Raw genomic sequence first — 71357 nt, forward strand, 5'->3', positions numbered from 1 at the left:
TACCATAATATATTTGTCTATAATAATACTTCACATAATTCAACTTTTTTGTATGATCTAACGCAGCCACAGTCAACACCATCATATTTACTTTTTCAAATCTCCCATGATATTTGTCAAACTTCTCTTTCATTTTCATATCCTAAGGCAAGCTTAGGATTCGAATCATTCCCCGTAACTTCAAATATTTATACAAAAAATATATATCCTCAAAGTAATTACTAGTGATACACAAAGTTGCCAACAGCCTATTGGTGGCATCATAAAACCTTTTCATAAATTTGGGAGGTTTAATGACATTTTTCCAATCTTCATTTTTAGGAGTGTTAAAGTGAAGCTTGTTTAAGGAAAACAAATAGTTTTCGTCCATCATTTCAAAAGCTTTTCTTGAACTTATGGCGGTGTCTTACATGATCTAAGTGGAGTTCCATGTAGTGGCGACATCAAGACGCATTGAACCTTTGTAAGTGATTCTTTCACCCTCAATGTAAAATTTGAATGTTCTAGCTCTCATGGGAGAACCCTCACATATTTTATCGCGTTTTGAATACGTTCAATAGAATCACATACCTAGGTCAAGACATCTCTTGCTATCAAGTTTAATACATGAAGCGTCCATCTCGTGTGTAAAAACATCACCATCTAAGATCAATAACTTATCCCTTGAATATTTTTCAATCAAATAAGTAATGACAACAGCATCATTGAATTAGCATTATCCCCGATAATTGTGGACACATTTTTATCTATTCTCCATGCATGGATGCATTTCTCAAGCGTTTTCCCAATTTTCATGCCCTTATGAGTAGACATCACCACAAAGTATATTCTTTTATGCAACTTCTAGTTTTCATCGATAAAATACAGTGAGATATGTCGGTCATCAATAATACATTGTAATTCCTCAAACTAGTTCTTTCTCTAAAATATGAATTCATGCAATCTCTAGCCTTTGTAAATCATGACATATGTTGAAGCGATGTCAAAACTTAGGGACAAAATCACGAAAGCCAACACGCTCAACCAAAGAATTGGTTGTTCATCAACTATGATAATCCAAGCATATGCATACAATAATCTTGATCAAACTTCCATGCTCTTATAGCATATGTGTACAATGATGATTTGCGTACTTCTACAACATGGAAGTATTTTGTGCAAGAAGTATTCTTATAACATTGATTCAAAGCAAAAATTGTTTGCAACATGTTGTCTAGACGTGACTAGCATGGCAAGGGGAGATATTAGATTTGGTTTTAACAACATGGAAGTTTGACCAAGATCTTTGTAAACAAATGCTTGCTTGAATTATTATAGTTGCCAAACAACCTTTTCTTTGGTTGAGTGTGTCAACTTTCGTGACTTTGCCACCGAGTTGTGACCTCACTTCAAACATATAACAATTTATAGTGGCTAAAGATAGCATGAGGATGTGTTTTAGTGAAAGAACTAGTCTAAAAAATTAATTCGATTTTGTGAGTTATAGGTTGCACTCACGACTACTATTTATGTCTCACTTTACATTTTATCGATGAAAACTTGATGTTTGCATAAAAAAAAACATCAACTTTGTGATGATGTCTAGTCACAAAGGCAGGAAAATTGGGAAAATGCTTGAGAAATGCATCGACAAATGGGGAATAGATAAAAAAAATTGTATTCACAATCACAGTATATAATGTTAATTCAAATGATGTTGTCACTTATGTTTTGAAAAAGAATTAGATGGTGATGTTTTACAAATTATTTGCACAACTCATATACTTAACTTGATTGTAAGAGATGACTTGATCAAGGTATGTGATTCTACTGCACGTATTCAAAACATGGTTATGTACGTGAAGGGTTCTTCGATGAGAACTAAAATATTTCAATTTTGAGTTGAGAATAAAAGGATCACTTACAAGGGTTTGGTGTGTCTTGATTTTCCACAAGATATAATTTTACTTATCACATGTTATGTGAGCTCTACTTTGGTACTCCTAAAAATGAAGATCAGGAAAATTACATCGAACTTTCCAAATTTCTGAAAAGATTTTATGATACCACCAAGCCAATGTCCGCGACCTTGAATTTGAGGATGATAGCTTTTGTGTATGAATAATTGATAGAAACAGCGATGATTCAGATCCTAAGCTTAAAGTTGCCAATACCAAAATGAAAGAGAAGTTTGACAAATATTGTGAGAGCACGCATGATATCCATTCTATTTCTCTATCTTTCTATTCCCGGGAATAGGTTTGGAATAGAAATCTGTTTGGTAACGCAATTTCATTTCTCTATTTCTGAAACAAATTTATACTCCAGAAATAGGTTTGGAATAGAAATCAGAATTAAAAATTTCCTACTTTTCTATTTCAAGAACAGAAATGAGAATTAAACAATTTTCTCATCACTTATCCTCACTACTAGTCGGCCGCCCACCCACCACCCCACCGTCACTGCCAGTCGCCTCCCACCGCCGCCTACCATTCGTCATTGTCCGCTATCGTCCTTCACCGCCACCCGTCTCCCGTCGTCTGCCTCCCTCCACCACCCAACGTCGGCCGCCTCCCACTGTCGACCGTTACTGCCCGCCCCCCACCGTTGATCGCCGCCGCCCAACACCGGCCACCTCTTTCTGCCGCTCCCCCGCCGACTGCCTTTGGCCATCCTCCGCCACCGCCCGCATCCCGTCGCCAGCCATCTGCCTTCTTCCACCACCCAATGCCGGTCACCTCCCGCCGTCAACCGCCGCCGCTCACCTCCCACCACAACCCAACACCGGCCACCTCTTGTCGCCACCCTCCCGTCGGCTGCCTTCAGCCATCCTTCGTCACCGCCCAACACCAGTCACCTCCCGCCGCCACCCGCCCACCTGCCTCCCATCATTGTCCTCTACTGCCGGCCGCCTCCCATCGCCATCCTCCACCGCCTACCACCGCCGGCCGCCTCCTACCGGCCGCTCGAGAGGGGAAAATTTTGTGTCGTTATCAAATAAATTTCTATTTCAGAAACATAAAAGTTGTGTGGTTATCAAACACGTATTTTGGCTCAGAAACTCGTCCATGGAATAGAAACAAAAAATTCTATTTCGGGCTAGAAATTGATTTCTGGAACAGAATGATTATCTTTCGCGCCCTTTGTATCTAAAAAAATAGCTAAGTATTATAAAGTATTGTTATAGACAAATATATTATTGTAGTAAGAAAAATTGATGTATGATAAGGTGAAAAATGCCTTGGAGCATTTGAATAAATTTTATGAGCAATCTTCTTATGATTCTAGTAAGCAAATTTTGGGAAGTCAAATTGTGATGGCAGTAACATTGAGAATGATTCCAAAGTTTAGCTGAAAAACTTTTTGAAGGAGGATAAGAAAGTGTTCGGCAAAAAATCCAAGCTTGATTGGTATCTTCAAGTTGAATTTGAAGATGCTCTTGATCTTGACCTTTTGATGTGGTGAAAGAGCAATGGCTCAAATTATAAAATCCTATTGTTTAGAGTCAGCTTTTGATACATCATGTTGTGTGCTTGATGGCTTTCAAAGTTCTTCAACCCTTAGAGTGGCGGAAGCTTTGGTTTGTTCTCAAATTAGTTGACAGTCGTTCCCCTGCCAATTAATATTGAAGAGTGCATCTAAAATGCAAAAAAGTTTGAGTTGGATAAGTCATGTATGTTTCTTTTTATCTTTTAATTCCTCTTTATTTATTATAAGTAAATGCTTTATTTAATACCTTCTTTTTGTTAGATAAGGACTCTCTTGTGAAGGAGATTATCATTGATAAATAGAGTTTATGATTTGAAGTGGATTGAATGTATTTGGAGAGGTTTCCTAGTATTTGTTTGAGTTCAACGCGAAGTCATTTTAGTTTCAAGCTATTGTTAAATGATTAAATATAGCTGTTGTTTATTTTTTTTTAAGTGGTTAAACTTAGAACATCATGGATGAATGAGGAAAGGATTTCTATGATTCATGTTACGCGCTTTGCATTTTTGTTGTTTATTTTCCTTTCAGGAATGTTTATTGAGACTTTTTATACAATTTTTTACCTTGTTTTGTTGTGGCCAAGAGCCCATGATTTATGTTAGTGTAATTGTTTTGTTGTGCACAATAATTTTGTTATTTGACCTTTTGTTTGTGACAATTCGAATACTCGACTATCGATATATGTTGACAGAGACCACCAAATGGCAATGGTGAACCTCCAAAATTGGATGGAAACATTAGACAAAAAATCGAAAAATGAAATTGTGATATTCCGAATTTTGGCCCAATTTTGGGATTTATAAAACGTATAATTCGTCAGTGTGCTTATAGTAAAATCTCGTCCGAGAACTGATCACTCTCGGTTATTGTTTTTAAAATTGAGATTTCGCTAGAATCGCACTCGATCGAATTTGGCCGTTATTTAGAGCCCGAATTTTGGTGTCGAATTTCTCGGAGTTTCATGACGAATTTAATTGGACGGTGTCGATATTATTGTGGCCAGCGTCGATATTGCCCGGGATAAGTGAAAAGTGAAATTTGGACCGGATGCGGAGTTGAACTAGTATACCTCCCTCATAGTGTGTTTTAGTTATTATCTTTTGGCCTTTTTCCTAATTTATAATTAGGGTTTTTCGTGGGCCGTTGGATCGTTTTCGAATTTGAACGATGGTCGTCGGATCGCACTCAAGTGCGTTTGACTTTCTCTCTCTTCTCCTCTCTCTCCTCCCCCACGTCGCCGCTGCCCCACGCCGCTGACTTCCTCCTCTTTCCCCGCTGCCCTCCTCCACGTTGTTGACTCCTCATCTCACGCTGCTCCACCCATGCTTCGCTTTGCTTCGTTTCGCTTCGCCTTTGCTCTGCGCTCGCTGACTTCTTCCACCAACTCCACCAGCCATCATCACTCCCCTATACTTCAGCTGACTCCCCCACGTTGCTGACCTCCCCATGCTGCCATGATGGACTTCCCCGCGCCTCGCTGCCGTGTTACTTACGCTCCGCCCATGCCATTTCTGGCTTGCTTCTGCTTCTTACCGCTGCATCCACTGACTCCTCAAGCTGCCCATGCTGCCCCACGTTGTTTCTGTCACTACTATGCTGCTGCTAATTTTCCCCTACATTATTTCTTTGCTGACCACCCCCACGCTGCTTGCTTCTACTTCATTTTCTCTTGCTCGCTTCGCTGCTACTTGCTTCTTCATTCTGTTTCCTCTGGTTTCTGCTGCTTCTCGCCCTCCATTCCAGCCCGACCAGCACCACCGTTCAGCCCCCATCTCCACCCGACTCTGCCGTGAGCTGCCGCCTGTCCGCCGAGGCTGCTGCTGCTCCGGCGTCTTGCTTCTTTGCTTTGCCGTGATCGAGCTGCTCCTTTCGCTCGGTTTTCTTGCTTAGGCTAAGTGTAAGTGGCTTCCTAACCCTTGACTAGGCTAAGGGGTGACTAATGGACATGTTAGGGATGGTTTAAGAGCTGTGAATAGTTGGTTTAGTGGCTGGTTGTGCTTGGTTTGCTTGGTGGTGCTTGTTGGTTGATTTCTGATAAGGTTGCTGCTGCGTCGCTGGTCTTTGCTATTTTCTCTGTGACTGTTGTGGGCCAAATTTGTGAAAGTGTTCTTCATGAAAGTTGTTCATAACATCTTGACATATGACATATATTAAATCTGGAATTTTTCGAGATCATTTAGGGTCATTCGTAAGTCCATTTTTGGACCGTATTCAGTCTGCTGGATTTACTGTTCACCCGACCTTCTGGTCTTTCCGATTTTATATAAATTTTTCCAGACCTCTTTTCAAGAAACTTCCTTCACAAAAATTGTTAAGAACATTCGTGTATATGACATATAAAAATTTCAAGGCTTTCCAAAGTGATTTGGATACTGGATGAGATGCATTTTGATGGTCAGGCGGCCTGACCGGACGGGTTGAATTTCGTCTGATTTCAAGTGACAAAAATAGGTGTTTACGGTTGGAACTGGGTTTTGAGTTCTTCATGGAAAATGTTTATCAAGATGTTTTGTACAACATATCCAAATTTCAGAATTTTTGGAGTGGAATTACTATTTATTTCAAAGAGATTTCGGTTGTTGCGCAAACTGCCCAGAATAGCCCGAATGTGTGCAATTCCGGTTTTCTCTCTCTCGGGGACTATTCGATGTTATCGTGGCGTTTGACGGATTTAGTTGACATTGGGCTAATTTATAAAGATAAGAATTGGTAATGATTGTTGAGGTGTGTGCATGGTCACGACACGTTCCGTCTAGGCGGGAGTTCTAGACGATGCCCGGCGGGAGTTCGAATGCCGTCTAGGCGGGGGTTCTAGACGTTGCCGATCGCGGTGGAGGCCGGATCGATGCTCCTTTATGGAATGCCGTCTGGGCGGGGGTTCCAGACGTTGCCGTCGCCGAAGTAGCGGGACGATGCCTGGTTACGCCAGAAGACCGGCGGGGGTTCGGTGGCCCGAGGGGCCGTTAATAATCTGGACATTTATAATCGTGTGTTATGCATTGGGGAATGCAATGTGCTTGTGCTGCTGTTGAGCATGTCTGGATTAATAACCGTTTTATACACGTTTACGTCATGTGGTTGTATTATGTGCTCAAGGAGCGAATTGCCATGTTATGGCGGTATTCTAACGTGCAGGGCTCACGTATGTGCCGAGGCGAGGTAAGGGCGCCTGTGATTGTTATGACATATTGGATGTCGGTACTGCATGTTTAGAATTGTTCGGAGGTATGCTTTGGCCTAAGCGAGGCTTAGGTAGTTGCTTATTGAGAAGTGTTCTCATGGTTGTATAACCAAACCATTTCAGACCCGCGACCGTGATTGATCCGGAGACGCTGCCAGGATACTACGGGGATTGAGGATAGGTCGAGTTACCCCGTCTTTTGAGTGCACCTTTTTGTAGAGGAGTTAAGCTTACCAACCACCCGATCCATGTTATTGTGCGTGGTTCGTAGATAGTGACCTCGTAGAAGGCTTGCAAATGTATGTGTTGTAATCGATGTTATGTTTATGAAAGTGTCTTGTTGATATGTATTCTTTGTCTCTCTACTATCCCGTTGTCTATATGTTGTACGGAGAGTTCGAGGTTGCTTCCGCATGCGTTACTCATTAGTGTTTTGATTGGGTCGGCGACAAGTCCTGGGATGTCGCGTACATTACGACCACGAAGGGATGATCGCGCGCTCGTAGGGTTCGGGGCGTGACAGAAATAGAGAGAGAGGGTGGATCAAGAGAGCTGAGAAATTGTTCTACTCTCAAGAGAGTAGTTGGTAACCATCATATTTCTCTATTTTTCTTTTTTTTTTGTTTTGCGGAACAAAAAAAAGAATAGAAATCTGTTTAATAATGTCAGCTAATATTTCTATTCCTCGAATAGATCAGTGGCCAGGGAATAGATTTAGAACAAAAATAAGAAGTAAAAAATAAAAACTTACTTCTTTATTTCTGGGAACAATTTCTGAAACAAGTCATTTTCTTTTTTTTTTCTTTCCTTCTTCTTCCTCCTCTAACCGGTCGTCGGGCCTCGGTGATGGCCAGCAATCGGCTAGAGACGAGGGCCGGCTGAGGTCGACCTCGATTGAGCCTTGCCTAGCAATTGGCGAGGGTCGATCTTGCCCAGGCGAAGCCAACCTCGCGGTGGCTAGGCGAGGCTTGACGTCACCCAACCACTGCCAAGTCGGCCTCATCAACTTCACCCGGCCATGGTGAGGCTGACCTTGCGGTGGCTGGGCGACGCTCAACCTTGCCAAATTTGGGTGAGGTTCAGCCTCATTGGCAGCCTCAGGCGAGGTCGGCCCTTGTCTCTAGTTATTCACCGACCATCACCAAGGCCTGATGACCAACTAGAGGTCGAAGAAGAAGGGAGGAAAAAAAGAGAGAAAAATTCATAAAATTACAAAAATCTCATAAAATTATTTAAAAACTAAAAAAAAATTCCGTGTCACAAAAAAATTTTAGAGTCTTACCAAACGCTTTTTTATTCCTAGAATAAAAAATTTGTGCAGCATTTTTCTGCTAAAAAACTTGTCTAGGAAATAGAAATAGAAACTATTTCTTTTGAGAAATAGTTCCCGGGAACAGAAAAGTTAGCAAATGCACCACTGCGTTTGCTTTTCTTGAAACCGGTGCTATATCACAATTGGCTCTGTAGAACTGACGGTTCATAACCAAATAGTCTAAGCTTTCCCAGTTTTTTGTTCGGAAACAGGAGCGGTCTTCGTTTGAACCATCCTATAACCGATTGAGTAAGGATGATCCGACTCGCTTCCCAAGTTGAACTGGCCTGCAACTCACTTATAGAACTATCTACGGATGCTCCATTTACAAGATCCATCTCAGTGTCTGCAAGTTTAATGTCTCTCTCCAATGAAGTATACAATCATATTTGCACGCATGCCTACACATATTCAAAGATCCAATTTCCTCGTAATATTTTCTGCCTCATAATAAGTCAGAGGCATTCTCTCACCATGTGGCAGTGATGACTCAAAGAAGCGATATATGATGTCAGCAGCTTGGTTAGTCATTCTACTTGTCATCTTTATAAGGAAGGGAAAAAAGAAGAGTTTTATATGAATTTTACAACCTGGGTATCCGTCCTTAGACAATCTATGAAATTTTTTATTTTGCCTCAGGTTTGGAATTTTACAACCTCAGGTTTGCAAAAGCACCCTTGGAGGACCCATTATTCATCAAGAGTCATAGGACCAAATGCATCCTCCTAAAGTTCAAGAACTTCATCAGAACATTCATTGCTTTCTTCGATCATCATCTTGGTGTGTTGTCTCTTCTTTCAAACCTTTCATCATGATGTCCCTATTGAGAGTAACTTGTATTTAAACCTTGCTCATTGAAGGGATCCTCGACTACTTGTATATTCTGAAGTATAGGTTAAGGCATTGTCGGCGTGCGCATCGTATCCTATCAATTCAGTAAGTATGGGCACGTGCCTGAGAGAGTCGTCAAGTTTGTAACATAATGCAATTTGTGACAATTGTAATAGAATAAAATACTATTTAAAAGAATTAGGGAATAAAAACTTGTGATTAAGACATAGACCAATCTAATAGAATGCAATATGTTAAAAGTGAACCACAAAGGCAAAAAACCTCCAAAAGAGAATTAAGACTTGTTGGGAGGTTGACGCAAGTACTCTCACAAAATGGCGTATTCGTGCGAACTCTTTCGAACCTTATTGAATGCATCTTAGTTTGTCTCATTCATCCATGATTACTTTAGAGTCGCCACTAACCTATTTGCTAGGCTAGTTATTAGGCCGGTAAAGTACGGGAGATCACTTTATCTCTACGAATTAAAAAGTTGGGTTCAAGAACTTGATTTCGTTAGATTAAACTAATGCGCATGAATTGGTACCTTTTAATTTCTTTTTCAAGGAAAACGTTTCTTTATGTGATATTTAGATTTTTTCCTATCATACAAATCTATTTGACAATGTATAGGTGCACAAACACTAGAATGAAACACTCAATGTAAATAATAATGAATGCTTAGATGAGAAAACCGAACAAGTCATAAAAAATTCAGCCCGAGTTGTAACTAGCAAAATTATTACAAAGCCTCATTATCACGCCCAGAGACAAGACTCCCTTAAGCATATGTATGAATTTGTCCTAAATCTAGGAATGATATGTGATGCACCTCTTTTTTTTGGATTTTCTTATCATTTTTCTGATAAAAAAATATTTCTCAAATAAAGCAGGGCAACTTCGACCTAATACTCTTCGCAACTTAGGAGAGCCTTCTTTCGCTCCTCCTTTACAATTTTTTTTTTTTTGCTTTCTTTTAATGAAGATACAAGCTAAAATATGATGCAATTGCAAGCAACATGGGACAAAAAGACAAATGTCAACCGTAAAATGCGTGAACTAGCAAACTAAAGTCATCTTGACCAGATGCAAGGATGCACGGTCCAACATGCCTAAACATTTATTTTGACTAACAACGGCCTGTTTGATTCAGCTTTTTCAAGGGACTTTGGAGCCTTAGGAAAAACATGAGGTGTTTGACAAGTATTTTTAGGATCCCATTGGCCAAATGTTATCGTTGGGAAAGCTGAAAGCCCAAGGTAGGTCCCCACCTGCTTTGGGCTTTCAACATTTTCGAAATGTTATTGCCTTAAATTAATGAATTTTGGCCAGTCGCCTAGTTTTCCCTCAAAATATTAATGAAACTCCAATTTTGTCCATTTAAAAGAACAAAACCTTAACCTCTCCGCTTTGCTTGACTTTTTTTATCTTTCTCGCTCTCGATTGTTCGCCTTGCTCTCATTCTCCACTGCTCGCCTCTCTTGCTCGCTTTGGTTGCTTCGCTTTGCTTTGGACCAATCGCTCAACTACTCATTCGCTTCACTCGTTCCCTCGCTCAACTGCTGGTTCTCCTCTCTCTCTTGCTGTATGTGTAGAGTTAAAGAATGTTCTGTGGCTTGAAGAATTGTATCATCGCACGTCGATTGACCATGGTTGAGGAGTCACGGAGCAAGTACCTGAGCAAGATGCTGCGTTTCGTTTCGATTGCGATATTTACTTTAAACATTATTTATAGTACCCACCGAGTGTCCGAGTTGCCTTCTCTATCCTGGAATTCTATCTTCGTTCTCTAGAAGCCATGCGCTTTGCATTTGTGAATCAACATAGGCATTCTCACAAATGATTGTGCGCAGCATCCTGATACTTTGAATTCGCTGCACCATGCGCTTCTCTTGGCTTTTGTAAACATTTTTGAAGTGGGCTTAGTTATTTTGCTTTGATTGTTGGCGTGAAATATTTTCATGATGGTGATATGTTTCCTAGGCTGCCCTTCTTGAGATTTGGAATGCTCTTTACGACTCGGCTATGTTTTCGTAAATAGTTTAGTTGATTAACATTACCCAGATCTAGGTAGTCAGATAATCGTGCCTATCATGGGTCTCTACTGTTTAGTCTGGCTAGTACGAAACTTTTACTTGTAAACAACTACTTTCGTAAGTTTACTGTTGGAAAATAATTCACATTTTTTCCAATCATTTATCCCCTTATGTTATGTCATTCTTATCTTTGGCCAATCATTTAATTTATAATTCTATGCTTTATTGATCTATGGTAGACCGCTTGTCCCTCCTATGGCTTCTACAAATTGTGAATGCTGAAGTATTGAACCATTTAGTTTTAACTTACTTGGTAGGATCATCATCTGTCTAGGCTTGAATTAGACAACATATTTTCTGTTTTGTTCTTCAGAAGTCTTCAAGAGTATAGATTGAATCTAATTCGAAGTGCTGCGAGTTATCCCTAGTGTATTGACAATTAGTGCTGATGTTATTTGTAGCTTCATGTTGTGTTTATTCTAGAGATTTCTGTTAGAATATATGTTTTCTTGGCTTGCCATTGTTAGTTTTTTTTTTTTTTTGTAGCTTTATGGTTAATCTCTTTTGTTTGTGTCTCTCAAATTTGTTCATGTTACTTAACTAGTAGATGGCAAGTTCATAAAAAAAAAAAACAAAAGACATTTTGGAGCTCAGAAGATGTAGAAACCTTTTGTAAGTTGTGCATTGAACAAATTGAAAAAGGTAATCGTCCTGCAAACAACAAAAGGGGTGAATGGATAGTCACAATTAGCAAGTTTGAGGAGCTAACAAGCAAAAAATATGTAAAAATCAAATGAAGATTAAGTGGGATAATCTCAAGGAAGAATGGAAAAGTTGGAGGTCATTGCTTTACAATGAAACAAGACTTGGATGGGATTCAAGGAAGACAACCGTTGATACGAGTGATGAATGGTGGGAGAGTAAAATTCAGGTTTTCATCACTTCTTTTACTTTTGTGTTAGGATCACCTTCAATGATATAACTTATGCAAATGCTTTATTATAATAGGTCAATCCAAAGTTTAAAGCTTTTAGGAGGAAAGGCATACATCCTGATCTTGGAGAGAAGTTAGATATGATGTTTAGAAATAGAGTTGCTACTGGAGGAATTACATGGAATCCTGCACAATATTTATGTATTAATGATGATGTTAGGGCCACACAGCCTGGTATCGATGTTGGTACAGTGTCAACTGGTGAAAATTTGGAGTGTCATGTGGATGAAACCATTGATGAACCAATTGGAACTCAAAGCTGTAAAAAAGCTACACAAACTTCAATGAGACAGGCAGGAGGAAAGAAAGATAAAAAATTGAGCACAAGAGAAGAGCTGGAACACAAATCAATAGGTTGGTTGAAGCTGTTGAAAGTAGGAGCACTAATACTATTGCATCTCAATCAACTAATGTTGTCGATCCTTACAAGAACCTCATAAAGGTACTGGATATCATACCTGAGATTGTGGAAGACAAAACGTTATACTATTTTGCAATCTATCATTTAAAGGAAAAGGTAGACAATATGTAGGTTTTCATAAGCTTTTAAAGGATGATACAAAGAAATTCAAGTATCTCAAGTATGAGTTGGGAGAAGAATAAGATTTTCATGGATAGGATGTTAGCATCTTATTGTTTTCATGTTTGAAGAGAGTGGTGCTATTTTTTTTTTTCTGTTGATGGATCTTTATTTGCATTCCTTGTGAACTCAATTTCTATTAATGTTTTAATGTGAGAATTGTTTTCAGTTGGTGTTCTCTTTATGTGGTTGAGTTTGCATATATATATATATATATATATATATATGCATATATATATATAATGGTTAATATTGTTGTTTTTTCAAAGAACAGAAGGAGAATTGATAGCAAAAGCTGTATTTTTTGTAGGAAAACTATATTATGCAACAAGACAGAATGTATTGAAAGGGAACTTCTCTTCTTTATTCATAAAACTGAAATTGCTTAAATACAGACTAAAGCTTTTCCATAAACACACGTTGCCCACTAACTAACGGCTTGCTTGGTCCACAAAACCAGCAACAAACTAACAGAATAGTCAAAAAACATGCAGCTAAACACTCCTACAAAATAGGACTGACGAAGTAAAAACAATGACTAATTAACTCCTAGAAAACAGGATATCAGCAAACTGACTTAAACAAAAAATAGATAGTGTAGCCTTGATACATCAACACTCTCCTCCTGGATCAAGTGCTGCACACTCCTAGCTCTACCCTGAGAAGTTCAAATTGACCAACATGAAATGACTTAGTGAATACATCTACAATTTGGTTTTCTAAACTACAGTACACCAGCTTTACCTCTCCAGCCTTCTGCACTTCTCTCAAGAAGTAATACCTGACCTTAAAATGCTTTGTTCTTCCATGAAATACTGGATTCTATGAAATGGCCAGAGTAGCTTGATTATCCACAAATACTTCTATGCCTTCTTCTTGCTCCAAATGCAGATCATTCATCAGCTTCTTTAACCATACTGCTTGATTCACAGCTGCAGTAGCTGCAATGAACTCAGCTTCTGCAGTTGATTGAGCCACTATTTCCTGCTTCTTTGAACACCAGGAAAAACATGCCGACCGAAATGTAAAGCAATAACCTGAAGTGCTCCTCATATCATCCATTAATCCTACCTAGTCATTGTCAGAATACCCCTGCAACTTAAACTCCTGAATTTTGCAGAACTTAATTCCATGTGAAAGAGCACCTTTCAAGTACCTCAACACCCTCTTTGCAGCTACCATATGCAACTCACTTGCACAATTAAGGATTCTAGACAAGACACTTATAGTAAACATGATGTCTGGCCTAGTTGCAGTGAGATACATAAGACAGCCAATCAAACTTCTATAAACTCTTTCATCTGCAGGTTCTGATCCATCCTTCTTTTAAAGTTTTTCCTTCTGACCCATTGGAGTACTCACACTCTTGCACTCCTCCATGTTGAATCTCTTCAAGATCTCCTTCAAGTGCTTCTTCTAACAGATAAAAACTTCATTATGAGTTTGCCTAACCTCCATCCCCAGAAAATACAACATCTCACCAAGATCAGTCATTTCAAACATCTTCATCATCTCTTGCTTAAATGCAGTAATTTGAGCACTATTAGTCCCTGTCACCAGCATATCATCCACATAAAGAGACACCACCACTAAGTCAGATACTAACTTCTTGACATATATAGTGGATTCACTGAGACTTTTCTTAAAACCTAGGCCTAGTAAATGCTCATCCATCTTACTGTACCATGCTCTGGGAGCTTGCCTCAAGCCATAGAGAGCCTTTCTCAACATATAAACTTTCTCCTCCTGGCCTGGTGTGACAAAGCCTTCTGGCTGCTCAACATAAATCTCATCCTGCAACACTCCATTCAAAAATGCAGATTTCACATCTAACTGATACACCTTCCATCCTTATTGAGCTGCCAAAGCAAGAGTCATTCTAATTGTATCCAGTCTTGCCACAAGAGCAAAGGTTTCTGAGAAATCAACTCCCCAAACCTGTGTATATCCCTTCACCACCAACCTGGCCTTATGCTTATTCATCGAGCCATCAGGATTGAGTTTTGTCACGCCCCGAACCCCAACGAGCTCGCGGCATCCCCTGCTCCGGTCGAAATGATGCGACGTCCCAGGAACGTCGCCGACCCAACCTAAACATCAGAGCCACATGCGGAAGCGAATAACAAAACCCCGGACAAATAATGACGACAACGGGGTAGAACAACAGAACAATCCAGCAACCACATATTCATACAACACCAAATATACAAACATCATATTCCAGACATAAATACAGACTAACATCCTCAGTCACCGTTTAAACAAAAGATCGAGTGCGGTTAACTTAACTTCCCTATGGGTCAACCCGATTTACACAACCCCTAAAACCCTAGGGAAAAACCTAAGGATCGCCCTCGTCCGCCCGCTTCGAATTTCGGCTTGAAACTCGGAACTCACCTGCGGCTCCACTAGGCACCAACAGCAGACTCCCCGGACTTCCAAAAGAAAAGGCGCACTTCCCTGGGTTTAGGGCCGGGGTGCGAAAGTGGCGGTTATACAACCGTGAGACGAATCTCAATAAGTGTACAACCCCAAACCCCACGTAGGCACTCACGTACCGCCGGACGAAAACACACATAACACACAACGATCGGCCAAACTAACAATCACATGCGACCCTACCGGAATCCATCACGCACGTTCTCGCACGTTAGACAATAACACGCCAACACATCACAAGCAAGGAATCGCCAGACGCGCGCGTGCCTCAATTATAAGACGAAACCACTTGGGCACGTCCCATACCGTGCCTAGCGTTTCTACCCCATAATTAAGCATCACATCACGCGATACAAACACACTCGCACGCTACTCACACCATGCGTCACTTTCCACAATCCTCTCGCTTGTCTTGCCAAATCCCACTCATTCTCAACCTTTCCACCACTACCGCGCCCGCGTAAAACGCATCAGGCCAACGGTCTTCTGACCTCGTCAGGCATCGTCACCCCGTCGGGCCGGGCATCGTCACCTCGTCAGGGACGGCATCGTCCCGCGTAAACGTACACGCCTCAGGACGGAATCCTACACACACTTTCCTTCTACCGTGCCCGCGTAAAACGCATCAGGCCAACGGTCTTCTGACCACGTCAGGCATCGACACCCCGTCGGGCCGGGCATCGTCACCTCGTCAGGGACGGCATCGTCCCGCGTAAACGTACACGCCTCAGGACGGACCTTTCCAACCAAACCACATTTCCATATCCTCGTTCCACTCAAACCACACTTGCCACGCCACCACACAAACACACTGCCAAACATACACACTTCACACACGTTTCACATTTACACAACCTCGTCACACAAACACCGCACGAACACCCAATCACACATTGTTGGCACGCGAATACAATACGCGAATGCACTACCACACCACCACACTTCACGGCCACACACACGCGACACATGGCCAGTCCACAATCAGCCCAAGCACAATCCCAAATCAGCCACAACCACACAGTCATATCACAACACACACGATCAACACACAAACTGGTATTTCTCCCCACCCAAACGTTATCAAATCAGTTCAGGCCCTTCACAACAATTTCACAAAATCTCGGGCCGGACCTAACAGTACCAACCACACGACAAACAGCACCCCACAGCACCTAAAACCACACATCACAGCCATCAATCAGTCTTTTTCGCCCTCAAAATCACCATATCTCACTCCCGGCTCTTCACGGCACTTTCATAAAATTACGAGCCGGTCCTAATGGTACTAACTGCGTATCGAACAGCCACTCACAGCACATCACACGGCATATCACAGCCAGCAAACAGTCCCCAAAATCACTTAAACCGAACTTCAAACGAGCCTAGAAATACCCGAGGTCCTAAATGACATTTGGGGAAAACACTTACCCAAAAAGGCGACACAGAACGGGGCTTGAACGGGCCGGGACAGCGGCAGCAGCGTCGCCGGCGATGTACGGACGGCGTGAACAGTGTCCCCCGTACGGGCGCGATGAACAGTACCACTCCGTACGGACACTGTACGGACAGGCTGGGACGGTGGCCAAAGAGGTGCCGGTGACAGCCGCGGCGTCCGACGGTCCGGCGTGAACAGTGATCCGTACGGGGGGTGAACAGTACCCCCGTACGGACACTGTACGGACTACGCTGGACGGCGACGTACGGCGAGGCTGGACGGCTGGGTGTCGACGGAACGACGATCGGAGCTCCGGCGAAGCTCCGGCGGTACTGTTTGCAGACCGGGAAAGAGAAAAACAGAGAAACAAGGCTGTTTTGGACAAAAACTGGGGCTGTGGTGGCTGCACAGAGGTGGAAATGGTTGCTGGTGATGTTGGCTTGGTGGGGGCAGCACCGGCTGGTACTGTTCCTGCGTGAACAGTACCGAAAATGGCAGAAACGGGACTGCAGAACCAGAAACGTGAAGAAGAAGAGGAAAATTCTGGGGAAAATATGGCTGAATGGGTCTGCACGAGAGAGAGAGAGAGAGAAGACTATCTGGTCAAATGGGTCAAAGATAGCTTAGTGGAGTCCAAGTGTCACAATCTAGGCCCATTGGACAATTTTGCCCCTAATCCAAGGGCCCAAATTTGATCCAATCCAATAATTTAGGGGTAGAATGGTCATTTGCTCTTAACCATGGTTGACCAGACCTGAGTTAAGCCTAACTCACCTTGGTTAATCCCAAAATTAAATCCAATTTTCGGAATTAATCAAAAATGGCCTAGGGGCATTTTCGTAATTTTCCGATCCCGAACCGAAATTCCAATTTTTGCACATACGTGTTCCATATATGCGTGGCCAACATAATATGGCGTCGGAATCGCGAAATTCATCGCGCAAGCCCTCGAAAATCCACGTCAAAGTCTCGGGAATAAAATAATATTATTTTTCCAATTTTTGTCGAAATTCCAATTTTTGGCCAAAACCACTCTAAATGTGCGTGGCCACCCCAAAATGACCTTGGCCGCGAAAAATAACCTCAAACGGCCTCCGAATCCAGCCTCGGTGCCCACAGGGGCAAAACCGTAATTTTTCCGGCCCCGGACCGAAATCCATTTTTTTGCAGAAATGGGTGGCCCCAAGGTTGGCCAAGCCAAAAACGTCATCGGCCATCCAAAATTGTCACTTTCAAAATTCTCGATTCCCGGGCCCGAATTCCAAGAAATGACTAAAATCGAACAATCGCGACTTTAGCTTATCTCTGGCTAACGGGTGGCTCATTGGAATTACGCGCTCTCGACCCGTGACCGACACTAAGTCAAATCACGTTTAAGTTTGCTCGAACCAAGACGACCTCGATTGTCATATAATTGCGAGGGTCTGTCACTAGTGCCCTTTGGACACGATCAATCAAATAGATCGGTCTCGGTTGGCTCAAAACATTTCCTCGTCAATCGATATGGTCGAAGTCGAACCCAGGTCGAGTTCTTTGGTCGTGCGAACTCAATCCCGTAACGGCCTTACCCCTAAGGTTAGCATCCCGTGAATGCGCATTTCCGGGTGAGATTTCACTACAAGTGCATTGGCCAAAATATTCATTTCATAGATCCCGGGAAAAGGATCGAAAATTCAGACTGTTACAAGTTTGGTCCTGAAAACCCATTTTACTTCAGTCACCTTCCTATCTTCAGGCCTCTCCACTAGTTCCCATGTCTGGTTCTTTTCTATCATAGCCAACTCTTCCTTCATTGCATTCATCCACCTCTGATCACTTTTAGCTTCCTCATAACTTGCAGGTTCCAAAATAGCCACACTGCACCTCTGATATATATCAGTCAGAGATCTGGTACCTCTAACTGGAACATCATCCACCAGCTCGTCAGGTTCAGTGAGACCTCATTATGCTTGCCTTGTGGCTCATATGTCCAGTCCCACTGCTCATCTTCCAGGAACTGAACATCCCTGCTAGTGATCACCTCCCCTATCTGTGGTTGATAGATCCTGTAGGCTTTTGACACTAAACTATAACTAACAAAGATCCTAGGTTCAGCTTTCTCTCCCGGCTTGTCTCTCTTGACCTGTGGAATATGAGAAAAACACAGACAGCCAAACACCTTCAAATTTCTTAGAATTGGCTTGTCACCAAACCAAGCTTCAAAGGGTGTCTTCTTCTCCAATACCCTCGTAGCCAATCTATTTAGCAGAAAAACTGCTGTGTTTGCTGCTTCTACCCAAAATTCTTTTGGTAGATTCTTCTCATGCAGTAGACACCTAGTCATCTCCATAATGGTTCTATTCTTCCTCTCACTAACTCCATGTTGCTGTAGAGAGTAAGGAGCAGTAAGCTAATGCTCAATTCCAGCCTCTTCACAGAAAAAGTTAAACCTCTGTGAAGTGTATTCTATTCCATTATCAGATCTGATGACCTCAATCTTGCAGCCACTTTGGTTCTCAACCCATCTTTTAAACTTCAGAAATACCTCAGCAACTTCTGACTTTTGCTTCATGAAGTAAACCCAGCATATTCTGGTATAATCATCAATGAAAATAATGAAATACCTGCTGCCATTTAGTGAAGGAGTCACTTGTCAACCACAGAGATCTGTATGAATCAGCTGCAGCTTCTCTGTAGCTCTCCAAGTGGATTCCTTGAAGGGAAGTCTTGTCTGCTTGCCCAGCAAACAAGCCTTGCACCTTGTGATCTGCTCCTCCAAGCTTGGTAACCTAGTTGCCATTTCATTCCTCTGTATGAACAGCAAGCCTTTTGTGATGAAAGTGCCCCAACCTCTTGTGCCATATCTCTGAATCACTGCCTGACACTTAAATGCCACCTGCTCCTTCTCGAGAGGATTTAGAGAAAAACTCTTCTATTGCATCTTTATCTTGAACAGCTCCTGACCACTGGAGTCAAAGATCAAACACTTCCCCTCCCCTCTTCAAATATCAAATTAAATCCCTTTTCTACCAACTGCCCCACACTTAGCAAATTCTAATCAATCTCAGGCACATACATCACATTAGAAACTAGCTTAGTTCCAGCACAACTCTCTATTGCTACAATCCCTTTACCTTTCACTTCTAAGTACTCCCCATTCCCGATCCTCACGCTTGACTTCAATGACTTGTCAAGGTCTATAAATAGATTTTCATCACTTGTCATGTGATTTGTGCAACCACTATCAACAAGCCAACTGTCACATGAAGTACTAGAGGAGAAACAAGAGGCAACAAACAGTTGATCTACCTCTTGCTGGACTGCAGCATGTGCCTCACCTTGCTACCGATCTCCATTCTCTTTGCAGAACTTCTCAATGTGTCCAAGCTTATGACATTTTCTGCACCTTACATATGGCCTCTTCTAACACCTAAAGTGTGGATGATTCTGTTTTCCACAGTGCTGACATGAGGAATACCTTCTCCAATTGTTCTTGGAGTTGCCTGCACTGTTCTCTCCTGCAGCAGCTTCTGAACCACTACTGCCATTCCCTTTCTTCCCTTTCTTCCCTTTCCACTTCTTGCCTTTCCCTCCTACATTCTGCTGTTCTTTGGCCTGCAAAGCTCCTTCTGTACTTCCTTCCAGCCTCATTAACCTCCTCTGCTCTTGTGCTTGCAGGCACTTAGCAATTCTGCCAACTTGATCTGAGACAAATCCTTGGTATTCTCCAAAGAGGCAATGGTTGCCTCAAACCTTTCGAGCAAGGAGACAAGAATCTTCTGCACTAGCCTATTATCAGAGAGGTCAGTGCCTAGAACTCTTGCCTGATTTGCAATGCTTATCAACTTATCAGAATACTCCTTAATTGTCTCAGACTCCTTCATCTGCAGTCTCTCGAATTCTGTGATCAGATTTAGCCCCTTCATGCTTATGATCCTCTCATCTCCATGAAACTCAGCTTTGAGGAAGTCCCAGATAGCTTTGGCTGATTCACAAGCCATAATTCTGCTGAAAATGGCAAGTGAGATAGCAACATATAAACAAGACTTTGCCTTTGCTTTCCTTGTTGTCCTCTCCTTGTGATACTTGATCTGATTAATGGTTGGATTGTCAGGAAGGGGAGCAACTTCATAATCTTGTTCCACAACTTCCCAAAAATCACAACCCTCTAGATAGGCTCGCATTCTCAATGCCCAGGCTTGATAATTTTCTCCATCAAACACTGGTGGAGCCATTGCTGAAAAACCACTCGATCCTGCCTCCATCTTGCCTTCAGCTTCTATGGATGCAGACACACCTCTCAATCAATCTCACAAGTCACTCACAGCCCTTTAAGATCAAGAATGCTCTGATACCAATGTTGTTTTTTCAAAGAATAGAAGGAGAATTGACAGCAAAAGCTTTATTTTTTGCAGCAAAACTGTATTATGCAACAAGACATAATGTATTGGAAGGGAACTTCTCTTCTTTATTCAAAAAATTGAAATTGCTTAAATACAGACTAAAGCTTTTCCATAAACACACATTGCCCACTAACTAACAGCTTGCTTGGTCCACAAAACCAACAACAAACTAACAGAATAGTCAAAAAACATGCAGCTAAACACTCCTACAAAATAGGATTGATCAAGTAAAAATAACGACTTATTAACTCCTAGAAAATAGGGCATCAGCAAACTGACTTAACAGAAAATAGATAATGCAGCCTTGATACATCAACAAATACATTGTTTCTATTGATGAATGATCAAAATTATTCATTGTTTCTCTTACGCCTTTATATTTTGTTACTTGAAGCATTATGGATGATTCACATGCAAGGGAAAATCATGAATAAGAGGAAAGGAATATTGGGATCTTGTCTTAATCACTAGAGCTGCAATTTGTTATCGAGTAATGTACCTTTGTAAACAACCTTGCATGACCTAAACATATAGTGGTTATGCATGGTTGAAAGAGTTGATGGACAGAGATGCTAATCCGATAAGGTGCTATAGTATGTTTAGAATGCATAGTTTGTATTTAATAATTTAAGAATGACTTAGTAACATGCTATGGTCTTGAAGGATCTGGGAATACTGATGTTGTAGAAATGGTTGGTATGTTTCTTCATATTTTGGGACATAATATAGGTAACAGGTTAGCACAGAACGCTAGGGATAAGTAGGCATTTTAGCTTAGTTTTAGATAAAATATGTGATATGGGAAAAGAGTTGATCCAACTAATCAATCGACAATATAGGGAAGTTTCAAAGGAGATCAACAAAAGACTGACGATTTTATCCATATTTTAAGGATTGCATTAGGGCTATTAATGGTACACATATCCCAGAAAAGGTACCTATGTACGATCAAATTCGTTTTTTGGTCGAAAAGGAACAACGACTTAAAATGTGTTAGCCATATGGAATTTTAATATGGAATTTGTTTATGTTTGGGCCGGTTGGGAGAAACAAGCTAATGATACCGATATCTTCTATGAATCCATTGGAAGTTAGGATGCACATTTTCCCCGTCCTCCTCCAGGTTCGTCATTTAATGGTTTAAGTACATCCATGTATCTATGTGGCATATTTTGATTAAATTTACAATATATTTGTGTAGGTAAATATTACTTATTAGATTCTGGATATCCAAATCCCATGGGTTATTTAGGGCCATATAAAGAAGTCATATATCATTTGCCAGAGTTTCGAGAAGGTCCTTCACCTACGGGTTATCGAAAAGTGTTCAATCATGCTCTTTCATCGCTATGCTCAGCATTTAAGCAAGCCTTTGGCGTATTACAATAGAAGTGGGGGATTCTAACTCATATGTCAAGTTATTCGTATGAAAAGCAAGTGCAAATTGTCGTAGGAACACTGGCTTTAGACAATTATATATGAAGAAATACCGTGACTAATACGAATTTTGAACAAGTAGAATTGGATCCCGATAATGGATATTCAGTTGACCATGATGATGCAAATGAAGGGGCGAGTGCTTCAAATTTTTCTTTTTCAATTTTAAAAATATTAAAATTAAAAAACTTAATTTGGTCACACCAAAGATTTTTCCAAATATATGTTTACCAAACAGTCTTGCATTTCCCTAAAGCACTTTTCAGTTATAATTTACTAAATAGTTTTGCATTTTTTCAAAGCCCTTTAGGCTAAATGCCTTTGCATTTAGTCAAAGGATTTCCCCAAATGCCGAACCAAATGTGGTCTTTCTCTGTCAAGCCCGCCAACCTCTCTCAACTCTCAATCTCTCGCCGATCTCCCTCTTTCTTTCCCAATGGCTTTGACCACTTGCCTCGTTTCTTTGTTAGATCTAAAAATCTCTCCCTCATTTCCCTCTTTTTTTTTCCAATGGCCTTGACCACTTGCCTTCCTTGAAGTGATCGAAGATGGCAAGCAACCATGTCAATTCCATGCTATTTCGGTCAAAGAAAGGTTGAATCCGCAAGTAGCCAAAGAGAGGAGGGAGGTTGGATGGTGATGTAGTGGCTGGAGGTTGAAGGTGAGGGAAGTGGTGGCTGGCAAGGGGAGGAGCTAAAGCTACCAGTAGTGACACTGCCGGTGGATTGGAGGTGATGCCTCGGAATCGTCGGCGGAGCCAAGAGAACTAGCTTCCGAGAGAGAGAGAGAGAGAGAGAGAGAGAGAGAGAGAGAGAGAGAGAGAGAGAGAGAGAGAGAGAGAGCATCAGGTCTCTATGTCGAGAAAATATTACGTGTAACAGTGATGCCACGTCACAGTTGCACAAGCCCACTCAGCGAGCAACACGTGTTGCTTAGCGGGCCCACCTGTTAGAAAAACAAACTCTCGCAACTCTCTTCTCTCTCTTCACTCTCTCTCTCTCTCTCTCTCTCTCTCTCTCTCTCTCTCACCTCCACCTTTTAATCTTTTCTATTTAACCTAAGTTTTAATTTGGAGTCGTCGTTAGTCATTATTGGTAGGTTGACTAGAAACCTAATCGAGGTATGGGAGAAATACCACGATTTTGCGAACCAGAGATTACATAGGTAAGAGGACTTGGCTATGCTAATGATCCCAAATTGAGATCTCTAATGCCTTTTTGGTACCTAAAACGATACAAAGTGTCTAACGTGTCACGAGAGTTCGCAAGACCTATCCACTAATTCTAACCGTTCTAATTAGGAGAAATCAATCAATCAATGATTAAATACACAATCAATTTCAATCACACAAAAACAATCCTAAAATGGTCTCTAAAATGTGAAATCAATCAAAACATCCAATGCCTAATGAAGCCCTAATGGCTTATTCATTCAATAAATTGTGTTGTTTTAGGGGTTTTTAGGGGTTGAGACCCTTTTTAACTCCTAAACTGAGGAACTTCTAAAAATACCACTTAGGCACTTCAAAAAATTCAAATTTCACTCAAATTGGGTAGCCATAGGATTTCTAAGTCATTCTGTGAATTTTTGAAACTTTTGATTTTTTATTTGTTTTGATTTTTTAAAAAGTTTTTCAGAGAATTTCCACTTTCCCGAAATCTATTTTTTTACATTTTTTGAAAAAAAATTTATGAATTTTTTTTCGAAAATTTTTAATTCATTTTTTTTGTGAATTTGGGAATTTTGCAAATTTTTATGGGTTTTCTGGAATTTTTTAAAAAAATTTAAGATATTTTGAATTTTCTAATTTTTTAAAGATTTTTCTGATTTTCCAAAAATTTTATGATTTTCTAATTTTTCTATTTTTAGAATTTTTCTGAATTTTCTAATTTTTATGATTTATTATTATTATTATTATTATTATTATTATTATTATTATTATTTTATTTTTGAATTTTCCCACCAAGATTAAACCGGACCGATTCAAACCGATCTGACCAAGTGAGATCGGCTTGAACCGGTCTGGTCGTCCTCGGCAGGTTCGGTGCCAAAACGGTGTTGTTTCCCTTTTCTTCTCTTCGGCATTTCGCCGAACAGGTGGTGAGCATGATACTAATCTTATTGTTTTCAAGACCACCGGTTCGAGTTTAGTTCCGATGTCCTTCCGGCGAGTTTCTGACCACCTTTTCAAGCTCTACACTAACCTCTCATTATCCCCTAACCAACTGACTTCACCGGTTCATAGCCGAACCACCGCCGGCCGGTGAAAAATCAATCTAAAAAAACATAACCTAGAACTAACTAAAACAAACTTTTCTAGACTTCAAATCATCACACAATCTGCCCTAGCCATTTCTATCGCTCAAATCCATCATCAAAGCATCAAACAAAGTCAGAAACTACTAACTTGAGTAGCCATTGGCCACAGGAGGCACTCCGGCGAGGTTCGAGAGCTCCGGCGAGGGGGTTTCATGGTGGCCGACTCAGTTTATGCATAATCCAATCCAAGTTTTGCAACAAACAATGAAAAATATGCTCAGAAACATATTTTAGACATCAATAAACTCAAAATCACGAAGAAAATTACATGATCAAACATGATGGAGCTCCAACACATATTCTAGATTTTTTGTTAACCCGTGATCATGATCAAACTTTACATTCTTCAATGGAGGTCAAAATGGAAATTCCAAGCTAGATGAAGCCTTCAAGACGATTCTCTGGAACTTGTACTTCAAGGTCACGATCGCCATTTCGCCTGGAAAGTCTACAATCCACCGGATGAGACCGATTTACAAGGCTTCGCAATCAGCTTTGTTTCAGGTCTTCCGGTGAGGAGATTCACCGTCAGGATCGATTTGCCGGCGCTTTTCCGTCGGAAAAACGGAAAAGCGCCAATCACTCGATGTCAGGGAATCTCAACTCACACTCTCTCTCAATCTCTCTCCTTTTCTCTCTAGTTTTCTCTCTCTTTCTCTCTCGGGAATATTGTCGAATAGGTTCTGTCCTTGGATAATGATTTTTTCTCTTTTTCTAGCTCGATTTCCCGCTGGATTCTCACTCCAACCGACCTCAGAGTTTGTTGTGATGAATAACCGATAACAGGTGGAGATTCTCCAACTGTTAAATTCGTTTATCACGTGCTCAATTAGCCTAGGTAAATCGGTGAAGACGTGGGTTGAAGAAGATATTTTTCTTCTTTTCCAAGTGTGGGCCGAGTCGGGTAAAGAAGAAGACCACCCGGGTTGGTATAAATTCGCAAATTAAGCCTGATTTTGACCTAATTTTGTAAATTTAACCCCAAAATTGGATTCCTCAACACATTTTGCATCCAAATATGAGATTTGTACTAATTTTTGTCACAATTTAATCAAAAAAATTCCCAAATTTGAATTTCGATCAATAGGGTTTTTGTTCAATTCAGTATCCAAATGACCTAATTGAGCAAAATTGATGCCAAAATTGAATTACCCATGGCTTATTAACCCTAGGGAAGGTATGGGTCTTGATCGAAAATTTCAAATTGAATGAGATTCTCAATTTGGGTCTTAAAATCCCTAATTTTCAATTAATTTTTGGGGCTTTTCAATTATTTTGTTAAATTGTGAAATTGGACTGACCAATATGCAATTCAAGTCCGAGAATCAATTGTTGTGAAGACACTATGGCCTAAAAATGACTCAATTGAATTTTTAGTTCAATTAGGGTATACATTTACCCAATTTTGGGAAAAACATATTCCCAACTAAATTTTTCCAAAATTGAAGCTGCAGTGATGAAATTGGAATTAAAAGAACGCTAATGGCTATTTTTGTGGAATTTTTTAGTTCCATTTGGTATTTTTTTTTATTTTTCACTCATTTTGGCCAAAAGAAAATAAGAAAAAATTTACGAAAATTCTAAAAAATTGGTTTAGAAATAGGTTCATAAGGATGGTCAAGGTTCCTAATCCTAATTTTGTGAGTTTTAGGAAATTTTGAAAAATGGGCCAAAAATCAAGTGTTAACACCCTAGAAGTCAACAATCTTTGCTACACAGCTCGAGCTAGACACCATCTAGGCCGAGCTCCGATTGCTCCTTTGTGGTCGACCTCAAATCTGGCTATCGGGCTCTGCTCATAGTGGGGAGCTCGAACGTAGATGTAAGAGTTGAGCTCTACCACACGTCGAGCTCAATCCCATATATATGTGCTTGAGCTCCGCCAAAGCGTCGAGCTCGATCCCGAACTGCAATTTTGCATCATCGAGAGATACACGGAAGCAGTTGCTACCTTGGCTTGCTTTGAGTTCAAACGAAGCTCCCAAAGTATTGCCCCGTGTCAAATAGACAATCCTCGAGCTGCTTAGCATTCCGATACTCGAATAAGCATTTGGTGTGGCACCTTCACGTTACCCATCTCAAAGTGCACTACCCACGGCTTGCGTCAATACAACCATTTGCGCAGTTAGTCGTGTTATCTCCTCGCGTAGTCCGCGCATAGTCTTTGGTGGACATCATCCTTAAGAATACCCGTTTGATCACTCATCGCATGAGGTGATCCCTCAGTGAACTCGATCTGCTCATCGAGTTCCGTGAATGATTTCCCTAGGCCATTTAGGAAAATTCAACTTAGTCTCCTAATCCTTAATCCGTTTTCGATCTTTGGTCACGACCACGATTCCAAAGTCTTTCGCCATAACTTAACTCTAATATCAAATGTCATGGTTCGAGCCGTGGCCCAGCTCAAAGGATCATGTGGCAGTCACGGGTAGTATGCTAGTTGATAGACCTGTCAAACGGATGGATCGGGTTGGATTTGGGTCGGGTCATAAATGGTCCGACCCAAATTGACCCATTAACCCGTTTATGACCTATTTATTTATAATGTAATTATCCCGACCCATACCCAACTCATACCCAACCCGACCCATATTGCTAAAACACTTCTATATTTAACTCAATATAGGAAAACTTATTTCTTATGACTTTTTTTAAAAATTATACTACTAAAACATTTTCATACAATGCAATTTTTAATTTTTTAAATTTTAATATTTTTTAAATTTTTTAAAAATCCAATTTATAATTATTTTTAATTTTTCCTTTATTTTTGGCTGGTGGCCGGCCACAACGACAGTCGGCGTCCGGCCATGGGCGAGGACGAGCTCGCCGGAGGCCGGTGAAGCTCGAGCTCGCTGATCTAACGAGGCCAAGGCCTCGCCAGCCTCAAACGAGCCTCGAGCTTGAGTCTCGCCAGATCGGCGAGGCCTCGGGCTCGCTGGATTTGGCGAGGTCGAGCTCGACCTCGCTTAAGGTCGGCAAGGCCAAGGCCTCGCCAGATCGGCGACCTTGAGTCTCGCCAGATCACCCGATTCCGGCGAGGTCGAGCTCACCCGATTCCGGCGAGCCCGAGGCCTCGCCGACCTGTGGCGAGGTCGTTCCTCCCTTGTGGCCTGTGGCCAGTCGCCAGCCGTCGACCGAAAAGAGAAAGAAAAAAATAAAATAAAAAAGAAAAATAAAAAAATTCAATTTTTTAAAAACATATTTTTATAAAAAGGGGGCGGGCTTAATGAGTGGGTTGGAAATGGGTTCCACACTCAATCCATTAAGACCTATTTATGATAGGCTTAAAACTTTAAGACTCATCTAAGATGGGCTCTTCAAAATTATATTGATCCATTTATTTTTTAAAATGGTCATATATGAGTTTTAAGACCCATTTAAGAGGTCTACTAGCCGACTTAGGTGAGCAATGCTCCGATGTTAAGGCACACGCAGTTCGCAAGATTGTTTGTGAAAAAGAAAGGATGAAAACAGTTAATAAGAACATATCCTACTAAGGTTTATTAATCAACGGTGCCAGCAATAAATATAAAGGGACTATCGGAATAGTAGAGTTTGAGTAGTTGAACTCACTAAAGAGCTTTTAGATATTATCTATTCTAATATGAGTAGACATTACAGTTGCTTTAGATGGCACGATGTAGAAATTACGAAAAATAATAACAATATGTAATGTCTCATATACCGTACACGTACGATATGTTGACGTGTGGTCAACCAAGCGGCCATGGACAATATGCTGTGGACAAACCCGGATCAAGGATCTCACAAAGGGCTTGTGACAATTTGCCATGCAACAAACAGTGATGAAATGTCACCATTGGTCCCTCTATTTTTTTTCGAAAATATTCAAACCATCTCTAACCTTTTTTTTTTGGTTTAGAACTATCCCTATACTTTTAAAAATGTGCCATCCTTAGTCATTCCATTATAATTTTTCTATTGTCAGTTGATTTTTGAACAACTAGATTATTGAGATTGGTGTCGAAGTACACGTATTCCCCTGCATCAGCCAACATAAGAATTTGAGAGAGAGAGAGATTTGGAGCTCGGAGCCGTAGCAGTAGAGCATATTTGAGGTCCCAGCCATGCCGCTCAAGCTTCGTTGAGCTCAAACATGGCCCCTGCAATTTTGCTGAGCTCAGCCATGGTTATTTGAGCTTCATCCGGTTCGACCGTGAGTCATGGCGGTTGAAGCTTCTTCAAGCTCATGACCATGGCTACTCAAGCTCAGCAATGGCCGCTAGAGCTTGTTCAGGGTCATGGCCATGGTCACTCGAGTTTCGTCAAACTCAGTCGTAGCCACTAGAGCTTTTTCGAGTTCGTGGTTATGGCGCTCAAGCTTCAATGAATTTGGTCATGGTTGTTTGAGCTTTCTCTAGCTTGACCATGACTGCTTGAGCTTCATCAAGCTCGTGGTCATAGCTATTCGAGCTTCTTCGAGCTTGTGGTCATGATCACTTGTTTTATTTGCTTGAACTATAGGAAACGAAAATCTCGGAATTTTGCTCACAATACTATAATTATAAAAGGAATTTTCTAATCAAAGTTTTTCGCCACATCCAGACTCACAACAAGGAAGAACAATGCTTTGACAAATCTCTGGAAAAACATGCAAGAAGTCATATAGACATGTTCTCAAAGTATATAACGGTCCAACTCAGCCTCCAAAATTGAAAAAATAGATAGAGAACGAGGTACAAAAAGCAAGCACTAACATTTGTTGCAGCCATCGTCAGCACATTTCCACAAGACTTTAACTTAGGCCCGACAAAATGGGTCATGTACCCATTTTATAACTCAGTTTTAGAAATCCAAATTTATTTGGATAATTCACTTTTTCCTAAAATGGGCTAGAGAACGGATAAAGCCCAAAAAAAACATGTCAACTGACCCATATTTTCAACCATATTTTCTAAACCACCCATCCACCCACGAACGACCCACTCCACTCCACTGCGCGCCAACGCACGCTTTGCTCGCATCTACGCTTCACTGCTGGCCGCTCATCGCACTTCGCCTCTTGCCGTGCTTCGCTTCATCTCCGTTTCCCTCTTCTTCACCATAGAGAAAAAAAACTCACTTCACTTCATCAGAGCTAGACATGGCCACGGGCCGATTTTGGCCCGGAACCGACCCGGGTCAAACCCGGGACTGGCCCGTTGACCGGGCCCGCGGTTCGGAACTGGCCCGTGGCCTACGGGCCCAGTTCCGATTCCAATAATTTTGGAACCGGCCCGGAAACGGCGGTTCCGGGCCCGGTTAAAAAAAAAAAAAACTGCTGCTGCAGCCCCACTTTCCCACCCCCACCCACGTCCACCTCCTCCAGTCCTCCTCCACCAAATCCCTCTTTCCCCCCTCTCCCTTGCGCCTCCTCCGGTCCTCCTCTTTTCTCCTTTGCCCGCCCCCCGTCTTCCTAGATTTGACCCCCGCCGCTGTCACCCCCGCCCATGGCCACAGCCGCCGACGCCGACGCCCCCTCCTCCTCCCCCCTCACTATCCTGTGCCTCCTCCCTTTTTCTCCTCCGCCCGCCCCCCGTCTCCCCAGATTTGACCCCCGCCGCCACCGCCGCCGCCCATGGCCGCAGCTGCCGACGCCAACGCCCCCTCCTCCTCCCCTCCTCCCGACCCCGCCCAGCCCTCGGAGGAGGAGAACCCCCCGCTCCTCCTCCCCGTCCCCGTCCCCCTCCTTCTCCCCCTCGCCACTGCCCCCGTCTCCCGCTTCATCTCCTCGCCGCCTTGAACCCCGCCTCCGCCACCGTGGCCAAGGCCGCGAAGCCTGAGCGACGACCGACGGAGAACCAGGCCTGCAATTATTATTTTATAATTTATTTTATTAATTTTTAAATTACGAACCGGAACAGGCCAGAACCGACCCGGAACCACCGGTTCATACATGGCCACGAACCGGAACCGCCGATTCCTGAACCATGGCCATGATTCAGAGCTAGCACTAGGGTTTCGGCATGTTCACGAAGGGAAGGTGTTTGTTAAGATTTTCGTGGTTTTTCTTGGGGGGTTTTTTGTGTTCGTGTGTACTCGTTGAGTTTGTGATTTTTCGTCGTCATTTCCTAATACCAAGCGGCTCTGTTCCCAAATTCAAGTTCCACAAAAATTGCTCTGTAAGTCTAACATTGCACTTTGTGGATCGACAAAAACTTACTAGAACTTCCAATCTCAGCCCTGACGGCTGGACCTCCACTGACCTCCGAGAGCCATGACCGCGCCAGCTTCATCAAGCCCAACCATGGCGGCTCCCGGCCGGCCATGCCAGTGTCAAGCTCGGGCATGGCCGCTCGAAGTTTTGCATCGGTGGGAGATATCAAATTTTGTGGGTCTTGATTTGGCTCACGTGAGGTTTCAAGTTAAAAAGGAGAAATAGAACACGGTGACGATCACCACCAACATGGTGATTGGAAGAGAGAAAGAGCCAACATCCAAAAAAAAAAAAAATAAACAATTCAAAAGTCAACAAGTTTAGAGTCGCGTTAAATCACGTCCCCTGATTTCTATCGATATCAACGCCACGTCATCAGATATTTGACTATTTTATCGTGCAGGACGATCACCGGCGGCGACACTTCTTAAAAAGAAAAATAAGGTAGATTCCTTACAAAAGTTGACGGTACGACATCATTAACCGAAAGAACAATACCTATCCGGTCCCTCAATCATACTACTACTCTCTCTCTCTCTCTCTCTCTCTTTCCTCCGTGATCTCTATCGCCCCCGACAGAAGCAGGCCAATCCCTGTTCCATTTCGCCCGCGCGAGAGCGGCGAGAGATCTCCCCCCTGATGGCCCCTCACGGCGACGGATCGGGCGCTGCGGAGGAAACCGCGGCCGCCGGAGCCGAGGAGCGCCCTGTCTCGACCGTCGTCGTCGTGATCGGTACCTCGTTCGTTTCCCCTTTTCGTTGCTGCCCGTGGGAATCCGTTTCGTGCTGGGTAATTGATGGCGTGTTGCTTTCTTGGGTGTTTCTTCCTTTGGTTGGATTTTCGGGTGGGTGTGTGGGGGGGCGTGCGCAGCTATGCAGACTGAAGCGCTTCCGGTGGTCAACAGGTTCCAGCTCGTCGAGGATCGAGAGTCCTTGTGAGTTTCTTGATTAGCTGCTGGTTTTTGCCGCTTGTTCAGTGCGCTTTTTTTTCTTTTCGATCAATAGTGGGCGTTCAGGAGTTGTGGTGTTACTGTCGAATGCTGTTTAAGGTGTGGAAAATGTTGGGATTTCGTTTCTGTCGCTTCTGTATTCGACTATTTGCCACTGTGAGTTTTTGGGTCGTTTAACGTTACCTGTCGATTCGGGCCTGGTTTATGGTTGAGGCTGAAAAGCAAAGCATCTCAAGGGAATTAGAGAATGGAAAAGGCAAAACCTTTTGCCGGGCGTCGGGATGATCAGAAACTAACCTGCAAGTATATGGTCTTTTTATCTCTCTGCTTGGAGTAATATGGTATGGGCGATTCTTGAGTCGTTCAAGAGATTGATTTTGGATCTTTTGAGTTGCTAAGTTTTCAAGTTCTCTTTATTTGGGGCATTACTTGCTTGCTTGATATTTTGCATTAAGTTTGATATGTGGATCCGACACGCTACAGGTTCCCTAAGGGCGTCCCTTGGGTTCGTTACCATGGTACTTACAAAGACTTGAATATAAATTTGATCTGGCCAGGAAAAGATCCTTCATTTGGTACGTAGTTTATTTGTGTTCCTAAAAAAGAAATCGTTTTACTTGCAAAAAGTAATTTGACTTGAGGGACTTTTGCTTTGTAATACTTGCTTATAGTATATATCTTTTTGTGTTTGATACATTGTAATGCTGACAGGGGTCGACAGTGTTGGCACAATTTCTGCATCCCTGGTGACTTATGCTTCTGTTCAGGCATTGCAGCCTGACCTAATCATAAATGCCGGTACCGCTGGTGGCTTCAAGGTTTTTTTTTTTGCTTTGAAGGAGTTGTAAATGGTTGTAGCATCCTATTCATATTAGTCCAAAGTGACTGGGTTTGCAATTCATTGGTGTTGGTACAGTCCAGCCAAAATATGGTTTCATTTATTTGGCTTTCCCCTCTTTACCTATTTAGACATCTAGGTGTTGGAAGAAGGCCACTAAGAATTTAATTGTATAGCATGTATGAATTCCAGTTTAGACCTAAATTGTTTTCTTCTGAACTTTTCCTCAGCTCAGAGTTTACATTTCCAATAGCATGCAGCGTACTAATTCGTGTTAATTCCCATTTGCCACAGGCTAAAGGAGCAAGCATCAGCGATGTGTTTCTGGCATCTGAGGTTGCTTTCCACGATAGAAGAATACCTATCCCTGTAAGTCATTTTTCATTATACTGGCGTCATGTTTGTTATGTTTAATTGATAAAATGCTTATTTGGATCTCATTTTCTAGCATTTGACATTCTGCTGGTGCTGACAAAATGGTGTCAGTTGTGTGACAGCGCATAGTATTAGGCTGTTTATCAATGTTTCTTTCCTTGTACAGCGTAGTGTCTTTGAGTATGTAGTAGGTCCTAATGTCAAAAAGACAAGCGTGAGCTGTTTATTCAGTTGCTTTTCTGCCTTACGTGCCTTACCTCTTGTTTCCTGATTTTTTTTTTTTTGGTAAGGTAATTGTTTCCTGATTTTTTTGCTTAGTAAATGCAAATTTTCTCGTGTGCATATATTCCCTTTCTGTCTTGGTGCTAGGTCCATGAACATTCATGCTGATATGAATACTAGCTTTTTTCTTGGTCAGAAACATATAGTTCAAGCTGCGTTTCTGCCTCCAATGTCTTCTGCAGGTTTTTGATCTGTATGGAGTTGGGTTGCGACAGGCATTCTCAACACCAAATCTTGTAAAAGAGCTCAACTTGAAGGTAATTCCATGCCTTGATTGATAGACATCTCTTGCTTAAAACCTCAGAACCATTTGCTTGGTGAATATATTTTTCTTATCTTAATTGAGTTTGTCTGGACTTTTTGAATCATAAAAGGAAATGGCCCAGCTAACTGGATGGCCAAGCCAGAGAAAGTTTTGTTGTGAATACTATTTTTTCTGAGATAACCCGTGGTTAGTTTTTTTTTTTTTTTTCTTTTTTTGGGGGGGTGTCAGCCTTTGACAAAGTAAGCTTTTCCATGTTACATTTTTTTTTCTTTCAATCAACTGTAGTTCGCTGTTGATGTTGATCAGAGGTTGACAGTGAAGAGGAAAATGTCAAGTTGATCAAGTTACTGGAAATCACCTTGAGGACTATTTTTTTGGCAGTTTTCCGTGGGTCCTACTACTTAATTTTTGCAAAAGTATCTCCTTACTGTTTCTTGGAATATTGTCTAATGTCTAGACACAGGAGGTGTCACCTACTTGATGCTCCCTAGGCCTGTGGTTCTATGATTAGTAGCTTCGCTAATGGTGCTTCTACAATACTCGTAGTGCAAGTCCCTCAGGATGGGTTTGTTGGCGAAACAAGACATTCTTCACCCTATATCCTTACTTTCTGGTGGGCCTGGAGGCTGCTTTACCAACCAGGGCATTTCTATTTCTGCATGAATGCTTAATGAGGCATTTTTTCTTGCTAGACTAGATAATATCGTTAGCTGTATGTGAGTTTAACTTTTGGATTCTTCTATCTTTAAATGTTATTTGGCTAATTTAGAGCTATTCGTTAACTTACTCTTTTCTCAAAAGTAGAGTTATTATAATTGTATCCCTCATAGTCAAGATTTCTTTGCATTCACTTGCACAATATGGTAAATCCTGCTTCTCTTTCCTTTGTTAAGCAGTATGCAACTGTGAAGATCATCTAGTTTCTGTGCTCCATAATGCATTTGACTTTTGAAACGAACTTGCATCAGAGATGCTGCACGTATATGGTCTTATCTCTGTTTCTTGTGGGTTATATCAGAGTAGAGTCAGCTTCATTAATTTTCTGCGTCTTTCAGGTTGGCAAGCTGTCGACTGGAGACTCTCTGGACATGTCCCAACATGATGAAGCATCAATTTTTGCAAATGACGCAACAATCAAAGATATGGAGGTATTCTTTTATTCCCTTTCTATCTGTCTACACATGAATGGATAGCTAAGAGTTGCTACCAACTAAACTTATGTAAGCACATGCTATTAATTTCTGACATATAGCATGGCAATTGTCTTAGAGTTGACCATTTTGGTTTTGGTTTATGATTATATGTCATTCTATAAAGATGTTTTTGCTGTTGTGTACCCGTGACCAACATCACATCAGAATCGTTTGTAATTTTTTTTTTTTCAATCTGTTAATTTCTTGTAGGCCTGGCATCTTGCTAACAGTTTTAACCAACGTTTGAAAATGTAGGGTGCAGCTGTTGCTTATGTAGCCGATATCTTGAAAGTTCCTGCAATATTTGTAAAAGCAGTGACCGACATCGTGGACGGTGACAAACCGACCGCGGAGGAATTCTTGCAAAATTTGGCGGCGGTTACTGCCACCCTCGATCAGACAGTCTCTCAAGTTGTCGAATTCATCAACGGGAAGTGCCTTTCTGAGCTCTGAGGCATCGATCAATGTAGAACTTATCGATTTGTATGTAGATGACATTAACGTGCGCCCATTGGAATTCAGCTTCATACAGCTATGCAAGTTGAGGGGGACTGAGGACGGTGTGCGCAGGATATGTACTACTAGATGCTTCATGTTTGACATGACGGACTTGATTTTTTCGCGAGACCCATGGAATCATTTGTACGTCAAAATCTTCCTGGTCGATCGAATCATTTGCTATACACCGGGCGGACTTATTGTCTTGAATCATCTGTACAAGTTGCATTTGGGACATTTATGTGGTTTCGGTTGCAGTAATGTTTAAAATGACAACAGTCATATGGGGTTATGACAGTAATCATGTTCTTCAGTTTAAGCAATGGAATCGCCCGCCCGGCTTTGACATTCCCTTTTCTTGATTGACCCCTTTCGGACTTTGTCCTGCATCATACTGCTCGAAAACGCAGGCGTTCCAGGCTGAAGATGAACTCTACTTGCGCTTTGAGAGATTCTTAGGAACACCGGGTGATGAGCCAAACGCATCTAGATCTTTATACCATGTGGGTCTCATGAGGCATTCACAAGTCGCAACTATCACACGCAAACTCGTGCCTTTAACAAAATTAGAATAAAATACTGAATTTCTATTTTTCTCATAATAAAAGTGTATAGTGGATAATATTTGTTTTTTATAAGGGAAAATACCACAAAAAATCTCAAATTATGTCACTTGTGATAAATTTACCCTGAACTTTTTTTTATGACACGAAAAATCTCAAACTATGCCACTTGTGATAAATTTACTCTGAACGTTTTTTTGTGACATGAAAACCCCCAAACTATGCCACTTGTGACACATTTACCCCATAATACTTTGGCCCATGGGCATTTTCGTCTTTTTCTTTTTTCTATTTTTTTCCTATTTTTTTCTTTTCTTCTCCGGAGAGGGCAGCCCTCGCTTGAGTCGGGCGAAGTTGCCCGACCCTAGATCTAGCGAGGGCAACTTCGCCCAACTCTGGCGAGGGCGACCCTCGCCGGCGTCGGGCTGCCCTCACCGGAGAAGAAAAGAAAAAAAAAAGGAAAAAAAAAACAGAAAAAAAAAAGACGAAAATTCCCATAGGCTAAAGTATTGTGGAGTAAATGTGTCGCAAGTGGTATAGTTTGGGGTTTTTTGTGTAAAAAAAAAAGTTTAAGATAAATTTGTCACAAGTGGTATAGTTTGAGGTTTTTTGGGTCACAAAAAAAGGTTCAAGGTAAATTTATCATAAGTTACATAATTTAAAATGGGCCGCGCTTTTTCCACTTCTACCATGACTAAAACACTCCTTATCACAATATTTTGACAATCTTAACCTATGTGGTCCCATCTTTTTTAAGCATCCTTTTTTGCTTGGCTGTGGTGTCCCATTTGTTTTCTTCTTTATTTTTTCTTGTGGGTCTCATTTTTCTCATCCTTCGTTCCTTCTCTCCATTCCTTCTCTCCGTTCCCTCTTAATTCTGATCATGGTTCAAGCCTTGATGGTTTCTGTAAAAAGAAAAAAAAGAACACTCTCTTTTGTGGTCTGTCTTTGTCACTTGTTGTCCCCGCAATATCGCACTAATCGGTTTTTTAATTGTTAACCATAATTTGATACCCATGAACACAATAGACCTAAAGGCTCCCGCATTGAACTCAATGCCTATGAGAACACAAGGATTTGAACAATTGACGGTGGCTCATCGCATATGGGCTCGGACTTGAGAGTTGAGTTCACAATCACCTCTTCAGTCCTCTCAATCACCGACGACAATAGCTCAGTAATTGAGAAGGGTGCGGAAGTTAGAGAAACCGCGAGGGCGAGGAGGGGCAAATCCTTGCCAGTCACATTTTCGTTTTGCATAAATAACTTAATGAGACGGTGGAAGATTCGAGCCATATATTTGAAGGCAGGTAGGTAATGGCGAATTGGCAATGAAGGTGACAATTAGGACCAAGAAGAAAAAGACAAAGAAGCGGGCATTTTTCATGAACTTGATGAGGTTTTGGGCAGAGCTTCAACTCCTCTATTTGAATCTTTAATGGGGTTTTTTTTTCTTGTTTTCATGATCGGTCAATCGAAGAGTTTGATGCGAAATGGGATAATGAATAACACAGAGCGAAAGTGATGGAATGGGAGTGAAGAGACATGAGATTTTTTACTTAGGATTGAACTTTGAGTTGAAGAAGTGGAGATGGAAGATGACTAGTTGGGTGAGGAGGAGGTTTTTGTAAATTTGGGCTTCAACACAGATTATTGACATGAAAAGAATGTTTTAGAAAGAGAGAGAACAAAGAGAAATAAATGAGAAAAAGGAAAGTGGACCTGCGAGATAAAAGAAAAAAGAAAAGCAAACGAAGAATTCTTAAAAAAGGTGGGGCCTATAAAGGCTAATATTGTCAAAATCTTATAAGAGGTAATGTTTTAGCCATAGTGGAAGTAGAAAAAACGTGACCCTTTAAAGATTTTGGTGGTATTTTCCCTTTTTATAAACATGCGGAGAGGAGAAACTACGCAATACGCAAAAGACATTAATTACTTTATCGTTGCGGTCTGAAAACTTGGTACTTTCTTACAATCTAGATGTACTTCTTGTCTCTATTAGCGAGATGAGTTGGATATTCATCGAGCGTATTCTCCTTTTCATAAATCTTGCAACGAAAATCGCTAAAAAGAAATTGAGGTCCCGCTTATTTAAGATAATAACCACAGATTGGTGTAGTAAGCTAATTAACCTAATTTTCATGAAAAATTCTCCCCATCTTTTTACCAAAAGTTTGGAAGTACATGACGGACATGATAGGCACCCATTCAAAAAAACAAAAGATTAAAGAGTTCGATTTTGATAACGATACAATTATTGTGGGATACACTTTGCTAATATTATGACGAAGAAATGGGGAACAGATGCACGTCGGCGTAGATTAAAAAGGAATTTTATTAGGTTTATATCGGCATAAAAAAATAATTTACACTTTCATCATCGGATAATTGATGTATCGACACAGTCGATTATATAATTGTCTCTAATAAATGTGTCATCCGTTCAACGGTAAATGTGTAAAAGGTTTTCTATATCGACGATTGCGGTGTGCTAAATTCATAATATGTGGTACTCCGTAATTAAATTGGAGAGGTAATAACACAAACAGTTCCTAAACTTTGGCCTAATGTGTAATGTGGTCCATGAACTTTTAATTTGTTTAATGTGGTCCATGGACTTTTGGTATATAGTCAATGTAATCCCCGAACTATATGAAAATGTTCAATGTAATCCCTGAACTTAAATCAATTGAAGGAATACATTGAATATTTACATATAGTATCAAGGACTAAATTGAACATATACGAAAAGTTCGGGGACGACATTGAATAAATTAAAAGTTCATGGATCATATTGTACATTGGGTTAAAGTTCAGGGATCGCATTGAATCAATTAAAAGTTCAAGAACTACATTATATATTAAGTCAAAGTTCAAGAACTGTTTGTGTCATTTTATCTAAATTGGATGCAGACTTAATAATATACGTTTCATAAATAAAAAAAAAGAAGGTAATTTAAGAGCACGTGCACATTTTTTTTTTGGGGGTCGGAGCAGAGCATGAGCATGAGCATGAGCGCATTTTTCTGGCCATGAAAATGCTGACTTTTTATCGAGAGGAGGGAGGAGAGAGAGAGAGAGAGAGAGAGAGACAGAGACAGCAACGAGCTTGAGCTCCAGTGCAAGAGCTTTCTGCTCTCTGACTCGCGGCTGCGCGTGTGATATTTTCCGCCCGTCTTCTTGGTTTCGATCGCCGTCCTTCCTTCTCAATGTCGCTCCCTCACGTCGGATCAAGCGTCGACTCGAAAGATGACCGCGAATGCGAAAGACCCATCTCCACCATCGTCTTCATCATCGGTGCTCTCCCTCTCTCTCTCTCTCTCTCTCTCTCTCTCTCTCTCTCTCTCTCTCTCTCATTATTCGTCTCAGATGACTGCGAAAGACCCATCTCCAGTATGTCGTGTTTGCTGTGTGAATTGGATGAGTTAGAGATGTTGGTGTTTGCTCCGTGTATTCATAGAAATGGCGAGTTCTGTTTATACAACTTGTGTGGCGGTTCATGAGTTTGCAGATTCTTGCAAGTAATTATGTTTTTGGTCTCGTAGTTGGCGTTTTATTTTGGTTTTTCTGGGTTTTCTCACTGGGGTCTAAATTGGGTTGTAGCTATGGATGCCGAGGCTCTTCCTATTCTGAAAAGGTTCAATCTTGCTGAGGACAGCACGTTGTAAGCTTCTTCTCTTTCGTGGATGATCATGATGTTGTCATACTTGCTTTGCTCTCATTAAAAGTGGTTTCTTTTGGGACTTTCAATTCAGGATCTATCTTTCTATAATAATTGACTCTATGGTCGATGTCCTTAATGATTACCTTAATTATTCGGTTGCACTTTGCTTTGACTTGTGATCAGTTCAATCACTTTAATAATGATCTGGCTCAAGACGAGCCTTCTGTTCTTTTTTTTCTTTTTTTTTTTTGTCTTCAATGTCTTAAAGGAAACGTCGAACCTCATAGATATGTCTGCAGTCCGGTAAAACCTTCAGATTTTTTCCCGACCCACTGAATCAGGATTGGTGGAGACAACTTGTTTAGTCTCATGTTACTGGCTCTTGCATGCTTTCACCTTTTGTTTGCTTTATCATTATATCCCTGCAACCTCTTAAGGCATTTGACTGCTCCTGAAATTTCCGGATGTAAGTTCCCTTCCATAATGCTCGATGCCATGATGTCGTGGACTGCTTGAAGTTTTGCCATGAGAATTCTGCAAGATGTCTTACCTCAGACATTTCTTATCTTCGCATATGACAAGAAGTAAAACACGTATGCAGTTTTCCAGGTCTCCCTTGGATTCGGTACCATGGCCTTTACAAAGATTTGCAACTGAACGTGATTTGGCCAGGGAAAGATTTAGTTCTTGGTGGGTACCTAACAGGGCCTATTATTCCCTCGTCCATTATTTCCCTGCTCTTATGCCTTATCCACACAAGTCAATATAGGAAAGCTTTTGAATATTATCCTCAGCCACTAGAATGAAACTTTTTCTTACCACAAGGTTTGAGTAATATGGCTGCGATGAAATGCAGTACACCTATTTCAGGGTCTACTTAAAGAGTGCTTACAGAATTGAGAAAATGAAACTTTTATAGAATTTTTTAGAGCTATAAGCACCGTGGTGATGCCATTTAGTCTACTTTGCTAGATTTCAGTGTTATAGATATGCTAGGAACAACTAAGTTCCCTCTTCTTGACTCTTGAGTCAGCTAATTTGCCTCTTTCGACGAGTGTTTCCTAGCTGCAGAATGCCAACATCAGAGAACAATTTGACTTACGGTGGCATAGAACAAGTTTTGCCTTCCTATCAATATTCGTTAAATTTGAAACTTCATGTGCATTAAGATGACACAAGCTTAGTAATGAGTTTCTTCCTCTTCTTGTTCATCTGTAGCCACACACATAAGCACATCAAATGAACTTCTGTAGGGTTCTCTTAACATGAGATAGCATATCTAAATCCTCTGTGGGTCTTTTCAAGCTGAAACATTTCTTTTTCATTACCTAACTCAGATTCACAAATCTCTATCGTATAACTTCAATCTGAAGTTACCTTTTCTCGACAGCACATGAGCCTTTGACCAGAAGAAGTATACAAGGATCAGTATCCTTTGTTTAAGACCAACAGATAGAATTCAGTAGCTATCAGATGCCCTCTGCAATCAATTCGTGACCATTGAATTTCATGCTCATTTACCCATGAGGAACTTACCAACTCCTCTCAGTTTCTCTCTTCAATAGGTGTTAATAATATTGGGACTATTCCAGCAGCACTCGTGACCTATGCATCTGTCCAGGCATTGAAGCCAGACCTCATCATAAATGCAGGCACAGCTGGTGGCTATATGGTAAAGCTGCTTATAATGAGGATTTTGAAACTGTATAATTTATAGAGGCTTCTGAAATATACTTATATGTCTTGTAGCGTCTATTCCAAATTTGTAAAGTGGATTTGTTTCTCCTCAATGTAGGGGCCATCAGTTTCCTTTTCATGAAATTCTTTCTTCAGCCTTTATGCATATGACTTTCAATGTTGTCCATACTATATGCTTTCCACTACTTTCTTATTTGCTCTTTAGTAGATAGAATCCAAGAGGACAGCTTTCTCTTAAATGAACAAAAGATAGGGATGTAAGATTTACATAGCGCCTAAGCACACATGTCTAGAAGACATAATCACTTTAGGTTATTTTACTGACTTTTGGTGATTTCAGTCGAAAGGAGCAGACATCAAGGATGTTTTTCTTGTATCAAGTGTTGCTTTCCATCATAGAAGGATACCTCTTCCTGTAAGTGATCTGAACCTTCTGATTCTTAAATGCTTTTTCTCTTGATAAACACAAGATATGTGCAGGGAGGTGCATCTACCTTTATTCCAAATGTCGGTTTGTATTATTTATATCGTGGTGGTGATCAGATCCTTGGCAGTATAGGAGGTGTCTGCTAAGTAGAGCAATTGCATTACATTGAAATTTTGACAACTTCTGCAATTTAAGATAATAAGTCATGCTTTTTTCTCTGCAGGGTCGGGATTCGTATGGAGTTGGCCGGCGACAGTCCTTCTCAACGCCTGTTCTTTCTGCTGAGCTTCAACTGAAGGTCATCATTCATAGATCGCAGGCTTGCTCAATATGTATTCATACTTTGTATGTTTTATCATGTTACATGGCATAGAGCATTTGTGACAGTTTTTGTGAATGACAATGTGTTTTGCTTTTTATATATCAACGTTAACGCTTGCAACACCTTGAGAAACAATAATATAGGATTTATTTAATTTGCTCACCTCCCTATGTTACACTAGTTTGGCTTGATATATATTATATTGAAGAACTATGTGATTGCATTACTTTATTATCAAGGTAATCTTCACATGAGAATTGTCATATGCAGCCTCAATCATGATATAGAGATGCTCTATCATGGTCATTAGATTTTAGGCTTACTTGTATTGACTGAGGTGGAGCAGTCTCTAGTATTTGATGGATTTAATGGGAAAGCATGTAATCCAAATGATTTTAAGATCTTTGGTAATCTGCAGAATAGTTCACCTTTAATCTGGTTTATCGGTTATGCATTGCAACTTGGTTACTCATCATAGTTTGTACTTATTATTTATTACCCTCTACATTTCTTTACCTATAACGATCTTATACAGAATTTTTATTTGGAGTCACTCGATATTCCAGGCTGGAGTACTATCCACTGGTGACTCCTTTGATATTTGCCCACCGGATGAAGCATTCATCGCCGCTAATAACGCAAACCTTGTAGACATGGAGGTAACCCTTTTGATCAATGCATGTCCTGACATCATTTCGAGCATGTCCTGACACCAATTTCCGACACGCACTTCATGTTTCTCAAATTATCTTGATGCATTAAAGTTCCTGCTTTATGGCAGAATTATGACTGATAGAAGTGAAAGTAACATAGAGAAGGATTGTTTTGGTGATATAGCCACACAAGTCTGAAGGTGACATTGTGAAGGGGTGTTGTAGAGGCCAGATTTTAGATCCTCAAGTAGTTCTGGAGATGTGGTCACTCAGATTTTTCTTGACTCGATCTGATTAGACCAGCAAATTAACATGTCCAGAGTCTTATGATTTGTTCAAAGCTTCACAAAAGCTGAAGTATCAGCTTCTTTTTTAGGAGGATGATGAATCAACAGACTGCTATGAGCTACTTCAGAAAATGATAATCACAGTTTTATAGTTGTCGTTTTAGTTAGAAGATTCAGGGATCGATTTGGTTTGCAGGGAGCAGCTGTTGCCTATGTGGCAGGTCTATTAAACGTCCCCTCTATATTCTTGAAAGTTGTGAGCAACGCTGTTGATGGTGGCAAGCCATCTGTAGAGGAATTTCACCAGAATTTGGCAGTGGCGACGTCTGCCCTCGATCGGACAGTTGCAGAAGCTGTGGACTTCATCAGTGGGAAGTGCCTGTCTGAACTGTCCATCTCTGAAACATCTTCTGTGGGCTCTACGAGATTGTCCTGACTAAAACTATAGTTGTTTTAGTTGCGCACTTGATCTTCTCTTATTTGAATGTTATCGCAGTTTGCTCATTCGTGATATAACTGTTGAATCACTGGGAGTCCAGAGTCTTCATGATGGATTCAACTGGTGAAGCACACAGGCCATAGACTGCTCACAAGCCATCCGTTGCAATGAGCCAAATTCGGCCTGAGGCACCTCTAACTTTCCTCATAAATGAGACATATGTCTCGTATTTCACTGAGAATGCTATCAATGCTGTTGATCATTCCCTGAAATGCAACACCAGTCTGCTATTTCTGAATGTGATGAGACTTCAATGTGGACCAAAGGCCAGAATGGCATTATTCAAGTATCATGTTGCTCTTTCATCTCTAGATAGACGTGATGGCTTTCCTCATAAGGACGAGTTGATTGAGACTCTTCCTGTCTCATGGGGAATTTCTTAGCTGAATTCCGAAAACAACAGTTCCAATGCATTCACTGATGTTTATTTTGTTAGATCCAGGTTGAACCCACATGATAAATGGCCGTGATGAATTTGAGCATACAAGTTGGGTGCAGACGAGATTTTTCTCAGCAGAAAATTCTTCTTTCAAACCCGGGTCATCACTTGAGAACAGGGGCAAATCACATTTTGCTTCCTAGATTTAGGCACTTGTTGCTAATTGGCTTCGTCTGAAATTTTGTATTATCTTTACGAAGTCCTGAAATCGGTTGCAATGTCCCTCTTGAAGATATATGGCCTGTAAGGATTAAAAAATTGATTTGCTAATATAATAGTATTTATGGTCAAGCAGCCAAAAAACATATAAAATGTTTTTACGCAAACATTACATTAGCAAAAATAAGTTAAATGTTGATCATTGCTTTACTAAGCAATTCTTTGTAAACTTTGTCTTGTATATTCGAATATCGTCACCGCATGATTTTCAGTTAATATGTACAGAACTCTATTCGAATTCAATATTTTCTCAGTTTATTCTCATTATACATAGCTAATCTTTGCCTATAAATATAATGTTTTGTCTATTTTGAGCTAATAAGATTTAATATGGGGCTTTTATGTGTGGGAACAAGAAGATAGTGGAAGTAACAATTGGACCGATACTATTACAATTTTTTGCAAGGAAGCACCCATATATATATTTATTTTGCAGTATAGAATTTCTCTACGAACAATGTAAGCAAGACATTGCATCAATAGACAAAAAAATCTAAATACAAGTTTTTAAGTACTATCTTTTGTCAAATTTATATATGGCTAAAGCAGTTCCTTTTTTTTTTTGTGAAATCATGCTTGCGCATTAATATATTTATAAATAAATTGATAACTCCAAAAAAAAGAAGAAGGTATGGCCCCATGCAATTTTCATATTTAATAATTGATAAAACCATTATAAACGAAGAAAAATCATATAAAAATTCTCAACTGGTGGCTATCATTTCAAATTAAATCCAAATCAATTATTGCAAATTGATGTCTACATATTATCCAAGTATCATTATATTATATTAAGTAAAAAATTCCACATGTAATACATCCTCCAAATTCCCAAGCAACTGATAATATTTTCTCCCAAATATTGTTAGTATTAGAATGCGCGAATGCAATCGAATCGGAAAAGAAAAAAGAAATAGAAATTAGAAGATGAAAAAGGCAGACATACAGGAAAAAATCTACATACCAGCATTACTTAGACAAAAAGACAGGAGGAGTTTGTTCAGAGGAGTAAATTTTGAATGACAGGAAGTAAAAACTCAAAACAAGTCGACGATTGATGAGTTGCAGAAAATGAGAAAGAAACATGAATCTACTAGAAAGTCCAAGAATTGGATCTCCTCATAACCGGCTTCGTCTGTCTGTCTTCCTCAAGTGATACCATACCTATATGTGAAGGGTCTTCCAACATCATCTTTGCCACCAGGTAACCGGCGATCGACCAGGTTTGGAATTTGCGAGCCTGCTTCCCGATGTAACAACCGAGCTTTCCGTCATAGTACTCTGGCCAGTTGTCCTTGTGTAGCCTCGCTTCTGCAAGTTCAATGGCTCTTCTTGCGATCAGGGGTCGTCCGGTCTTGATACACGCGGCAGTCAGAAGCCATAGAAGCACTGCACACATTGTGACGGCAAACAAATTTTGAGAATAGAGGTTGATTTGAAAGAGTCATTCAGAGCAAAACCTGAAAACGTGTATATCGAAGAAATTTGGAGCAACTAGCAAAGCGCACTTTGACCATGTAGAGTAAACCGTGTTAATTTATCAATCAAATACAATTGAGGTTATACAAATCCCTCAAAGAGCAGATCAATGGAAACAAATCAACTTCACTTCTCATGGGCAAGTTTCAGGAGCATACCTGGCCAAGATCCTCCATTGTGGTAGCTCCATCTAGTGTTCTTCGGATCGCACCCTGTAACGATCCTCCATTCATGGTTTTCTATGGCTGGATAACAAACTTTCAGAGGCATTTCTCCAACTAACTCCTCCCAGCGTGATTCTATTAAATCCATTATGGCAGTGGACTGTTCTGGCGTCGCCAGTGATGACAAAATGGCAATACAGTTACCCAAGCAGAACCAGCGGAAATCCATTCTAGCAGGGCTAACGTTACCGACAAAATATCCGCCGCGAGTTGGCATAAAATCAAAAACCCATTCTGGAAGAGAATCAGGAATCACGTTGAATTTGTTGACTGCTGTATGAGAGTACTCCTCCGTCTTATAACGATAAATATCGTTAAGCTGCTTTAAGTCTATCCAGAAGTAACCCCTCATGTGATAAGTTAGGGCATGAAGGCGTTTGACAATACGTTCCACAAATTCCTTTCCCTCCACATCTTGCTTTAGGAGAAGCAAAGCACATCTTAGTGCCATAAAAAAGAGTGCTTGTATTTCAATAGGATAGCCATAGACACCCTGCAAAATACAAACAATTTTGAACTGAGTTAAAGTAAATGAATAATGAGAACAAGTAGATCCATAACAGTTTTATCATTTCTAAAAGTTGCAGGATGTGCTAGCTCCTCATGGACCTTGATTAGGTGGAAAACAGAGACATTCGATGACATCAAACCTAATTCATTTTTTCTCTCGCAATATTAATCAGACATTTTGAGCAAGTTAGATGATAACAATTCTCTCTTTAGATCATTCATAAAGCAGCATGAAAAGACAAGTGTAACATTTGAAAGAAAATTACAAGTCTCATCTATCACTCATGTAATGAACCTACGAGGTTGCATTACTTTTGTTCATTACTGCCAATTATTTGTTCATTTCTGGCATGATGATGCACCTACATATGAATGTCTGCTTGTGAACCAGTCTATACATTTGGATTATTTAGAATAAAGAGCAAGCATTTCAGTTCGATCAAATGTAAAGAACCCTTAAACAACAATCTTGTGAATCCCTTCACATTGTGAGAAGAGAAGTATGATGTTGCAATTGAATATCACTTCGTGGTTAAAACAGAATTGGCTCCTCTACATGATTGAAATTAGAAGATTGATATTAAACTACTATGTACCTAAGCAAAGTCATAAGATAGTGATGCTATGAGAAACTCACCATTCTACGGTCAATCATACAACATCCGTCAGCACAGAGAAGAGTTGGAAAGGTGTCAAAGCCCTCTGACAGACACAAACTCAGAATTAGACGCATGCCCTTCTGGCATTCAGATAGTTCGGCCAAGGATGTATCTCCTGTGGATTTTGTATAAGCTCGGAGCAGAATAATCCACCAAAACCCAGAATCAATAGGAGCAACCCTTCCTATCGCACTCTCTCCAAAATCAGCTATCAGAGTTTCGTTATTCCTGACTGGATCATGGAGCACTTTGAAACTAGCTGGCATTACTCCTTCTCCTAGCTGGAATCTATCGATTTTCTTCTCCCATGATTGTAGGCGAAGAGTCTTCAATATGAAGTTTTTGACTATTTCAGATTCTCCATTCATCAGAAAAGCCAATGCACTAGGAAAAAAATCTCTCACAAAGACCTACAGAGCCAATGAAAAAGTTAGCATTCACTCCTTATTGAAGCTGCCAACGCTCTGAACCATGTCCAGATAAATACTTTCTCCTTTAACTTACTAGAAACCTAAAAAAACTCCTGTACACCAAGTCCATCAACAAGTAAACAGATAGCATATATTGGACTACAAGTGGATCATATGAGCTATAAAGTAAAGATGCCACGATGCCCTGTGTAAATAAGAATTTCTGGAACAGAATATTGAAAGTAGTTACCCTGACTATTCTAAAGTACATGACAGTTTGTAAAATGAGAAAATTGGGATCGGTCAAGATGCTGATTGAGTTGTAACCAAAAAAAGAAGACTCATCGAGGGGAGCATGTGGTCTAAAATATTCAGTACATGCTTATTTACAAACAAAAGGGCGAAGAAAACCATCTGTACAACCAACAAATTACTTCAACCAATACAATTGATATGTGTTTTCCCAAACCATTCATGTTCGGTGGACCAAGAAGGACAGACGCAAGCAGTGGTGATGATCACTAAATAGGACGAAGTTGAAGGTACTCCATCATACAATCCGGAGATCGTACTCGTTACCTGATCATAATTAAGGTTCTCTCCAGAATTATCCAATGCAGCAATAGTCCCAACTGGTCGACCGCGAAAATATACTAATGATCTCCTCAGTGCTTCCCAAGCTTCAGCAACCATAGGATGGGTCTCAAATCCATTCTCTGCCCTTGGGGTATTATAGCCCGACCTTCTCTCGGGAGACAAAAAGCAACCAAAGGGGTCGGTCAAACGGAATGAATGCTCTGCATTTCTCAAGGAGAGATGAGGAGACAGTGCAGTCGACAATTCATTAAAGGATCGTTCATCGAGTGACCTCTTCCTTTCCATGTTCAAAGGCCTCGGCCTCTCCATCAATTTCGAGAAATCACATTCTTCGGTCTCGGCTAAAGTACATAGCATATCAGATCCTCTCGCATTTCCGTTTTCAGAAACATTGCCCTTCCGCTGCACGTCCATACTAAGCGTAGACAATATTCTCAGGGTTCTTGAGCGAAGTTAAGTGATCCCCGAAAGTCGAATGATACGATCCACTCTGTACAAAACAACATAATTAAGCTACCTAGAAACCAGCAACAGTCACAAGTTCTCATGTACTTCCTGTGCTAAGGTGTTGGTAGTTGCCCATCTCATCATCTGTGAAATAAGTCTACACAGTACTTTTTCAGCGAAACTCCAATTCAGATCTCGAATGAATATAATTCTCACTGAATCACTTGATCAATGACACTAGAAACAGCTATGTAAGGCCAAACAGATGCTACTCGGAAACAAGTCGTTCCTGCATAGAATACATCCAATTCCCTCCAAATCTACGAAAACACTCGGAAACAGGATCGAGAAGGGCATGTGCATTTACACTTACTCCCATTGAACCATTAAAAAAAGCATGTAAGAGCGCATCCACAATCAAAACTTCGTAGACGATGAAACCATTGCTCGAGTCACGATCCTGATCCCCCATTAGAATAGTTTATTCTTAACAAACACACGAAACACGCATTAAAATGTCGAAAATCAGCACATGCAGCAGCGTCAGAATCCACTGTTCCAAACCCAAGAAAGACCAGATTCGCATTGATCCCCAGCACCAAAAATCCAAACAAGCACATGAAACCGAGACGTCCTAAAAAGAATCCTCGACCCTTTTGCATGTTCTTTCGAAACGCCACATCCCAGTATATACACCCCCCGAGATCTCTCACCAGATTCACGTACGGTTCGATGGAAACTAACCTCAAGAGATCGATCGTCGTCGTGCTTTTAGACCCACTTTCAAGAATCGACTGGACCGAATGAAACAAGCCTTGCGTTAACAGTGATGGGTTAGATGGTGGTGGGGGCAAGCATCTCGTGGCAAGATTCGCAGTGGCAGGTGTTTTTCCTATTTTTTGCTGTTTGTCATTACTTTACTTTTCTCTTTTTTTCTTTAACCTTTGAGAAGATGTGTACGTGTATAGTTCACGTGATCATGCCTCAATCGTGAAAATTTTGTGTTGTCTTGCTTGTCGTTTTCCTCTAAAGAATATGGACGTGCGACGAGGCACGTGAACATGGGTCACTTGGATCATAGACGTTTTATTTGGTGTAATTTGTGTGTAATGATGATTACCGAAAAAAAGTTATAGACCCATTGAAGGGTGTCAATTCAGTTCTGAACTTTTGGATTTGATCAATTTAATCATTAATTTTTTAACGATTTGTCAATATAGTCCTTCTACCCAATTTTGACCGAAAAATCCTTGACGTGGATGTCGGTCGTCCTACGTGGCACAACATGAACAATATTTGCAATTTTTATAATAAAAGTATAAATTCTTCTGCATGCATGGGTGAATCATTGAGCCTGAATAGCACATGCCTTGCAATAAACTTGATAAAAATATCCACACACGCTTCCGATTTCTCAGCAGTCAGCATGCAAAGAAGCACGGTCTTGGTTACCAATGTCTTCATTTTCGAGATCAACACTGGCTTCTGTTGATCTGCTGAAAGCATCAGAAGGCATAATGATGCCTGCAAATCCGATCATGACTGCAACAGCGCCAAGGTAATCCATGAGACGAGGCACCTTGCCAGTCAATGATTCTACAATAGCTGCCAATGGAACTTGTATGGTAAGACCAGCTGTTGCAACAGTGGTAGAAGTCAGAAGAACGGTTTTGGCCCACAAGTAATCGCTCAGCACATTATCTAACATTCCTGAGTATGAATTGGGAAAGGGTAAAAGAAGCAGATCAATGAGTTTGAACTTCCAGCATATTTTGGCAAATCCAACAGCTCAAACTATAGATCACCAGAATTCTGAATCAAGCAAACGTCATATCAGCCAGCTTTTCCAAATATTTATGCTTGCAGCGCCACCATCAGTATCGCCGGCTTCGCTCCATGCATCCACTTCTTGATGGCTCTCTCCTCCATCATCGTTTTCGCTTCGCTCTTCTTTAAATGAGACGGGGTCGATCTTGCTCTCCCTTCGAGTGTGTGAAGAGAGATGGATGGAAATGGGGATTTATGTATAAGCATCGAGAGAGAAAGCGGGGTGGTGAAAGAAATTAAGAGAACGGGACAAATGGAAACACTTCCTCTCTGACTCATCACTGAGTGACGCAACAGGTGTTGTTGCCTTCCATCTTTTGTAGAGAGAGATCAAGAAGAGGGTAATGCAATGAATGGGGATCGGATAGCGGGCACCGTAAATGTCATCGAAGATCAGGAGAAAACATGAGGCAAAAAAATTCTTATATGTATCAGGAACATGCGGACCCATTTCATTTTGATCGTTGAATGGTATCGAATCTCATGTAGAGCTCATTGATGATTGAGATAGAGTTAACTAGCATGTACCGAGCGCTGTATCTATGCTCTCTCGTTATTTCTCTCACTCATGGCAACGCAGTGTGAGGCCAGAGAAGGTCCTCGTGGGTCTAAAATGGAGTGAGGGATTCTCCATATAGTGGCCAATGTCACACTTGTCTGGGAGGGTCTAAAATATTTGTAACGTGAAACTCGCCCTTTGACAAGTTTACGAATTTTAGCCAAGATAATGATGGCATCAATTGATTTGTGTTGGAAACGTCTATTGTTATGCTCTATCCAAATGCAATAGATGGTTGTTAAGTAAAATACCTAAGATACCTTGAGCAGCCTCACTGCCAAGTCCTTGCCTTTAGTAGCCTTGGAGATAATCCTTCCATCCTCCTAAAGAATGCCGGATTTCGTATTGTACAAAGATAGTAAGCCAATGCTTCCAATAAAGGTGCACTAGAAGAATAAATGTTCTTTGTTTTCCAGATCACACATGCCAAAATTGCAATGGATATCTACTTCAGGCATCCAATGACAGTCACGATAATTAATAATCAATAAATGAGAGGATCCATTATGTAACTACGCCAAACATATGTGTCACACAAACCACGATAAATTGTGATATTTCTTTATCAGCCATGATGTTAGGAGTGACCACCCTGGGCCCGGTTTTTTTAAGGCAAAATGACACAAACAGTCCCTGAACTTTGACCTAATGTACGATTTGGTCTCTGAACTTTTAATTGATTCAATGTAGTTCACGAACTTTAACCCAATATGCAACGTGGTCCATGAACTTTTAATTTGTTCAATGTCATCCCTAAACTTTTGATACATGTTCAATTTAGTCCCTGAATTATATGAAAATGTTCAATGCAGTCTTTTCCATTAATTCAAGTTCAGAGAGTACATTGAACATTTTCATATAGTTCAGAGACTGAATTGAACATTTACCAAAAGTTCAGGGATGACATTAAACAAAATAAAAGTTCAGAGACATTGAATAAATTAAAAGTTTAGGGACTAAATTGCATATTGGATCAAAATTCAGGGACTATTTGTGTCATTATCCCTTTTGTTAACAATTAAATTAATTTTTTTTTAATGAAAATAATTGTTCATATATCAAAAATAATAAAATAAATTTAATCAAATTGAAATACAAGTACATTTTCACATAATTTGAAAAAAAAATTCGGATAATGGTATAATAATAGGAAAAATTAAGAAAGAAGTCCTAAACATGTAAAAGACGTAGGGCCCGTTTGGTTCGATTTTGGGGGAATGTAAATACCTTTGGGCTAAAGGGGTTTTCAGAAATGCAAGTAGTGTTTGGTAAGCGTTTTTTAAAATCAATTTCGGGTAAAGGACTTTTGCTAATTTTTTTTTAAAAAAAAAGCTCCGGTGGAGCTACACCGCCGGCCACCGCCGCCGGCCAGATCTGGTCACTGGCCAATCGCCGATGGCCAGATCTGATCACCGGCCACCACCGCCTGGGGTCGCGCGACCCCGGCGACCGCCGCCTGGGGTCGCCGGACCTCGGGCGTTGCCTGGGTCAGCAGGCAAGTTGCATTTTAAGGTGGCTGTTCATAAAGCTATCTCATCCATACCAGAGGGGCAAGCAAGTTGATGCAGTCAGCAGTTGGCAGATGCTATATCAGAATCTCTGATATGGATGAAACTTTTTGTTGCTCCAAGAATGTTGGAGAAGGATCTGGCTGCGTGAATTTACGAAGATGCGCTATAATTAGCTTCAACCTGCACTGTGAATTGTTGGGCAATATGCAGTTGTTTACTAGATTCCATCACTGTGACAGCCAGCAACAATGTGGCAGTGGATCTTCTATAAACAACTGGATGGCAGTAATACGTCCTAGCTTGAGTAGTTTGGTTGAACCACAGTTGGGAAGCCTAAGTGAGTTCCTGTTGTCATTATCAGGAAGTAATTTTGATAAGAAATTGATTAATAAAATTATGTCAATGAAGCTTGGCTTGTCCAGCCATTGGGCTTTTGTGTTCTTCTTTCGATTGTACTTGTCATGTTGAAGCCTATACAGACAAGCAATAAGCCTTATGCCCCCAAATCATCAATAAAGATGTCAGCTTTCATGGGCGATTCATTTACATCATGTTCTGGAAAAGATTGGACTGAGAGGGATGATTTGCCAGATGATGGCTATTTTTCACGGGTTGTCAAACCTTCAGCTTCTGTTCTGACTGTCATTCAATCTGTATCCGATATTTATCTTCAAAATGGTGTTGCAGATTGCTGTTGTCTGGTTTACATATTGTATGCCATGGCACTTCAGAGACTAGCTGATATGATCAGGCAGATAAAATCTGCCAGGTGTGCTACAGAGCAAGAAGGAAATGCTGCTTAACATTTCCCTTGCCGTTGCAGACCATTCCACTCTGTGCGGAAAATGTCAAAAGTGGGAAGAGAATATTGTAAACTTGAGACAAGAAGCACAGGGCCTTGCTGATTTCGTAATGAGATACCTGACTTCTCTGGTGAATGATCCACTATTCTCCACTTATTTTGAGGCAAGCACTAATACATGTGCTCAGTCTCCGCATGTAAGTTATCAGTGGGAAATTGGTCTAGGTTCTATAAATGAAAAAACATTGCTCACTGCAATTTGGTGGATGATATGCCAGAGCATAGATATCTGGTGTATTCATGCTTCTAAAAGGAACGTGAAGATGTACATTTTGATCCAATCTTCTCTTCCTGCTATAACTGAAAATCTTTTAAAGTGCAAAACTTCCAGTGAGATGCTCCACAAGTCGGTGCACCAAATCTCATATGAAGTTCTACACGACTCTACTTTTCATGAGCATAGAGTAAAAAATTGCCCATGGTCTTCCTATGATTTGATTACTCATTTTATGTTCAATTGCAAAAGCATGTCAAAGAGAGGATTTTCTCCTTGTGTTTTCATGTATCTTTTTTTTTGTTTTTTTTTTTTTGGGTAAGGTAAGAGGATTATATACTTTTCAATTCACAAGATACAGCAGAAAAGCCGTACACAAAAACCTCGTACCTAACGTAACACATGAAAACACAGGTGTTTTCATGTATCTTTGTCTGCTGATATGTCCTTTTCTTAACTATTTACACTCCTTTACTTATCCTTATTTTGTGTTGGTATCAATAATTGTCAAGGGATTTTAATCGTCTTTTGCATTAGTTTGTCCACAGGAACTTGGCATCAAGGCTTTGTCGTGTGATAGAGAAGTTAGCAGGGTCATCATTTCGCCATGCTTCATCTGGGAAAGTTGATCTTTGCTCATCACCTAATTGGTCTCATTGTCTGATGGAACTTTAGAAGTCATTATCGGTCGATTCAGGCAGCAAAAGCCACAGCTATTATACGAAGCAAACTGCTGCCTCACTCAATAAAGATCCAATTGATGATTGCACTGAAATAAGAGCATCTCAAAGCATGAGTTTTGCTGCTTGCATGGATTTGTTTAATCTGTTTAGTCGGATGCCAAAAGACTACTTAAGTTCGAGATCATTCAAGCGCTATGCAACTCACATTATTAACGTTGAAAGGTAAATTTGATTTCTGTCAATCTATCAGTTGTTCAACACAACTTCTAGCTGAGATTCATTGTTGGTTTGAAAAATTTTAACAATGATGATGGATGTCAAGAGTTCTGAAAATTATGAGGCAATCCCTCCGTACGGTCAGCATGTGAGAACTTTAAGGGAAAACTGAAGAGTGCCTATTGATATCTTCCTCTGTCCCTTTCTCTTTCGGTTGGTTTTGTGATTTATATCATAGCTTTGTTTGGCCTATAATAGTTGCTCAATATAATTCTCAGATGATGAGTTGTTTGTTGTTCTCTGTCTTCTTTTCAAATGGCATTCATACAAATTCTGATCAAGTTCTTTTAATACTCACAAGTTTTGAGAGTAGAAGCCCTGAACATAAACATGTGTCCACTTAAACCTGTGTACGTGTATCTGTTGTAGAATAATGAAATGGCATTCGTTGGCCAAAAAAAAGAAAAGAATTGGCATTCACGACACATCAGAGACAATTGCAGCTATAATCCTCTTAGTTTCACTTGTTGCCCATTCTCCTTTGCCAAAATGCCTCTCTTTGAACATTCATGACCTGAGTCAGACATAAATGTGACGGGAGAAACCATTGAAGATGCATCAGGGGAAATTTATAGTTTAGGCCTATAATGCTAAAGTGTTCATGATGCAACATGTTTTTTGGTACAGTGGTATCTCAAAACAATTCGTGAGCTTTGAGAGTTAAGTTAGACAAAAGCTTGACTGAGCTTACTTAATAAATTTCCCCTTCAAAAGTTTCAGTCTTACCTTCACTTTCTTAAATAAGTTAATTTTCTGAACAGATGAAAAGCTTATTATTTGTTTTTGTTTTTTAGTCTGCCTTTTAGCTTTTCTTTGAGGATTAACTGGTTCCTTTCTTTCTCAGACTCGCAGCTGGCAGCTTACTGGATTTTCCAGGTGCCTCATTCTCATCTAAGCATAATAAGCACTTCAAGTTGTTCTTTTATTGTTGAAAGGCTTTAAAACATTAGATGAAGCATCTTTCAGCGATAGTATATAAATAACTGAACATCCACTATGTGCCCTTATATCTGAAGGATTATTTTCTCTTGTACGGCATTTCAAGTCAGTAGCTGTTGTGAGTGGGCTTCAAGATGAATGGGGAGAATATAATTCTGGCAAAGTGAATCTATCTTTAATGGACCACACATCATATATATTGCTAATGTTGAGCAAGTATTACTTTTGTCAAGCACTTTCCCTGATTGTAAAGTCTAAGTGGCACTGTAAGAGAAAGAAGGTTCTGACATTGGCCAGGGGGAGACAAATTTAGTTGAACCAGGTTCATGTTGGGATTCTTCTGCACATTCTGAAGCTTGGAAAAGCATCTGCCTTGTTTTACAGAGTATGAAAGAAGAGACACAAAGCTTATTTTGTTCTCCAGAAGACTCTTTTCATGCTAAAAAAGCAAATGCTGGTCAGAACTCCTCAGAGATGACTAAATTATCTACCATTATATCTCGCCTGATTAGTTTCGTTTGGGGCTTAGCATCTGCTGTTGACCACATTGATGCAAAAGATCGGGTTCACAAAGTTATATCCTCTCATTGGAAGCATGAACCTTTTTGCAAGCTCAGCCTCTTAATCGACGTATTTACAGATGTAGTTAGTATCTTTCTGCGGATTATGCTTGGTCAGAATGATCAGCAGCTGGGATATATAGGTCATAAGCAAAGTAGTAAAATGTCGAACTACAGTCATGACATATTGGGAACTGATGTTTCGTCACATGGTGACTCTTCACCTGTCCCTAATATATTCAGCCGCAGTGAAGAGAAGGACGTTGTGACAGCCTTCTTAGAGTCATCTGGCTTTACTAATCAGTCAGTAATTACTGATGTTGGCCCTCAGTTGTCACATGTGGAAGGTGATGATTGTGTTGCAAGAATTTCAGATGAAGTTAATTTGCTTGACCTGCAATATTTAAATAAGCCTTTCTTACAGCAGTTGCTTAAAGGTGATAATCCTGAAGCAGCATTTCTGCTCAGGAACTTATTTATTAATTATTCAGCCATTCTAAAGCTGAATTTGAAAGACCAGACTCTTCTCTTATCTACAACTTTGGTGCGAACTTTTACGGCAATGGCGCAGTTCCTGATCTTGGAGTTGGTTAATGGTTATGAGCTGCCACAGCCATCATCATTTGTTTGCTTAGATGGTGTTCTGAAGTATCTGGAAGAATTAGGGAGTCATTTTCCCTACACTAATCCCACATTATCCAGAAATGTGTATGCCAGACTAATAGAATTGCAGTTGGTGGCTCTACGTAAATGCATTGTGTTACAAGGGAAAAGATATACTTTAATGACTCATGAGACCGGGTCAAGCACCAAGACAATTCCTGGTCATGTGAGACTAAATGGATCAAAAGATTATCTACTGGAGTGTTGCCTGGATGACATCAAAGCAAGGTTGACAACGTCATTTACCATTTATATTAAGAAGGCTGCAGAGTTGCATCTCTTGTCCGCAGTCGAAGCTATAGAGAGAGCATTAGTTGGAGTGCAGGAATGCTGCACGGCTAAGTATGGCATTACTTTTGGAAGGGTAGGAGGGACTGACTCACCTGTTGTTGCAGCTAGCATTGACTTGTTGGATATGCTCCTAGAAAATGTTTCACGTAATAATGTGTACATATACTTAAGGTGTGGTTGAGGGGAAGAAGTTATGTATTCTCGGGCACTTTTTTCAATGAGTAACAAATATATGAATAAACTCTCCTGAATTGTTGCTTAACTAATATTCACTTTCTGTTGATAGACCAAGTATTAGATTTTAATAACTTGATAACTCTCTTTGCCTTTGTTTATTGAGTAAAGAAAAAATTTGATGATCCATGGTTGTTTTACAAAATAAACTGTATAAAATGGAAAGAAAATCTATCAGGAATATAATGGGAGTGAATAATATTAAATCAATGTCATAATCTGATTCCTGGGTGATTTTAAATAGTTATTGTTTCCCTTTCTCTTTTCCTGTTTCAACAATCTATGATGGCTAGAAACACACACATTGAATGAGACAGTGGTCCAATAATGTATACTTTGCTGTATATGTCCAGAAGTGTCATTTCAAAGATAAACAGAAAAATTAGCCATGTCTCCCTGTAATTATACATCTGTATCAGGTGGCAATAGTGTATCCTTACATATAGATTAATTTAAGCCTAAACGTTTGAGTGTGGTCAGGAGACACATTCAAAGCTTTGTGGCTGGTTTGTTCAATATAATTCTGCATGTACAAAGTCCACTAATTTTCTACGAGAGTTCACCTGGCAAGGGCTTCAGTGATCCTGACCCTGGATCAGTCACTCTTATGTGCATTGAGGTACTGATTAGGGTTCCAGGAAGATGTGCTCTCTTTCAATTGGATCCTTGGCACGTTGCCCAGATGTTACGTATTCCTGCAGCACTGTTCCAGGTCTTCTGTCAGTTGCAACTGAAAGATCCTACTTCTTCTGGATCTTTATTTTCTTCGGAGAATCTTGACATTGATCGGCCATTTTCAGTGAAGCTATATGCCACCTGTTGTCGATTGCTGTGTACTGTTCTTAAGCATCACAAAAGTTATGTTATGCTTCACAAATTCTCGAGTTGTGTTCTCAGTAAGAAGTTGGTCAAGAAACTTCTTAGTTAATTTAGGTGGCAAAATAGTCAGTGTTATCCATTGGAAAAAAAGGGGGATAGGGGGCATGCCCCCTAGAGGTGTCTTGTGGAGTGAGGGACGAGAAACAAGAACTAGAGAAAGGTTGTTTTCGAATAAATTGGCATGTGGTTACTTCAGTTCTTTTTCAACAGCAGTGTACCTCTTCTCACTTCTGTAAACTGTCTCTCTCTCTCTCTCTCTCTCTCTCTCTCTCTCTCTCACACGCACACACACACACACCCCAACACCCACACACACACACACAACCCGACACCCACACACACACACACACAGACAAAAGCATGCAGACAGAGAGAACATATGCTCACACGAGATATTGTTGTCATCTTTCATCACCCTTTCTTCCACCATCGAAGCATTTCTTTGCTGAAAAAATACTCTATGGTTGTGTAGTTTCTAGTGAATGCAAAAGAGACATTGCTTTGCTTCAAGAGTCCACTTCTGTTCTTCTCAATTGTTTGGAGACTGTAAACATGGACCTTGTGGTCAGGCCGGGCTATCTTTCATGGGATGTACAGGAAGGGGTCAAATATGCATGTCCCCTCCGGAAGATTTATGAAGAGGTGATTTTGTAATAAAACCGTTTGCTTTGTGTGGTATTGATACGCTGCAATGACTTAGTTGTGCTTTATGTTTATGGAATGCATATTCTTGTGCGCAAGTTGCTCTTTGGTCTTTATAATGCTGGCAATGAGCATGTGGGGATGCACACCAACTTGGCTGAGAGTTCTTTACTAGATTTTGTGAGGCTTGCATATTGTTCAATTATGGTAAATGTCACCATCGAAGTATTTGTTACATTTTTCTTTTTTTTGTGCTCAATCACTCCTCATCTCATTGACATGTTCCCACCACTCATTTGAATCCCTCTAACTATATGGTTATTGATTTCCTATCAATAATAAAAAGGTTAGGTTTCTTTTGTTGAACTTTTGTTCATAATCTCATTGATGAGTTCCTCTTCTTTTTACCTCTGGATGACAATTTCTTCAAGCAGAGAGGTTCATTCAAACCAATTGCAATGACCTCATGGACCTTGGTGTTGGTGAGAGATTTATAATGTTTGTGTCAAGTCTTCATGCATTAGCATTGAAGGAGCTTGTATTTTGAAAAAGGGTATCTGACCTACAAAATGCTGGGAAATTCACAAAACTAGGTGACTTTAGGATCCAAATTTGGTCTCCTAGAAATAAGTTATTAAGCCAGTGCAAGAATGTATTCATCAATTGACCAATCATCGGATTGCTTTATTTTACATTTGTCTGTATCCAAGCCTCAAAACAGAAGGGGAGTGTTTAGTTGGCACTTAACAGAAGACATCAGAATCTCAGTTTTAACTCTTTATGTCCTAGAATGATGATTGATATATGCCTTGGAAGTATCAATGTCCAAACCATGATTTTCATGAATATGGTACCATCTTCTGTTTAGTTATCTTATGTTTTGTTGTTTTCATCCTTTTACAGTTAAGGCAGAAGAAAGATGTATATGGGCGTCATGGTTACCAAAAAAAAAAAGATGTATATGGGCGTCATTGTTTTAAGTTCTCATCCAGTTACATATATACATGTTCGGAATGCGGTCCCCTTAATGCTGGATTCAGAAGGTGCCTTCCTATGGTGTTTTGCTTTAAGTTTGATTAAGTGAGCCTAGTTACTATTGGTTCGTGTTTTGATACTAACAGAATGGTTGTACCTTTTTACTCTATCACAGAGAAATAGATGAAGCTTTGAGAACTGGGGTGTATGCTTTAATTGATGCTTGCTCAGCAGATGATCTTCAATATCTTCATACAGTATTTGGAGGTATGCTTTTATAGCTGACCTGGCTGCAAACTATTTACAATGGACAATATTTTCTTTTTCAAGTTTCATATGTCGCAATTTCCTTCTACATGCAGAGGGTCCTTGCAGAAACACTTTGGCGTCTCTGCAGCATGACTACAAACTACAAAGTGTACTTTCAGTACGAAGGCAAAGTTTGATGTGAGCGTACTCCCTTTGGATCGGTACGTTGGATTAAATAATCTTTTTCGGTTTTTCTACAATGGAGACATTTTGGTGGGTATTGTTGCTGCTGCCTTTGGCGGGGGACATAAATTCTGCAAAATATGATCCTGTTATGAGGACTATGAAGAAGTGCTGTGAAGACAGGAATGATTACAGTAATTTGTGTCGCTTTGTTGCAACACGTTAAATACATGACTGTACTATCATCGATTCATCATATGCTTGAAGAGAAATGTTGTTGTGTATCACCAAGATACGGAAGAGCTATTGGACGGGAAAGACGACCTTTTCTCATACTTCCCTGAAGTTACAATAACACTTCAATAAGAGCAGACAATTTGACACCCAGGCATGAACCAAGTTTTATCAGGAGATTGGATTATAGGCGAGTAGGTGATTCATGTACATTCGATTCGAGTTTTAGGCTTATAGTGGAGTTAAGATTAGTTAATGGCTGTACCACGCGATTTTGAGTATCCTCCAATCTAGTGTAAATGGCCTCTCTACTATTGTAACATTTGTTATTTGTTTCTGTAATTTTTTCCCCGTCTGTATCATATTTTTCGAAATAGAAGTTGTACACTTGTACAGAAGCAACGATCACGAAGTATGATTTACTTTGCTTATACATGCTTTTCATAATTTTTCTAGTCGAAAATAAAGTCTGATCTCGCTTTGGATTGACCCACCATACTCTTATCTTTATATATTTCTCAGCACACGTTGACGTGAGTAAGGACGATCCTCTGATCATTACAATTCGCCGTCATCGGAGTGTAACGCTCGTCCTCATTTTGACTAAAATCGTAAGAAGCAAGGAAGCCAAAAACGAGAGGCTCTTGTTATATGCTGTCTTGAATCATATTTTCTCAACACCGACTGTTGTATGCAGCCGACTTATCAGATGGTTCGGTAGTTGCGAGTCCCGGCTCGCCTTTACACATGGCTGATTCATACAACTTCGAACCCCTCGTTTAATTTATCTTCTATGGAGACTAAACGAGGGGTAGAAAAAATTCAGGTAGAAAAAGGCCTTTTAGTGTCGCAGCCCAACACGCTTGTTTATGATCCTATAAAGTCTGTCAGAGAGAGACAGAGAGGGAGAGAGAGCATGTATTTATGCTCGATGTGCCCTGTTGCTTGACCTTTTTTAATTGTCTACCCTGTGTATTCTCATCGAGAACCAGAAGGATTCTAAATGGGTCACTATCACTACCAGAAATGCAGACCTCGAGGACCTTTGCCATACCCAGTTCTCCTTTTTTTGGCCTTGCTTTTCCTATTCATTGCCTTGTCGAAATTGATATCGTTCGACTCGCTCTTTGAAGCTCCTGAGATCAAGATCAACTGGGCACTCTTGGCTGTTCCGATAGCCATCCTAGCCTTGGTCCACTGGATTTCTAGCACGGAGAAACGGCGGGCGCCGTGTTGCCATTGCTGGAAGACCTGCCAATGCTATTGCCGTTAATCACCGTTGGCGGTGCCAGCGGCCATACTGCTGGTCAATGTTCGTCCTGACTCCTGAAAGTGCCTGCGTTCCGGTACTTACTCGTGCATGAATTACTTCTTGTTTTTATAGCTGTGTAATTTATATCTGTCAACAAGCCAAGAGCTCCAGAAAGCGGCTATGAGGTTCTTGTTTTGTCATAGTCTCGATCAGCGAAAAGAAATGATCACAATCAATACCGATCTGTGGAATTTTTAATTTGTGTATGCTCTTTCCACTGAATTCTGAATGACAGTCTCTTTGGAGCAGAATTCGGTCACGGTGTTTGTACCGCCTTCATACGTTTCATTCTCCAGAGCGCTAAGAAACTTATACGGAAAGATGAGTCGAAGACATATTTGGTTTTCATTTAGAGAAAAACAAGATTATTTTCCCGATCTAGCCCGATAAATCTCAACGCTCATTTGGGGAACTGAATTATCTTTATCTCAAACTGTCATGAGAACAATCAAAGCATGGTCATCTTCTTCCCCCGTGTTTATGTTCTGCAGATTGTTTTTTCCCCAAGTTTGCCACATGTTGATATTTTTCCTTCAACTAAGGTAAAAATTGAATGATAATGACTACTAAGGTAAGTTCCATCCTAACGTAAGTTAAAGCTTTATTGGGTTGGCCAATTTGAGTAACCCCTAAATCAATCTGTCACAACAAGCAATTATATATCTGTCATTATCAAACCTAAGTGGAAGGAATCATATTGGGTTGGGACCATTCTCATCGAAGGGTCCTCCTCCTTCACATGTTAACACTTTCCATTTTTCTAATGGAAAAAAGGCATTTTCCATTGCTGTTTGGCTTCCTAGTGGATGTGAAGTATTCACTCAGAGCCCCTGTTGTAGTGCCAAACTCTTGAATCCCATGTTGTTCGCTAGGCCTTCACTCAATAGAGTCGACTAGTATGCGTCAAATCGACCCTTGACCCCTTCAAAGTCAGTTTAACAACTGTGTTTAATCAAACTCCGCAAGCTTGTAAACCAATTTGAGTTTCATCTATCATTAGATGGAATTACCTTGGGAAAAATTTCATTTTTACGATGACCCAACATTGGTCGAAGTGAAAATTCACCCTTCGAAATCACAAAGCGATGAAACGAATATTGATATACCCACATTTTGCTGGATGAACCAAAAGATGAACCAGTGCTTTCTACATAATATAATGTGGCATGTGCTTGAAATATGGTTTTGTTTATCCTTGTTCTATATGTGCAGGGTTAGGTGCCTTTGCGTGACTTTGGCCTTTTGCTGTATTGCAAGTCTTTGCAACATGCTGAAGAAAGCCAAACCAACATAATGATGTAATGCGATGGCTAACCAAAGAAAAGTGTGCTATTGTAAGATGAGGATGTGAACTACTTACTGCCTAACACTAACCAATGCAGACAATCCACCTTGTGCCCACTGAAAGTGATGTGGTTATCGATCACGTGACCGCTGAAAAACTTGCAAATTATCTTTATCACCCTCTTTTCCAAGATTAAATGTATATCCCCACCAAATGTGCATAATTGTTGACAAGAAATTGTTTCAAATTGAGTTCTCACATCATCGTTAAGCTCTCCTTTCGACAACGAGTATGTCCTGTGATTTGTGAGTCTTATTTGAAAATCCAGCCTAAAAACTTAAATTGATAAGTAAAGAGAAACTAAATGAATATTGGGTATATTAAAGAACCACAGACAAGCGATGTGAAATATTCTACCCCCCTCATGTGCAACTGGATTTAGGAAGGTGCATGGAATTGATGAATAGGAAGCCTTGCAAGTGAAATAAATCGGAGGCGAACCTAGCTTCTGATACTACGTAGAATTGTACAGTTCAAAAAATTTAATCTAATAGATGGATGGAGATTACATGAATAGTATATGCATTAATACCCCATGTACAAACGATGTTGGATACTTTAACAGATTCGGTGGTGTCATTTTCAGATAAATTAAGATATTCGCTTAAGAAAAATGGCAATTCCTATTTTTCATATTTTTGTTTTTCTGAAATTATATTTGATATAGAGGTTGGCTCAATGGGAACGTGGATAAAGTAAGAAATGTTTAAGGCATAGCCTTTTAGCATATTAAAATGAAGGAATTTCCCTGCGAGGAAGATAGTTTATATCATCATGGGCTTATTAAACTTGGGAAACGGCCTTTAGCGATATGAAGATGAAGGAATTTCCCTGCGTATATTTAGAAGATATTTATATCATCATGGGCTTATTATTTGGGAAAGGAGCGAAGGTATAATAAAAGAACATTAAAAGCACAAAATAATATAAGGCGATAAGTTAATTAACAGTAACAAATGCTACGTTTGATTTAGTTTTCCCGAGGAACTTTGGACCTCCAAAACCCTTAAGGAAAATTTGAGGCATTTTGCAAATTCTTTTGGGACTACTTTGGCTGCCTTGGCTTTTAGTATTTTCGGAAGGAAGGTTTCAATGTTAATGAATTTTTTCTTCCAAAGTTACCCCCACTTATATTTCAATATTCCAGTCTTGCCCTCACAACCGTTCATCTTCAACTTGTAGGTCTAACAACTGGTCATCTTCTTCAACGTGCAATTCTGAGATGGACGAAAGCCGACGCGGCTTAGAGGAGCTGGACAGACGCCGACATGGGGTCAGCTGAGGTCACGGGACACCAGCGTTGCGTCGCCTTGCGCAGCCTCGATGACCCGTCGCTTAGCTTGAGCGACGTTGGAGTCAGATCTGGCGCCTGGCATGCGCAACATCGAAGTTTAGATCTGGCTAGGCTGAGGTCACATGACCTTGACGTCGCCGCGCCTAGGGTTGCCCTGACCGTCGAAGGCCAAATCTGAGAAGCTTGAGGTCGTGCGACCTTGACTACACCTCGCTTGAGGTCACGCGACCTCGGCATCTTGTCCCTTGAGGTCGCTCAACCCCGGCAGCCCTCGCCTGTGGTTGCGACCTTGGCAACGGGCTTCGCTTGGGCTTTGCTAAGCTTCGATGAGGGTTGCGACGAGATATGTGGGAAGAAGGGTCGTCGGTCAATGGTCGCCTGGCCGATGGTCGCCTCTAGCTGCCGCCGATGTTCGCCTATAGTTGCCACGGAAGGTTGCCCAAACTCCATGCTTTCTCTGCCGATGCTTGCAAACGCCTGCAATCTTTTTTCTTTTTCCTTTTTTATAATTTTAAAATTTCTTTACACAAAACATACATTAACCAAACGCTGTTTGCTTTAGCAAATCCACCTTCATGCAACGATCCTTGGGGAATTAGCTTTGCAATCCCCAAAATGGAACCAAATGCAGCCAAAGAGTTCAACATATTCATTATAGTTGAAACAAAAACCGACGTGCGAGCTAATATCATGAAAAATTAATTAGTTGGTAATTCGATTTCAGCCTTTTTAAAAAGGCTTTGATGACTATATCATGTGCACTCAAATTGTCGTGCATGGTCCATCCCATTAAGACGGTGGGTCGTTTCGGTCCATCCGTGTTGCGTACTACGCTCGTCAAGGCTTTGATTATTTGTGTGCATCCATGTAAATTAGTTGAAATGAAAGTTTTAAATAGCCTGTCTAGTGAAAAGTCAATTAATTCTGCATGAAGATTGAAACATATGAAATTAGAGAAACGGCGCCAAGAATTATAGCACTTGATTTTTTATGAATATCTATATTTTTTTGTGAAAAGAAAAAGTGGAATTTCCTTCTTCTTTTTTCCCCATTTAAAAAGCTCGGCAATCCTACGGTGGCAGAATTAATTTCCCCTTCGTCCAAATGGAAAAGCGGCATCTTCCGTACAACAAGCAAGGGCAGAGTTGTAATTTCGTAGAACGACACCTCAGCTCAGTCCGGTTAAAATTTCAACTATATACTTGGACCATCTAGCATCGCTCTTCCACGCATTATGAATATCTCTCTCTCTCTCTCTCTCTCTCTCTCTCTCTCTCTCTCTCTCTCTCTCTCTCTATATAGGTAATTACATAGTCCCCTTTATGTATTGCCTCTTAAGTGTTCCATCTAGGATTGTAGTTTGGTAGAACTGCCTTCTCTACATTGCAAGAAAAAAATTTGTTGCTTCTTCAGCAGAAATTAATTTTCCACTTAATTGCTAAGTTCAACATTGACTTTACTTTTCTTTCTCCTGTTAAATCCATCATCTAAAATGTCAATTAAAGATTAAGTGGCATTAAAATTTGCTAACCTTTACTGTAATCTTTGCTTTATATTTTGAAAACTATAAATCTTAAGAGTGAGCAACATGGCCGTTTTAACTCGAGAACTGAATGAACCCGCCTTACTCATCCGGTTCCAAGCCGGTTTACATGGGCAATGGGTATTTAGCTGTATTTAGAGATGGGTTTTCAACCTGGAAAGCTTAGGAAATTATTAATATTTTAATCACTATGTTATAATCGGTCAAAAAAAAATCACTATGTTATAGGTTGGTTTTTTGGGTCAAATATGTTATAGATTGTTCACAAAGTACGTTTTCTTAAGTTAATAGTTATGTAACTTAAAGTTAGGCCCAATTTCCAAGTTGACCTTGGAACCGGCTTGGAACCAGTCGGTTTGGTTCCAAATTAGTTTTAGGTTCCAAAAACTATGATTGAATTTAACAGGGTAAGTTCCACATGCTTAGTTTGGAATCTTTCAAATTCTAGGTTTGGAATATATCCACCTTGAATCACCCTTAATAAATCTATGTATACATATAAAGGTAATGCATCTAGCTATCTATAAAACATTTGATAAAAAAACTGGAAAAAACTTTCTTAGAGTGCCACAAAGGGTTTTTGTATAGTATATACAAATTAGACCTAATATCCTAAAAAACCCCCAACTTTCCCGATTCTACCCTAATTTTTTTTTGTTTCATAAACAACCTCAACTTTAGGTCTAGTCCCAATTCTACCATAAACTTTTTTTTTGTCTTATAAAAAAAATACCAATTTTCACTCAAGTCTCAAATCTACCCCTGTTAACCCCCTCCAAAATATCTCTTGATAACCAAGAAATGGAAAACTGCCAAGCACGAGTTGTTCGAGTGTCCCGAACCGAGTGTCTCAAGCATGAGCTCTCCAACCGCGAGAGATGGAAGACTTATGAGCATGATAGATTGAAGATTGAGTGCAAAATCGAATATTCCAAGTGTGATGGAAGGAAGACTCTCTTAAGAGTAAGAACAATTGAAGAAAGCCAACCTTAATTGCTCCAGTTTTTACCTAAATTTCACATCCAATAAGACGTTGTTTGGGCTGACATAGAAATTCATCCTCAAAATTGTCTTATTGGATATGAAATTTTGGGAAATAATTAAAGCAAAATGACGTGGAAATGCCACATCACTCAAGTTGATTTTTGGACAAATGGTTAATGGAGGAATATATGAGACTCAAGTAAAAGTTTGTGATTTTTTATGAGACAAAAAAAGTTCAAAATAAAATTTGAGACTAGACCTAAAGTCGGTGACTTTTTATGGGCCCAATTAAAAAAAAAACCCTCAACTTTACACTTTGTTCCAAATATACCCTGAACTTTTTTTTGTCTCAAGAAAAACCACAAACTTTTATCTAAGTCCCAAATCTGCCCTCCCGTTAAAAATCCGTCCAATTGACGTCAGGAAAAAAAAAAAAAAAAAAACAGAGAACCGGCAGCTGCGGCGGCCAAGCCTTCGCCGGTGGCCGCCGCAACAGCCGTCGGGAAGGAGCGGCGGCCCACGCCTGGGCCTTCCGAAGGCCGGCGACCCTCGCCGGCCCCGGCGAGCCGCCGGCCCTCGCCCGGGCCTTCTCGAAGGCCGGCGACCCTCGACGGCCCCGGGCGAGCCGCCGGCCGGGCGCGCGCCCCCGATCTGGGGAGGGCGCGACCTCGCCCCGGATAGGGGGTGCGCGCCCTCGCCGGCGGCTCGCCCTGGGCCGGCTCGCCGGCCCTCACTGGGCCTTCTCGAAGGCCGGCAACCCTCGCCGGCCCCGGCGAGCCGCCGGCGACCCGATCCGGGGAGGGCGCGACCCTCGCCCGGATCGGGGCTGCGCGCCCTCGCCGGCGGCTCGCCCGGGGCAGACGAGGGTCGCCGGCCTTCGGGAAGGCCCAGGCGTGGGCCGTCGCTCCTTCCCGACGGTTGTGGCGGCGGCCACCGGCGAAGGCTTGGCCACCGCCGCAGCTGCCGGTGCTCTGTTTTTTTTTGTTTTTTGTTTTTTGTTTTTTTTCTGACGGATTTAGACGGATTTTTAACGGGAGGACAGATTTGGGACTTAGATAAAAGTTTGTGGCTTTTCTTGAGACAAAAAAAAGTTCAGGGTATATTTGGGACAAAGTGTAAAGTTGAGGGTTTTTTTTGGAATTTGGCCCTTTTTATGAGACAAAAAAAATTTAGATTAAAATTGGGATTGGACCAAAAGTTAGGGATTTTTTATGAGACAAGAAATAGTTTAGGATAGAATTGGCATTGAAGTTAAAGTTGGGTTTTTTTTTTAAGGGTATTAGGCCATATAAACTGTGTATACTTGTAACTTTTAAGGAGTTGTTTAAATCAATTTAATGGAGTTATTATAAGACTGTAGACTTATAGATGATTTTTTTAATTCTAATGGTATTTCCTTAATTAATTTCTATGTACATATATCCTCCATTATAACAATTATAACAAATTTCGGTAGTTTTCTTTTTTTTTGTTTGATTTAAATTTCTTTAGAATGTTAAACAATTCACTTGGATGGCTATTTTTATCGTATTCTTCTATTTTCCTTTTCAACCTTTTCTGCTAATCATTTTCGAGATCCTATAAAAAAAAATATAAGGAAGTTACTATTCATATGTTCATTCTATTTCTATAGGTAGTTCCATAGTATAACTTTCCATATATAATGCAAGGACTATGATTTATTCAAGAGAATGAAGAATAAAAGTTACTATCTTTTTGTATTTTAATTTATATAATTTATCAAAATATTTTCGCGTTAAATATTTTTAATTATTTATCAAAGCAAACGATGCAAGTTTCCGCCTAATTAAAATGTAGGGGATTTCCTGTCTTTTGCTTGCAATTGCCGAGACCGATGCTACACTTGGGATAATTATTGAGTGGACCTGGGGACTAAGGCTGCAAATGATAACCATTTTGTTTCTCTATTTCTATTCCAGAAATAGATTTATAACAAAAATCCGTTTGTTAACGCAATTTCATTTTCTATTTCTGGAACAAATTTTTGTTCCAGAAATAGGTTTGAAACAGAAATCAGAAGTTAAAATTTTTTACTTTTCTATTTCTGGAACAAAAATGAGAAGTTAAAATTTTTCTCATCGCTCGTCCTCGCTACTAGCCGGTTGCCCACCCGCCGCCCATCGTTGCCTACTTGTCAGCCGCGGCCACTCGTCGCCATCCGCTACCACCGCCCGCCTCCGGCTGACACCCGCCTCCCACCGTCAGTCGCCGTCCACCGTCTCCTGCCACTGGCCTCCCTCCTCTCGCAGCCACCTGCCGTCCATCGGCCACCGCTCCTACCTCCCGTCGCCGGCCACCGTCTCCCACTACCGGCCGCACTCCTACCGCCGCCACCCGCCTCCCACCGTCGGCCACCATCTCTCGCCACTGGCCTCCCTCCTCCCGTCGCTGGTCGCCTTCGACCACCACCCACCTCCCACCGCCAATTGCCGTGGGCCGCCACCCGCCCTCCACCGGCCACCGCTCGCGACTCCGACCGCTCTCCTCTCACCGCCACTCGCCTCCCACCGCCATGGGCCACCGGCCACCGTCTCCCGCCACTAGTCGCCCTCCTCTCGCCGCTGCCTTCCTCCCATCGTCGGCCGCCTCCAGCCGCCATCCTCCGCATTGGCCGCATCGCTGTCCGCCGCCGCCTCCCCCCGTCATCCACCACTCGCCATTCACTGCCACCGTCCACGGCATGCCGTTCGCTACCCGCCATCCACTCTCCGGCCACCAAAGAGGGAGAAATTTTGTGCCGTTATCAAATAAATTTCTGTTTCTGGAATAGAAATTTTGTGTCGTTATCAAACGTGTTTTTTTGCTCAGAAACTCATCTAGGAATAGAAATAGAAAAATTAATTTCTTGCCAGAAATTGATTTCTGAAACAGAATGGTTGTCATTCGCAGTCTAGGCATCTGAACCTAATATCTTAGTGGATGAAACTAGAAATCTAGTGGCCGGACCAAGGATTGAAATCCTTAGACGCCAAGGAAAAAAATTTCGATGAATTTTATTTTTCATCTTAAACTATTTTCTCGAGCACTAGGTTTGAATGCAGCAAATTCCATTTATCGGATCAGTCCATCTCCCATTTAGAACCTTAAGCACAACGCCCAGAGCCACCATTCTCTAAATGGAGTCTTACTCGATAAACTGCATTGGTGATTTGCGGGCGTTCATGTAAGTATCTTAAATTGAAAATTTTAGATAGCCTGTGTCATGAAAAAGTCAATCAATTCTACATAGGGCCCGAATCTTATGAGATTACAGTAATGGTGGCAAGGATTATACCGCTTGAATTTTGACAAATACCTATTTCTTTGTGAAAAGCAAAAGTGGAATTTCTTTTCTTTATTAAAAAAAATCGTCAATTCTACCGTTGCAGAAATAAATTCCACTTCGTATAAATAAAAGAGTTAATACCACGAAAAATCCCAAACTGGTACACCTGTGACAAATTTACCCTAAACTAATTTTTTGATCCCAAAAAATCTCAAACTGGTATATATATGAAATTTACCTCAAATTAATTTTTTGACCACCAAAAATCCCAAACTGGTGCATTTGTAACAGATTTACCCTCTGTTAGTTTCCGTTAAATTGGATTAATACAAAAAAAAATCACAAATTGATATACCTATGATCAACGAAGGTTATAATATAAAACAGGTACATCCGTCATCTGCCGCGTGTTATTAACAAAGCAATTTGACAATAAAATTTAATGAAAATAAACTAAGGGTAAATTTATCATAGGTGTACCAGTTTGGTATTTTTTGTAGTTAAAAAATTAGTTTGCGGTAAATTTATCATAGATGTACCGATTTAGGATTTTTCATGGTATTAATCCTAAACAAAAAGCAGCATCTTCCATTCAACAATATAGGACAGAGTTGTAATTGCGTTGAACAACACCTCAGTGCGCTCAATTGCTTCCTCCATAAAAGTCACTGCTTCCTCAGAAAAAAATAATTATCTACTTAATTGCTAAGATGAACATTGACTTAATTTTTCTTTCTCCGATTAAATCCATCATCTAAATTGTCAATTAAGAGTTAACTGGCATTAGAATTTGTTAACTTTTGTTGTAATCTCTACTTCATATTTTTCAAAATTGTAAATCTTAGGAGTAAGCAAATGGGCTGATTCAATCCGAAAACAGAACCAAATCAGCCTTACCTCACCAGTTTTAGGCCGGTCCACATTAGGAGCAAGGAAAAATCGATTTTTTTTTTTAGCTTTTTGGAAATAGGTTTCGAACTTAGAAAGTTTAGGAAATCCATCAATATTTTAACCACTATATTACAACCTTTTTTTTTGGTCGAAACTATATTACAACTTGTTCACATGGTACTTTTTCTACTAGAGGCAGCAGTTTATGGTGCAACCCTCTATCCGTTTTGCCATTTTTGTTTTAATTATCTAATTAACTTGCTTTTTAAGTCTATTAACTTTTTTTTTGTTTGGGCGGCATGTCAGCCCCTTGGGTCTACCATAGTCATAGTGCCTTGCCAAAAAAAAAGAAAAGGAAAGTTCAATGTATTTGGTGATTGAAATCAAATTTCGGCGACTTAATTGCAAATACCACAAAAGTTTGGTGACTCTAATTGCAATTTAAGAGAGAGAGAGAGAGAGAGAGGGAAGTACATCTTCTCTGTTTTCTTTTCTTCTTATATTATTCGAAGTGTCTTGATGAAATTCTGAGGGAAATTACTCTCACAAAAGTAATCTTTATTCGTGCAGTACTCCGTCTCTTTATCATTATCATTATAACTAGTTCTGGGGGCCCTGCAATGCACGGCACCTATTTGTTTGCTTTTTATTTATTTATGGGTCTCTGAATTTCAAAATATAATTGAAAGTTTTCCCTAAATCAAATGATTGCAATGCACGGCACCTAAAGTCATTGTATAATTATCTAAATTGGAAAATCATAATATCTACAATTTTCATGACCTCAAAAGACAACCAATTACCGGAAAAAAAAGTAGGTAATTGTAGTGTTAGCTGGCGTACATTGGTG

At 40.5% G+C, this 71357-nt stretch overlaps 5 protein-coding genes and 1 pseudogene across 8 annotated transcripts; 3 read left to right on the forward strand and 3 right to left on the reverse strand.

Moving 5' to 3' along the window:
- Positions 1-19905: 19905 nt before the first annotated feature.
- On the reverse strand, positions 19906-20520 carry LOC130137118 (uncharacterized). The gene has a single exon (XM_056307870.1). It carries the CDS (start codon positions 20518-20520, stop codon positions 19906-19908), a length of 615 nt encoding a protein of 204 aa, XP_056163845.1.
- A 9393-nt stretch (positions 20521-29913) lies between these two features.
- LOC115689238 (uncharacterized) lies at positions 29914-30707 on the reverse strand. Its single transcript, XM_030615236.2, has 2 exons — positions 30581-30707; positions 29914-30224 (listed from the first exon to the last, which is right to left on the reverse strand). Exons 1-2 carry the CDS (start codon positions 30705-30707, stop codon positions 29914-29916), a joined length of 438 nt encoding a protein of 145 aa, XP_030471096.2.
- Positions 30708-31038: 331 nt separating this feature from the next.
- On the forward strand, positions 31039-35275 carry LOC115689954 (5'-methylthioadenosine/S-adenosylhomocysteine nucleosidase-like). Its single transcript, XM_030616167.2, has 8 exons — positions 31039-31307; positions 31445-31508; positions 32007-32098; positions 32235-32341; positions 32656-32730; positions 33201-33275; positions 34339-34431; positions 34732-35275. Exons 1-8 carry the CDS (start codon positions 31214-31216, stop codon positions 34927-34929), a joined length of 798 nt encoding a protein of 265 aa, XP_030472027.1. The 5' UTR covers positions 31039-31213; the 3' UTR covers positions 34930-35275.
- Positions 35276-38593: 3318 nt separating this feature from the next.
- Positions 38594-43398, forward strand: LOC115688458 (5'-methylthioadenosine nucleosidase-like). Its single transcript, XM_030614278.2, has 8 exons — positions 38594-38834; positions 39141-39201; positions 39803-39891; positions 40767-40873; positions 41240-41314; positions 41550-41624; positions 42215-42307; positions 42785-43398. The coding sequence occupies exons 1-8, from the start codon at positions 38747-38749 to the stop codon at positions 43022-43024; spliced, it is 828 nt and encodes a 275-aa protein (XP_030470138.1). The 5' UTR covers positions 38594-38746; the 3' UTR covers positions 43025-43398.
- A 1290-nt stretch (positions 43399-44688) lies between these two features.
- LOC115690041 (probable alkaline/neutral invertase B) lies at positions 44689-48970 on the reverse strand. Of its 4 annotated transcripts, none has more exons than XM_030616272.2 (5): positions 48816-48970; positions 47607-48114; positions 46596-47027; positions 45383-45941; positions 44689-45134 (listed from the first exon to the last, which is right to left on the reverse strand). In XM_030616272.2, exons 2-5 carry the CDS (start codon positions 48036-48038, stop codon positions 44839-44841), a joined length of 1719 nt encoding a protein of 572 aa, XP_030472132.1. In that variant the 5' UTR covers positions 48039-48114; positions 48816-48970; the 3' UTR covers positions 44689-44838. The 4 variants fall into 4 exon arrangements, with proteins under 4 accessions (XP_030472132.1, XP_056163550.1, XP_056163543.1 ...); XM_056307575.1 differs by having other exon boundaries at positions 48724-48829; XM_056307568.1 differs by lacking the exon at positions 48816-48970 and adding an exon at positions 48445-48778.
- Positions 48971-51852: 2882 nt separating this feature from the next.
- LOC130137123 (uncharacterized) lies at positions 51853-56637 on the forward strand (annotated as a pseudogene).
- The last annotated feature ends 14720 nt before the right edge of the window (positions 56638-71357 follow it).

Source organism: Syzygium oleosum, unplaced genomic scaffold, assembly GCF_021117445.2.
Source record: "Syzygium oleosum isolate NSW1041296 unplaced genomic scaffold, Sole_v2.1 Sole_v2.02, whole genome shotgun sequence".
In the NCBI taxonomy this organism is placed as follows: domain Eukaryota; kingdom Viridiplantae; phylum Streptophyta; class Magnoliopsida; order Myrtales; family Myrtaceae; genus Syzygium; species Syzygium oleosum.

Coding starts and splice junctions, on each gene's coding strand:
- LOC130137118 (XM_056307870.1), bottom strand. CDS start 20,520: ATGGAGGCAGGATCGAGTGGTTTTTCAGCAATGGCTCCACCAGTGTTT.
- LOC115690041 (XM_030616272.2), bottom strand. CDS start 48,038: ATGGACGTGCAGCGGAAGGGCAATGTTTCTGAAAACGGAAATGCGAGA. Junction 47,028..47,606: donor AGAACCTTAATTATGATCAG/GTAACGAGTACG, acceptor TTGGCTCTGTAG/GTCTTTGTGAGAGATTTTTT. Junction 45,942..46,595: donor GTATGATTGACCGTAGAATG/GTGAGTTTCTCA, acceptor TGTATTTTGCAG/GGTGTCTATGGCTATCCTAT.
- LOC115688458 (XM_030614278.2), top strand. CDS start 38,747: ATGTCGCTCCCTCACGTCGGATCAAGCGTCGACTCGAAAGATGACCGC. Junction 39,892..40,766: donor AGGGAAAGATTTAGTTCTTG/GTGGGTACCTAA, acceptor TCTCTTCAATAG/GTGTTAATAATATTGGGACT. Junction 41,625..42,214: donor CTGCTGAGCTTCAACTGAAG/GTCATCATTCAT, acceptor TCGATATTCCAG/GCTGGAGTACTATCCACTGG.
- LOC115689954 (XM_030616167.2), top strand. CDS start 31,214: ATGGCCCCTCACGGCGACGGATCGGGCGCTGCGGAGGAAACCGCGGCC. Junction 31,509..32,006: donor GTCGAGGATCGAGAGTCCTT/GTGAGTTTCTTG, acceptor GACACGCTACAG/GTTCCCTAAGGGCGTCCCTT. Junction 34,432..34,731: donor CAACAATCAAAGATATGGAG/GTATTCTTTTAT, acceptor TTGAAAATGTAG/GGTGCAGCTGTTGCTTATGT.
- LOC115689238 (XM_030615236.2), bottom strand. CDS start 30,707: ATGCCCGAGCTTGACACTGGCATGGCCGGCCGGGAGCCGCCATGGTTG. Junction 30,225..30,580: donor GGCTGAGATTGGAAGTTCTA/GTAAGTTTTTGT, acceptor TAATAATTGCAG/GCCTGGTTCTCCGTCGGTCG.